General features: G+C 31.0%; 2 protein-coding genes across 2 annotated transcripts; both read left to right on the top strand.

Moving 5' to 3' along the window:
- Positions 1–43,228: 43,228 nt before the first annotated feature.
- Positions 43,229–43,717, top strand: LOC149563264 (uncharacterized). Its single transcript, XM_089828108.1, has one exon. It carries the CDS (start codon positions 43,229–43,231, stop codon positions 43,715–43,717), a length of 489 nt encoding a protein of 162 aa, XP_089684234.1.
- Positions 43,718–43,788: 71 nt separating this feature from the next.
- Positions 43,789–44,637, top strand: LOC149563263 (uncharacterized). The gene is made up of 2 exons (XM_089828107.1): positions 43,789–43,795; positions 44,009–44,637. Exons 1-2 carry the CDS (start codon positions 43,789–43,791, stop codon positions 44,635–44,637), a joined length of 636 nt encoding a protein of 211 aa, XP_089684233.1.
- Positions 44,638–72,089: the final 27,452 nt, after the last annotated feature.

Here is a 72,089-nt window from a genome sequence, read left to right as displayed (position 1 = left end):
AGACAATTCACAAGAGTGCACAAACTCCTATGTGTCTCAAAAATAAAATAATGCATTAACCTAAGTAAACTTAAGTAAGTGTAATAAGTGAATACTTATTTACACCAACAAGTGCAAACTCCCAAATGTTAAGAAAGGATATTTATATATCAATGGACACCAATTTAAATAAAATTAGTAAAACAATTAAACTCTAAAAAGAAAGTGAATGAAAAGGGACACCCCATGGGTCCCACCTGCACCTCACCACTTTCCCCTTAAAAAATCCTAAGTACATGCATGAGGTGACATGCCTTTCACTTTACCAAGAAAAAAAGAAGTAAAGACCCCATCTTGTAAATATCTCAACCTTCCTATCTCCTTAAATGCATTTGCTGCAGCTCTCCAATTGGGTTGCCCATCCTCCTTGGCCTTGGTGCAACATTTTGGATATTCTCTTTGCCATGTGTCCATGGGTACTTATGATAGTCTTGACTTGGAGAGTGGATGTTTGAAAAAGGGGCATTGATATATATATATATATTTAACTTCTTCAAACTTTACCCTTAGAACTTTAATGCTCTCCTTCCTTTCTACTTCCTTGGGATTCATGTGTACTATGTAAGGGCAGCCTTGGCCAGAAAAATGCAGGCCTAGGTCAGCATGCAAGCCTTGAAATCCACCCAAAATTTTGGGAAGAGGAATGACAAGTTGCCAAGTGTGGGGTAGGTTAGGAGTAAGATAGTTAGCTAGTTAAGGGCTGTAATAAAGTGTGATTAGTAGTTATTTTAGTATAGTTACTATTTGATAAATAAAGATTAGTAGTAGTTAAGTAGATTTATTTAGTTGTTAATAAAGTATAGTGTGGTTTAAATAAAATGCATGCATAAGTTAGTATAGTGAATTATATAATAAAAGGAAAGGGGTTCCTTGGTTTAATGTGTTGAAAGGTATTATGTGTATGGGTTGGATGAGGTGGTTAGAATTAGTTAGTATTAAAAAGTGATTAGGAAATTAGGAAATTGTTCTGGGTTAGTAAAATTTATATTTTTTAGTATTTTTTTTATTAGTGAATAGAGTTTTGGTAGTCAATAGGTAGTGATTTTTGTTTTAATAGAAACCAGTAGTTAGGAATGTTTAGGGTTATTTTTTTAAATTTCTATTAAAATGATATTTCATATTGGAGTTATGTTACTAGAAGTTTTTATTTATTTATTTTTTAGACATGTGGAAGTAATTTAATATTTTAGAATAGTTATTTTTGAAAAGTAATTTAAACAATTAAAGTGATAGAAGGGTTTCCATGAATGCTATTAATAAAGGTTCTAGGTATGTTAGAATTGTATTGAGACTTATTCAATAAGGTTAGTGATTAGTGAATATGATTAGTATCTTATGTTTTGTTTGAAATCATTTATTATTATTAATAATATGTTAAAACAACATTGTGTATTTGAATTTCAATGATTTTATATTGAAGTTGATCTTGACACTAGCTAGCGGTTAAGTATAGGAATTAGTAGTTATGGTTAGAAAGAAAGTGTATGGTTTAGTTTATAATATAATAATAAAGTATTGGCTTTATTTAGTTTGAATTATTATGATAGGATTTGAAGGTAATTGAAGAGGTCCTATGTAGGCAATTCTTTAGGGAAGTAGGAAGGTGTGCAAAGATGAAATGTTTGTCGAATTTAATTACATGGGAAGCATTCAAATGTATTGATTAAGTTTTATCATTAAATTATGATTGATTGGGAATCAATATTAAGGTTCTAGCTCACTTCCTAAGGGATGCAAGAGTATTCCTCCTTTAATGCTTGTTAATATCTCTCTTGCTTGAATGCTTGAAAAATGATATGAATGTTTGAAACCCTTGAATGAAAAGTATAAAAGAAGAATTTTAAATCTTGTGTTAGTATGCTATGAGATAAAAAAAAAATTAAGCATTGAAAAATGAATTTTCCAAGTCTGCTTGTATATGATTTATCTGGCGGGAAAACAATACAAGTTAACTAAAGAGAGGGTGTAAACTAATTAAACCCCCAAGGATTTTTGAGCTCTATTCCTCACAATATTTGAGATTAGAGTTAACTTGGGACAACCTTGACTAGTCTAGGCTAACCTAAGTTGACTTGGTTCTAGAGAAGGGGGATAGGGGAAGCTTAGAAAGCTTATATGAATGATAGAAGATCCTAGGAAGAAGGTGGAAGGAAACAAGGAAAAGAATGCACCATGCACATGTCCATCCTAGTCTATAAAGTCATTATGGAATAGGTGATAAAAGATATTGAAAGGAAAGTGTGTCCATTTTAAGATGGTAGAATTAGCCCCCACTTTAACAAGAGTGTGATTTTCCTCAAACTCATGATAAAGTAGATCAAAATAAAAGAGTTGATAAGGTTTGTGTAACTTATTGTGAACTACAAGTGAAGGGGAAACAAAAGAGAGGGGAAAGGTCTCTGTAAAAGGGATGGCATTGAATGATCTATAAAGTGTGTTTACATGTTATCCAACCCATCAAAAATGAATTGAATGGTATAGCAAGTGTATGTGGAATGCTACTTAGTCCATTGAAGGATCCAACTTTAAGGGAACTCCATGTCTCAAAAAGAAGAGTCCAAAAAGAAATCTAGGCATAAGAATTTGTGTGTCCTTAATGGATCAACAAAATATTAGGCTTCCCAAACTGTCAATAGTCAAAAGAAGGATTAAAAACAAGAATTGGGCCTCCTAAACTGTCCATAGTTTAGAGAGAGATCTAAAGAGACCAAACCCCCAAGAACTACCAATAGTTCTAGAAAACTAATAATTCATGGAAGAGAGAGAGAGAGAGAGAGAGAGAGAGAGAGAGAGAGAGAGAGAGAGAGAGAGAGAGAGAGAGAGAGAGAGAGAGAGAGAGAGAGAGAGAGAGAGAGAGAGATTTGGGGATAACACTAAAATCATACCAAGAATACAAGGGTAAAGTACTCCAAGCTATACTTAGAATCCATATTTTCTACTCAATGATAAGAAAGGATGAGTAGAGTGTATGCCTCTATGTTAAAATGATTACCAACACCTTAATGGGGGCATTGTCTTTAATGGAAGCACACATGAATCCACTAAAGAATGTTTACACTATGAGATTCCCACAAGAAGAGAAACATATTAAGGGAAATGAACACATGATAAAAAGAGAGAATGTGAAGGGGTCTACTAAATTTAGGGTCAATATTATCATATGGCAATATGTAATATCAAGTATGAAATATTAGCATTCCCCAAGGAAGTAAAACTACAACACATTGGAGGAAAATACATGTAAGTGTTACAAATAAGTCTTTTTGGGCCAATAACATAGAGACCAAACTTAATTGGTGCTACCATATCATGAGAAACCAAGAAGACTATACAAGATCACTGTTAAAAAACAATAGCATAGATACAACATAACATGTAACAATACATAAAAGAAAAGAGATACAAGTAAACTAATATGTATGATAGTTTCAATTACTTCATCCTCTTGTGCTTGAAAAAGAAATGAGGATTATCTAAATAAATCTAATCAAAACATACAAAAAAAGCACAACATGAAGGAGAGCACAATATAATATCACAAGGACTACCATGCCAAACGGATTCCATGTCAATAATTTTCAATGACCCCCATCTCATTCTAAAATGATAGGGAAAGGATGGCAGTTCACATGAGAAATGACATCTAACATTGTATGAACCACAAGTAGTTTCAAGAAACTAATTCTTTTTTGGTAATATACCCTTGAGATTATTATTTGAAATGAAATTTGTGAAGTGTCAATTGTATTCTACAATGGCCAAATAATTGCTTTCTTCTCTTGAGAAGAATAAATTGTATTAAATTCACTCTCCAAAATCACATTAGATAATTCAAATATTTTATGGAGGAGGCTAGCGTATATCATAATTTATATTTTTATGAGAGGTTTTGTTATGGTTAATTTTTCAAAACCAACATTAATTATTATTTGTTATAATTAATTATATTATTTGTTAATGCAAAGTAGACTCTAGCCCAAGAACTCCTAGGTACAAGGTTCATAGTTTACTATTGTGTTGTAGTTTCCTTTTCGTGTGATGCTATAAGATCATATTTATTTGTTCAGGGGGTAAAGGGAGACACTTTAATATAACTATAGATATCCTCTTTTCTAGGGCAACTAAACCATTCAAATATATATGAAAGAGAAAGAGGGGAATTTCTAGATATGATTCCTCTTGTTAGATTGGATATAACCCAAAGGAAGTGGGGAGCCAATACTAAATTTGAATTATAGAGAGGAATGTGATACAAGGAAATGTACTCTTTGGCCCTTGATAGGATAGAGTGAATATCAAACTGAAGTAATCGCTTAAATAATGTAAATCTAGATGCAATATATACATAATAAGCACAATTAAGATATAAATCTAGGGTAAAGATATGAAAGGAAATAAATTATGAAAAACTCACCTTTAGATGCATAGAGAGTTATTTTTAGCTCCAAAACTCACAGGTCTAAATTGTTTCAAAATATCTACTTGTGGATCTTGGAATAAAATGATTAAAGGAATAAAACCCAAAGATCTTCCTAGAAAAAGAAAATTTAAGGTCTACGTCCACTTGGAAAGGCACCCTTATACTAGGTTGACATTGTTTGGTGACTTGCAAGTGAATTCTCTAGAAAGATCCTGAAAAGTAGGTTCCAAATTTGTAAGCTCCAAGTGGTATCCTACAAATAAACATAGAAAAGAAAGGGTTTTGTGGTTTTGGTTTAATGAGGTCTTGCCTTGGTCAAGCCCTAAGTTAAAGAAATGAATCATAATTAATAAATCTAAATGTAAATGACTGAAAGAAAAGATAAATTTTAGGATTTGTCTTGCTTCAAATCCTTGTCAATAAGGAATTTTTATGTAAGTATATTGTATATCTTGAACTAGGAACATGTACAATCGTATCTCCAAACTTTATAATAGATGTACCATAATCTAATCATGTTTTTGTGGATGTAAATGTGCATGAATGAAGAATATGAATGCTCCAATACATATCTCCTCCCTTAGTGGTCAACAATAAACTAGATCTTGAAGAGGAAATACTCATAAAGGATCGTTCAACAATAAATAAGAATCTCCTTGCTTGAATGCTTGAAAATATTTAATACTAGAACTCCTTGAATGCAAAATGAAAAAATATTCACTTGAGAGAAAGATCTTGTAATCTTGGAATTTAATTGGGAAAACGAAATGAAAATGAAGCCTCCAAGTCTCCTTAAATATGAACTTTTAACAAGAAAACAATACAAGTTAATGGAAGAATGAAAGAAAATTAATTAAAACCCTTGAGGCATTTCAAGACTCAAGCCCCGAAACCACCAAGGATTGGGTCAACTTGGGTCAACCTAGTCCATTCCAAGTTGACCTAGGTTGAGTTGGTCCCACAGGTTAGGTTAGGGGAGACACGTAAATCTTTGGAAAATACCATGAGATATCATAAACATTCTACATCTTGGAAGTGGTTTTTAATTAGTGATATCTTTGTAATAAAAAATCTTATTTTAAAGGAATAAATTTTATTTGGGGTAGATCTTTTTGCTTTTTTTTTTTATGTTGGTGGTTTTGATTTTGGTTCCTAAGTTTTAAATTAAAAAATTTAGTGATTTAAATTTGTGAAACATCAAAGGCCTAATTCAGTCTCATACTAACTCCTTTTGAAGTGCTTTTTTTTTAAGTGTATAATTCTTTGTACTTCATAGTAGTATTATTGGTTTTAGTCATTATGATACGAAATTTGATATTTCATACATGGCCTTATTTGACATGTTTTTAGAAGTTTTACTATGTATATCTCTTACTTTTATTTTTTCATAGTGATCTAAGTATGATAATTGATTATAGCTATTGTATCTAGGAAAAGTAGAGTTATCTATTTACTATTACTTTAAAGACATCATTTCACTGGCACTAGTTTGAAGTGATAAATCATTGCTTTGAGGGAGGGTGGGGTATATTTATTCAACTAAAATTAGGGGATTATTGTATATTTTGTTGGAAGTTAATTGAGAAAACTAAGATACGAAGGGGTGGGCGGTGGTGGGGGGGGGGGGGGGGGGGGGGGGGGGGTGGGGGGTGTGGTGATGATTCAAGATCTATAAAAAAATAATCTCTCAAAATACCTTTACTATATTCACCACATTAACCGTCTCATATCTATCTTATGCATAATAGAACTTGAAAATGTCAAATGCTAAAATAAATCTAACTATGCGTCACATCCATTAAATGTAAACACATAGCACAAAAGATTTGGTAACCCATGAACCCTCCAAGGTGAAGGTAAAATTGAGGTGAGGATGACAACCATAAATATTCATTACTATAGTAACCAAGTAAGCCTGTTAGGAATACAATTTTGATCACTTATGCTGATCTACTCATGAGGGGTATGCTATGTTAATAGCTTTAAGACTATCAAGTTTACATTTATTAAAGGATTTTACACTTAAAATGAAGTAAGAACTCTATTAGGAGATTTACAAAGGTCTATTAAAACTACCCTAATTGAATCTATCAAAACTAATTCAATACCTGATCCTTTGGTCTACACTTACAATTGTTGATTAAGGACCTTTCTATCCAATCTCTGATCTGATCTCCAATCTGGTATGTCTTTACTCTATCCTTCACTACTTCATTATGTCACTAACTTCTTTCTTCACATCTTTGTCTTGCAACATCCAAAAACTTAACTCCTTTGCTTCCTTCACACAATTTGCACTCTCTTATGTATCTCTCTCTATATATATGAAAATAGGGTTTGGATCTAAATATTTAAAGACATCTATCGAGTATTCTAGACACATCCTTTTTTGCCTCTTTATTTGATTGGTTGTTCATCCCTCATAGGGATCGATGATCCATATCAAAATGTGTAACAACCTTTGTAACAAACTCTACAATCATTAAATAATATTTACATATTGGCTTGAAATGGTTCACCTCATAGTTTATACATTCTAGAAAAAATTATGTTCTCTCTATGTTAGGTGGCACTACTATCTCTGATGCTTGGTCATAACTACTCTTGCTATTGTTTCTTGACCTTAACTTTCTCGACTCCTTCTATATAACTCAGTACTATGTGCTCTTTATTCTTAGCATTCACTATCCTCAACTTTATGTACTTAGTGACCAAAGAGTTTCTTGACTCCTATAGAGCTCATCTTATACATGACTTAGCCTATATAGAGTAGTTCAGTCATAGTAATGACTAATTGACTGACTCTTCCTTATATATGACTAAGTGTTTGACACTAATAGACAACAAAACTTAGAGATACCAACACATTTATGCCTTAAGTTACGTCTAATGCCTTTTTTATTATCTTTTCATGGGTAATACTAAATTTCAACTTTTAATTCCACGTAATTATGCAATGTAGAAAATCAATGTACAAAATAAACTAATATAGAAATAATTAACTTACTGCACTTCTTGAATTATTCAAGAAACATATATCCTAGTTTGAAAATAGATGAGACCATTAAAATTGTTATGGCTCTTAGAATATTAAGGATATGTGTAACAATTTGTCTTATCTTTTACATTGTTATGTGTAAAATTGTTACACTCCTACGCATTTTGATACAATATAAGATTGTGTTAGTAAGTAAAATGAGATAAGAGCCCAATTCCAAGATTGTGGCACTTGGCACTTAGAAGGAGGATGCACACTTTGTCCTCAATTTACTAGGAAATCTTCCTTTAGAGTATACAACTCTTATTTCTAGTTTTATACTCATTGGTTGAATATGGGAATACATGGCTATGTAGCATCATTTTATTCATTCATATCTATTTTGATTCTTTAACATGAAGTGTTGGTCAAAATGAGTAACCCTATGTTGATGAAGTCACATGCTTTGGTGGATTGTCATGAAAAAGGATCCAACAAGAAGCAAAATCAATCAAAGCCTAATATATATATATATATATATATATATATATATATATATATATATATATATATAAAATCTTTCTCTCTCCAAGGAAAGTATACATATTCTCCATTATGTGGGGACCATAAAAGAGGGATAAATATGTGTATTTATATTTGAAGAAGCTAGGACATGAAGAAAATTATTTTCATAACAAAGATATTTATGAATATATGTATCTCTAGAAGAAGAATATAATCAGATTTCCTTCAAGCATATCTAATTTAACTTATTCTTCCAAATAAATGTAATATTATATGGACAAGAGTCACAAATTTGTGACAAGTGATAATAAAGGAAAATATCATTTCACTACTACAAGTCATGATAAGTGAGACATATTCTAGATTATGGTGTTTCTCTCATATGTAGTCTTTGCATGTGTGTGTGCGGGGGGGGGGGGGGGGAGGATATCTTGATGGTTATGATGAAACCTAAATAATGATGTGTTCTATGTACCTTAGTTGATAAAAAGTCTCCTAAAAATATCAATCAAATGACTCATGAAATAGTAAGTAATAGAATGGATTTCACTCTTGATTCTATTATCAGTGGAATATTATAAAGTGGAGATACTATATCTATTGGGGTGGTAGATCAGACAATATCAATTATAATCCTTTTATATTTTGTTCCTACTGATGACTACAATATTTTAGATGATTATGATATGCTTCTAGTGTGGATTTTAATCTTTAGAAGATCTTTTTTTAGTGTCATTTGACGATGTCAAAAATGATTTTTTTTTAGTGTCAATTTTACTTTGTGTCAAAAAGTGGGAATCATTTTTGGGGGCTAACCAATCCTACTCCCATAGATGCTCATATTCTAAAATTTTAAAAGTTATTCCCTTTAAAAAGACATGAAATTACCATCAATGGATTTTTATAGATTATCATCTAACTAGGTTAGATAATAAGTACTTCTTTGAACTAGGTACAACATCATGGTTCTTATCCTTCTGTAATGGTTACATGAGATAATATGTAAGTTTAAGGGATAATGAAGAGACAAAAGTGAATAGATTATCTTAAGCCATGAGGATGTTATACCTATCATTTCACAATTATTTTATAAAGATTAATTCTCTTGTAATATAGTCTTTCTTCTAATATCCTCTCATTGATAATAATGTGCAATGCCATCCACACACCCCTAACTATATTCTTATAATCTTCTCTAATAGTGCAACCCTTCATTTGCAACCTAATCTATTCTAATAATATCTAAGATATTTATCAAAATTTATTATTTCATATATTCAAAGTTGAATAGGTTCTAAATGACTAGAAAATTTTGACCATTTTGATAAAGAAAATAAAAATTGATCAAAATCATAAAAAATCACGTAGAAGGGGAAGTAGGCTCTAAAATTTGTATACAAAGCCTACTTCGCTGCATTTATTTCTCATCCCTTGGAGATTACATGGATCTGTACCCATGAGGATTTATTACCAAAAGTAGAGGCATTTCTTCTAACTAAATAAAAATTTATTCTAATGTATTATGTCCTAATTCGTCATCTAGAAAATATCTAGTAGCTCTCGACCTACCTCACTTCAAAACCTTTCAAAAAATAAACAAGATTACTATGAACAATTAGGAGGGTTTAAATATTTTAGAGAATTGATCGAGGGGACTTCTTCTATACAATATGCATCCAAGTCTATTCCTAAAGAGTAGAAGAGAGAATAATTTGGCCCAAGTAAAGGTGATGTTGGTAATGATCATTTGCCTTTTAGTCTATGTATCAAGCCTAACACCAAATTGGTAATTATTATCAAGTAGGAGAAGCATAGACTTGGGGGTTGTACTATTGTGTTTTCTTCCTTTAAAATTTTGAAGCTTTCTTCTAGAATTTTTTCAAACAAATGGATTCATAATACTTAGCAAAGAAAAAAAAGGTTTTAATTTTCATATTTTTCTATAACTGTCATTTACAAAAAGATTTTGCTAACAAACAATTTTGGAGACTTAGGTCTTGTGATTTTAGTAATACCCTCTACTCTCTTATTGCTATCCATAGTGAAGTCCTTTCTCTTTCAAGCTCCCCGTGGCTTATAGTATGGAATCTTCCACCCTTCCTTTGGAGCCTCATATTTTAGTCCTTAGACCCAATTGGTTGAGTGCTCTAGGTTAAGAGGTCCAATATCCTCATACCTAATATGGATGTAATAGTTCTAGTTGACCTATCAACCAAGGTGTTAACCTCCTTAATAATTTTTCATTTGATTTAGCTTATTCTCGTTACTTCTTCCCAAGGTATTAATGTATTCTATTTTTGTAGAAAAAAGGGCCACAAGAAAAATTAAACTACTTTTTTCTTTCTAAAAAACCCCTGTAATCTCAAAAATTCAAAAAATGAACTTATATCCCCACATTTCTGAGCCACAAGTGCATCAAACTCACCTCTCTTGTGTTGAAACTAATAAAAAATATCTCCCTATAATCCCCACTCTCCATTTGGAGAATTTCAGGGATATTTGTTCTTCCCTTGATGGACTTAAGCTTCATTTTGTCTCTGATACGATGACAATCCCAAGTAAGAGCCTATCTAAGATTGAGAAGCTTCCCAAGATACATAATATTGATATTGGTTTTAATCGAGACCAAAATAGACAAAAGCTTGAGAATAAGAATGCTCAACAACAATCATTGGAAAAGATAATGAAGAGCATTGGAGGTGGGAATAAAAATGTTAAATATCATAGGAAATATCTTTTTTTGTTAATCCCAATCTAAAATATACGTGGGACTAGATTAGAAATAAAATAAAAATATAAAATCAATAAAAGGAACAATAGATTCTTATCCTTGGCTAGGAGGATTAATATTTTTTAGAAGGTTCTATCCTCTTATTCTATATATTATTACTTATCCTAGTTATTTAAGCATAGTCAATTCAATTTCCTTCAAAAAATTATTCATGATTTCATGTGGTCTAATAGAGCGGGAAATATGATAAGACATGTGGTCAATTGGGATTTATGCACAAGAAGTACAAAGAAAGGGCATCTTATTGTAAATGATTTGAGGACTCAAGGGCTTTCACTAGTAGTAAAGTGGAATACCAAAGAAAGTCGTGAGAAAGAGTCTTGGAAGATCTTTACTAGGAGCAACATATTGAGGGTTGAACCAACTCATGCTAAATCTTGGAAAGAACAAAGACTAATTTTAAAAATTTTGTCTCTAAAGGTACACATCAAATTTGAAGGGTCCAACATCTTTAAGTCCATTTGGGGGAATTGAAACACAATTAAAAATATTTTTGATGAAAATCATCTTATGGACAAGGATAGAAGAATGTGTAGTGACAACTATCCTACTCTAGTAAGCCATTGACATTATTGCAAGATTGCTCTACCAAAAGATAGGTAGCACTTTTTATCCAAAACTTCAACGATCTTTTGTGCAAAAATGAACTAAAGAGATAGGAAGAGATTAGATTTTCAAGTTATACATTCCTTCCACTCAATGGAGAACATACTAACTTCTAAAAGAAAGATGTCTTGACCTTGTACTTCTAAAACCATGTTGTGAACTAGGAACCTCTTCTAAAATATTGAGGTCATTAGATGGCACAAATTTATTTTTTTGTCTCCAAACTAAAAAATTTGACATCCTGTATCACCTCAATTCTAAGTACATAATTAACATAGACTATGATACTTGGGGGAATTTCTTAACAATCTAGGGTGCAAACCTATTGAACTAAACATTTCTTACTTCCTATATCATCTCTTTATATCATCAACGTTGACAACTACCTAGTGGAAGACAACTTTGATGATACTTGGAATGAGTCACTTAGATAATATTATCTCCTATGGATAATTGTAATGCAGACATCATATATTTTGTAATATCTTTCAACATATATTTTTCTATCAAATCTCAATGAGATAAAACAACTATGTACTCCCGTTTTGTCTAACTAATAATTAAGGTGTTGGGAAGAAAGGCAAGCATAGCCATAGCAAGGTAAGAGTGGAAAGGCTAGATAAATCCATGAGGGACCTGGCTGACAACTAAAATACTATCTTCCAAAGGTTTGAAACCTTGGTGGAGTTTTCCACCAAGGTCATGCACTCTGTGGTTACCACCCTTTATTTTCTGCATGTGAGCAAACAGGAGAAGGACCTAGAAAAATTCATTAAGACCACTCAATCCATTTATAGGTTCCTAGCTAAGGATTGGTTAAAGATCATCCTAGACAAACCAATTAAAGTGGAGAGGGAGGATGTGGACAAATATGTACATGAGAAGGATGACATCCATGGGCTAGAAGAGAGTAGGTAGCCCTGTGTCTTTTGTTTATTTTTGTTGTGTTTATGATTACGCCTATGAACTTGGTACCCTACCAGGTCTTTATGTTTATGTTGACTAAGGGGACTTATAGAAACAATTTTTATAAGGGCTATTGTTTTATTTTATAGTCTATTATACATATTAGGTTAAAGACTGATAGTATTGTTAAGTTCACTATGGACATATATTTGTTTTTTGAAGTTTAAACTTGGTATTGGTTAGTTGATTGGGAGGTTACCTTTGGCTAATTTATTAGCCTTTTTGTACTTCAAGGTCAGCCCCCTATTATTATTTTAGTTTACTTATTTTTATTTTTATTATGATACTTTATTTCTTTTAAATGTTACTTTAGTTATTTTTATTTATATATGTATCATTTATATAATAAACATTACATATAATTTATGTCTACATACATATAGTGAATTAAGATATATCATCAATTTTATATCTACATACAATTAATAAAGAAAAATATCAGATAAATACATATAATAAAAATATAATTTTAAATTATTGTTAATTAATTATGAAACAAATAAAATGACTCTAGATTAATATTATTCAACCTTTATATATAACAAACATATATTAGATACATATGCTAATTTATATTCATGAAAAAAATTAATATGCAAAAGATTTTAAATCAATGAAGTGAAAAAGATCTTTTCTTTCTATCTTAGATTTCAACATTCTTGTAGGTTAAGATTTTAAGATTTTTCTGCAGGGTTTGCCATGTATTTAATAATTGTAATATAGATGAACTCCTAGTAGAACCTCGTACTAACAACAGGAAGATAGCTCTGATTAAAACCTAATGAACACCAATAGCCACACTCTACCCTAATGAAAATAGGACATACGCCTCCTGCCATTCTTTTTGAAGTTAGCAATGGCTTCTCTGACATCATCATAGAGATAAGCCCCATTTTAGAACCCCTTTAGCTTACATAGCTCAATATCCAAACTATCATCCTCCTCCAATGGAGTTACCAGAAACCCATTACAAGGATGATGTTTAAAAGTCGAAGCATCATAGTCCACAATCACAACATTCTTCACACTCAAATATTCCATGTTTAAGTCCTTGTTCAGAACACCAATATCCTTACACAGCCAATAATCTTGGCAAGAGTCTCTGTAAAGTCTGTGGTTGAGATGAAAACCAATGTCTAGCTTATCAAAAATAGGATCTACCTGTTCTCGAGTATAATGAGTATAGAGAACAATCTCATAGTTTTTCTCCAGGTCAGCGAATAGATTGTCCAAACTAGGCCTCTTCTTTACATAAGTCATACAAAGCTCTCTAGATATACAAACATAAATAGTGAAATCATGTTTCATAAACTCCTTGCTTCTCTTCACCAAAGTATTCATCAACACTAGAACAATAATCTTCTTTTGCAGTACTATTACATGCAATTCACGTTGGCATCCACGTACAAACTCGTACTTCAAATTGTGACAATCACCTAGAAGAAACACATATTTGAATACATATAAATTAATTCGAGATATTATAAGATATAAATTTAAGTTAGTCTATTAGTTCGAGAGATCAATGAAACCCTAATTATTAAGGATGAAGGAAAAAACTGGCAACTAGAAAACCAAATGCAAAATATTGTGCAAGTAAAAAGACTTATTAATGTTATTCCAATGCACCTATGGCTAGATATATTTTGATGGTCTCTCTCACATCGCATGACAACACCACAATGATGGAGAGGTCTCTTACCTTACACAGCTCTCTATCATTCAAGTCCCTAGAAAATGGTTTCATGGGGAAGGCATTTTTCGGGTGAAGTTTATAGCTCGCCAGATTATCATCCACAATTATGACATTTTTGATGTCTCTTTTGAGGACTGTGATGTCTTTAATGTAGTCATCTTTGTTAGAGAGGAGGTAGGAGTCTCTGTAGAGGCGAATGTCTATGTTGGGTTTGTGAATAATTTAGATTTATAGCTTGTCAAGAATGGTTTTTGTGTATTCTTTGGTGGCTGAGGTGAATATTATTATCTCATAGTTGTTTCTCACTAGTTCTGCCATCAGAAGGTCTATTACGGGCCTCTTCTGTACGTAGTATGTGATTATACTTGGGGCTGAGTGCTCCTGATGGCCCCTCACAAAGATTGTGTAGCCATATTGGGGGATGATTGTGGAGCTTGAATAAACAAGGGTGTTCTCCAGATCTAAGACTATTGTTTTCCATTTGGGCTTCCCATTCTCGTTGCTGACCATGAGTTTGTACGATGAGTGCTCCATTTCTTAGGTTTTTTTTTGTCTTAATAAAAAAGAAGCTATCTTCAATGGTGGATGGGTATTCTACCCTGACATGAAACTCTAGGCTTATGTTTATATGGATCTAAATGGTATGTTTATATTGATCTTAATGGTATAGGGTGATTAATCGCAACCCCTCCTAACTTTTTCAAATACCAACATCTATCATTATCTTAATAAAAATGATAACAATGATTCTAGAAAGTTAAAAAACATGTACAAATATATAATGCTTTGTCTTGTTTTACTGTATTTTACCTAGATTGAGAACTATTCCTTCTAATGTGAGAATACTATGTTTTACAAGGAGGAAATTTTTAAAAATTAGGGTTTGTTTGGCTGGGGGAGTAAGAATATGGAAAAGGAATACACATTCTAGAATAGAGAATAAGAATAAATATTTATATTCTTATTTGGTTCCATCAGAATTTGATGAGGAATTATGGATCCAAAAATTTATATATTCTAAAATAAATTCACAGAATTGCAAGTATTCCTATTTACAATTTCGATTGGGTACACCCGTATAGAAAATTTGAAAATTTAAGAATTTACATATGCTTATTCCACTCATATTGCAATAAGGAATTTTTAAGAATAATGATGATAATCTAAAATGTCAAATGATGTGTAGGTATTTGGAATTGGAAGATATTTTTACTATATATATATTGAAATCAACATGAATATGAACTTTAGTTTAATAGTAAATGATATGAGAATAGCTAGAAGAATAAGTGATTCTTATTATCTAAATGAAATGTTTAAAATAATGTGAAATGTGAACCTTAGTTAAATGTTCAATCATGCATGTTGATGTTTGGTAGCTTCACTCTCTTAAACCAATGAGACTATAGTATAAATATTCATATATATATGAGATATTATATTTAATTTGTTATTTTATTAATTGTAATGGATAGACATGTCTCTCCATGTGTCATTCACAATATATATAAGAGGATATTGATGTGTTTGAAAAGAATATACCAAAATGTAAATGCAATTACATCTACAATTGATCATAAAAAATCAACATGGTATCAGATCCTAGTTGTAGATGTAAATTGAATGAAGAAGAGAGAAAGGGCACATATATGACCTATGCTTCTGTTGCAGATACAACTTGTACTTCTGAAGCATATACTTTTATGGCTCACCAAAATAACTCTTAGCTTTAGAGGGATCCTCTTTGAATGGTGGTTGGAGCCTCCATGTCGACGAAGAGATGAAACCTCAATGAATAGACAAATTAATGAATGGTTTCATGATTAAGATATTAGAAACAATGAAAGTACTCCAAATTTTGTAGAAGAGATGCTAGTTTCAAGTTTGAGTCACCCATTTGGACCATGCTTTATTTGTGTGTACCAGAGAAGAGTAAGTGGGGTGATATCAAGCTAGGATGGTGTACACAAGAGTCTTCAGATCCACTGCTCATCATAATACATTATGCATAAAAAATTCTTAAAGGTGAGTTTGGAAGTTACAACGTGCTCAGGAAATTTGAATTGTTCGCTCTTTTATGTAAGACCGGACATGATCCAAGTGACCATGTAATGTTGCTTCTAAATTTCTTATCTACTACACCATTCAACATGCTCATAGTGGCACCCTTCATAGTAATTGATCACCTGAAAATTATTAAACCTCTCCTAAACCTTAGTGAATGAAATAAAGATCATAGAACTATCACGAGAAGCTAAGGATTGGGTAAGTTGGTTATCTCTACAGCACAAATCACTGATGGATATGAATAAAATGAAGATGAATTTTGCCTCGCCTTGATCATGAGAAACTAAATCCATAAAAGATTGGTTGTTGCTTACTTGGATAAATAAGGAGATTAGTACATGGATCATTCAAGACCATATAATAAACACTAAAGCATGGCACGAATCACCAAATATCAAGAAAGAGGAACAATATGACAAATGGTAATTTCCTCAAACACGCCAATCTCAGTCAACCCATAAAGATAGGCTTACCTCATACATATTAGGGCACTCGATTTGCATATGATATAAGATATATCCTTATCGATTAAAGTATGAGTATATTAGATGTAGTTGACTCAAATATATATATATATAGGATTAAAATTAATTATGAATTTAGTATCAAGTTTAAATGTTCTTATAATTATTGAGAATATTATTAAAGGAATTATTATTATTATAAGAATTATGTGCCTTGATCTTTTCCTCCAAGAATGTTATTTTAGGAAAAGGAAGACTGATTTCAAATTCAGAGGGAGATTGGTATTCAAAAGGAGCTTGCCATTTCAATAGATGCATCATTGAAAGAGAGGGAGCAGATAGAGGATATGGTTTCATTAACCTTCACTGATCTTGGATGTATTGATTAAAACAGAGTACACTATATTGAAGATGGATTCTCCAGTAATCAATAATATTATAGGAGTCAAGAGGATTGTAATTCTATTCCTTAGAACTATATGGGCCTACCCATATATATCATGAGGAAGTGACTACTTCCAAATGACTATCACTTGTATTTTCAGAAGTCATTGAAAGGTGATGATCTTCAATAAGTTAATCTATTATGATGGATAACTTACAATTTCTATGCAGATCATGATAGATTATACTGTGCATGGTGGATGTTTATATGGTACAGATTATGCAAATGTGAGTGAACATACCTTATAACCACTTCGAGTACATGGTGAATGGTATTCAAATTGATGTTTAGGAAGCCATTACATAGAGTACTTGGTGAATGTTAAATAAGTTGAATTTATGAGGCCATTGCTCATAGTACTTGGTGAATATCTTGCAACATGACATTCAGGAGGCCATTACTCAAAAGCACCTAGTGAATGTCAAATGAGTTGACATTAGCAAATTTCAAAAGAGTTGGCATTCTAATATCAAATGAGTTGAATTTCAAATGTTAAATGAGTTGACATTTTAGAAACCATTTTTTACATTGAGGTAATATGTCGTTCATGTTCTTGTTCATCCCCCCTAGCTAAGAGGGAGTCTTGATGTTTGGTAGCTTCAATCAGTTAAACCTATGAGAATATATTATAAATATTCATATATGGGTCAGTGCAAGAAGTTGGGTCTCACTTTTGGCCAAAAAGTGGAAGTGTTTTTCCTGTTTTTGAAATATATTGTCAAATGATGAAAACATTTGAGCCATTTACAGATTAAATATAAAAGAAAATCAGAAATAAAAATTGTAGTGCCTGGAATCATCTTTTTGAATATGTAATTTATTTATATACCCATATGATAGATTATATTTTTGGTATGGATCATTAAAAACCACTTTTTAAAAATGTTTGTTTCAAGACCATACCATGCTCATGTACTGACACCATAATTTGACACAACTAAATGATTTTTTTAAAATCCTTTTAAACGAAGTTACCTGACACACCAAATATTGATAAGAATAATTTTCTTAAATTTCTCAGTGAATTGTTTAACTAATTTTTAATTGACGATTAAGCTAATTTCTAAAACCTCTCATGTACGGACACCATAATTTAATCAAATTTTAATTTTTTTGGTTTTTCTTTTTGACCTCAAAAGAATTGTGTGAGGATTGATGATGTGTAAATTAATTTTAAAAATATGAAAAATTAAAAGTGTTATTAAATTTTAGTGAATGTCATTATTAAATGTTTAAGAGATACTTTTGATTAATAAATAATGGAAAAATAGAAAATGAACTCATAACACTATAAAATTTACACTTTTGAAATTAGAACAGTAAGACCTATAATGGGTTTTAATTTTATCAAAAAATTCAATGGGGACGATCGTATAAAAATTATGACAACCCCTGAAATTGTCAATTAAATGCCTTAGTCAAAATTTGGTTCTTAAAGGCATAGGCTTGGTCCCACCAAGCCTATGCCATGCCTTTCCCCTAAGAAAAACCTGATGTGAATTCCCACCCATGGAAAATTCTTGCCCATGTCACTAGAATCAGGCAGTTGATTTGAATTTAGTTGTTAACCAAGTCGAACACTCAATTTTTAAACAATCAAGTACCCGATTATTTAAAAATTAGGTTCCTAATTTATAAATGGGTACCCAATTTTTATGTACCCGATGGGCCCCAAAAGATGCCCCATAGAGTATCTTTTCAATTATTGCAATGGCTGAGTGACAGTTGCAAACTGCAACAACGAATCTCTGTCATAATTACTCTATTTTCTTGTCTTCTTCTACAATTCACAAGCTATTGATTTGAATTCAAAATTGGTGCAAACATGGGATCACAAAACCAATGAGAGAAAAGAAAAAGAAGTAGAGAGTTGAGCAATTTTTTAGAGGAGAAAGACATTAAGAATATCACGATGGATGAAGAGGCTGAAGAAGAGAACCCAATACAAGGAGATTCAGGTGCACATTCTAATCAAACATTCAATATAGGTGTGTCTCCAAATCCTCAAGTTTTTTCTCGTGATGAAATTGTTAATTTTTTAAAAGAAGGTTACGATTTAAATGATTTAGATTTTCTTCATTAAAATAAATTGCCAAACAATCATGCACAAAAAACTCCAATTGAAAAGCATGCCCCGAAAGAAATACTAAGAAAAAATGAAAATTAGATTCAAATTCCAAATAACATTGAAAATGAAATGAAAATTGAAAATAAAAATGATATGAATATAGACATGGAAACGCCAAGTACTTAACAAACATGTCAAAATGATATTGAAGTGCGTGAACATAATTTTTATGTTTCTAACAATGTGCTAGATAATCTTCATGGATTGGTTTTTTGGAGACAAATTAGGACACATGCTAATAGATTATATAGACTTTTTTTATTATAAGAAAATTGGGTTTCAATGTCAATTGATGTTGCAACTAATTAAAATGTCTAAAAAATTAAAAATAATGAAAAGGTTAGGAATGTATGCAAAACCTAAGAATTAAAATGTGTCTTTAAAACAAGTTGTATCCACTATTGCTAGTGCATTTGATATTATCGAAAAGAGAAGTCACTCTAAAGAGAAGAATGCAACACGACGAGAAATAACAACTTTAGTTAACAAATCAACTACTGAAAAAAGATTTATTAGTAACATAAGTGGATATCTTAATGTGAATCACAAAACTTTAGAAATAGATGTAAAGAGAAGGGTTAAATTTGAATGTGATCTAGCAAATATTTTGTGGACTTCTAGTGGTAGACTCCCGAGATGTGATATGAAACTTACTAGTGAAGTCAAAAGTTTGGTTGAATTTTTTTGGCATGATAATACTATTGGATATAATTATCTAATTGTGTGTTGTTTTTGATGTCACACAAATGTCATATCAGTTGATAGACAGTGCTTACTGAACTTACTTGGTCAGCAAGATAGTTTTCCTTGTCTACTGAGCCTTCCTAAAGTTCACTCTACAAAGTTAGTGTCTATTGATCTCACTCGGGCATTGAAGGAAATTATGGTAGAAAAAAGTGATAACCGAATTCACATGGTTAATAAAGGAAAGTTGGACAGAGTTAGTGCTAACTGATTTCACTCAATTACCAAAGAATTTTTGCAAGTTTGCAATGTTAGCCAAGCTTTTGTTGTTTAACATAGGAAATCATCTCGAAACCAGTGTTTACCAAGTAGGGTTGACTAATAAAAGATTTTGTTGTTTTGGCATGAGAAGCTTAATTATTTTAAGTATTAGTTCTATCTGACTATGGTAATGATAGTGGTCATTCTAATTTGTATTGAGCCAACTTGACAATCTGGATGATATAAATATAAGGTCAATTTGTGATTTACATGTAAGTGTACATGTGTGATGATTGAATTAAGAAGGAAAGAGTGAGAACGAACTTGAAGGATAAGTAGATATCCTTGTGGAGTAGAAAAGTAATATTCGATTAGGAAGGATCAAATTTAAATAGAATAGAGATCTGGATTTAACAATTCAATTCCATCACAATCAGGTCATTTCATTGTTACTCTCTAACCATTGTAGCAGTGATCTAAAATCTCTTAACAGAGTTGGTTTAACAACCAATTGTAAATCCTCTAACAAGTTGAAAGTTCCATTGAATTTTTTTATGATCTCTCAAAAGGTCACTCCTAATAGTGTGATTAAATCCTCTAACAAGGTCACACTTAACAATGTGTTTTTTAACTTTTAGCAGGGTTGGCTCCTAACAAGGGTCACTTCAAAAGAGTGAAAAATAGTAACTAGTTACATTGGTGGTTTTTTCCATATTAGGTTTCCACGTTAAATTTAGTGTCTCATGTGTTCATGTTATTTTTTTCATGCTTGCAAATAATTACTAATAACATCTTAAGATCTGTTAAAGTAAATTACACTTTGCATTTACCGAGATACTGCATTTTTTGTGTGTTTATCAAGTAATAGAAGCAATCAGTTTTCTCAGTCTAAATTTTATTGTTGATATCTAAGGGATATGGGATTTATTTTAGTGGTAACTGATTCACCCCCCCTCTCAATTACTCCTTTTATATTTCCAACAATTGGTATTAGAGAATTTGGTGCTTACAGGAAAGGTTTCAAGGACCTAAGCTTAAGATTAGGATGTCTTACAAGAGAGAAATTCCAAAGCTAAACAAAGACAACTTTTCAACATGGTAGGGACTCATGAGACTTCATCTAGCCACCATTAGTGATTCAGGCTTGAAATACCTTGATGAAGAATACAAAACTTCTACTGGTACATTCTCTATTGGAGATCTTGTTGAGAAAAAGAATCATAACTTCATGATGATTGATATTGCATCTGCTCTCAACTATGATGAATTTGATGAGATCAAAGATTGAAAAACTACATTTGATATGTGGAACAAGCTAAAGGATATTTATGGAGGTGATGACAATGTAAGGAGAGCCAAAGAAGAAAGTCTTACAGGATAGTTTGATCAGATGAGAATGAGAGAAGATGAAAATGTTGCCAAGTATGTGGAAAGAATCAAAGCTAGTGTTAGTGCAATCAGAGCTTCTAGAGAAGAAATCAAGGAAGAAACTATTGTAAGTAAATTTCTTAGAGCCTTTCTTCCTATCTATGCAATTAGAGTATCTACTATAAAAGAAAAGAGGTGTGATCCAAATCACAAGTTAGGTTTGGATGCCTTAGTAGGAAGATTGATAGCTTTTGAGCTAGACAACTTTGACAATTATGTTCCAGCTTCTAAAAATGTAGAGTCTGCATTTGAAGCTAAAATTTCACTCAAAGAGAAAGGAAAGAAAATAAAAGACATTCAATCAGAAAGTAAAGAGAAAATAGAGGGAAGTTCTGATAGTGATTTTGAAGTTAATGAAGCTTTACTTGCAAAGAAATATTCTAGAGGTAGAGGAAAGTACAAAGGTAAAGTTCCTTTAATCTTCTTTTCATGTGAAGAGATTGGTTATATTGCTGCCAGGTGCCCAAATAGAGAAATCAAGGATGAGAAGAAGAGTCACACATACAAAGGCAAAAAGGATTTCAAAAATCACAAATCATACAAGGACAAAAGTAAGAAAACTTGCTTTATGGCTAAAGATTCTAATAACATTGAAGATGAGATAGTATACATTGCTGTAAAAGATAAATATAATGAGGAAGAAGATAAGATGACACTTATCTCTCATGTTAGTAAAAATGATACATAGATCATAGATAGTGGATGTTCACATCATATGACTGGAGATAGAACAAAGTTTGAACATTTTGAACACTATGATGGAGGTAGTGTAAGGTTTGGAAATAATGAACCTTGTTGTATAAAAGGGAAAGGCTGAATCTCATTAGCTAATCAACTTGTATGTGATAATGCTTTTCGGGATGAAGGACTAAAAAATAATCTGCTAAGTGTGGCATAGCTAATCAGCATTGGATTCAAGGTAGAATTCATGCATGGCAAGGCAAGACTACTGGATGACAAAGGGAATATGATTGGATCAGGCAAACAAACAAGAGGTAACCTATTTTATCTTGATCTTGGTGATTGCTCATGTTTTATTGCTCAAATGGAAGAAATTTGGTCATGGCACAGAAGACTATGTCATGTAAACTTTGATGATATGGTCAAGGTAAGAAAATTTAGAAAAGTAAGAGGTATCCCTAGTTTGAAAAAACCAGATGTTGGTTTATACAAAAATTGTCAGATTGGAAAAATGGGAAAGACTAGTTTTAAAAGCAAAAACTATCAATCTAAAAATGTCTTGGAAATTACACATACTAACCTATGTGGACCCATTGGAATAGAAAGTTATAGTGGATAAAAAAAAAATTATTCTTTTTGTTGATAACTATTCTAGAATGATGACTGTTATGTATCTTAGAGAAAAGTCAGAAGCATTTGAGAAATTCAAATAGTATTTGGCAAAAGTAGAAAAAGAAACTAGAAAAATATTGAAATTCTTAATATTAGACAAAGGTGGTGAATTCATCTCCTATGAATTCAATAACTTTTGCATTGAAAGAGGAATCAAAAGATAGGTATTAGCCACTGGTACTCCTAAGTAGAATAGAATAGCTGAAAGAAGAAATAGATCCATCATATATTGTGCAAGGACTCTGATGATTGAAAATAATATTGCTATCAAATACTAGAAGGAATCCATCAGCATTGCAATCCATACTTTGAATCGAGTTCAGTTGAAGGACTCACACAAAACTCCCTATGAATTATGGAATGGCTACAAACCCAATGTAAATTACCTAAAAGTATTTGGCAGTAAATGTTATATCTTGAAAGAATCTACAAAAGGTAAATTTGATGCGAAAGGTGATGAAGGTATATTCTTAGGATATTCTTGCAGAAGTAAGACATATAAATGTTTGAATTCATCTACTCACAAAATCGTAGAAAGTGCATGTGAGAATTGATGAGTTTGCAAAAAAGACTGAAGAAGAAAGCAAAAGAGAACAAGAAGATTACAAAAGATTTGTTTATTTTGAACCTAATACATTGCTAGGCACATCTAATAATAAGGAGATTTCATCTCCCAAGTCTTTCATAGGTACTGAGATCAAATTCTTTGTTGGATTACAGATACAGTAGAACAAGAATGGTATCTACATTACTCAATCCAAGTATATCAAGGAGATACTCAAGAAGTTTGGAATGGAAAATTTAAAACTAGTTGGAACCCCCATGTGTACTGGACTAAAACTTACAAAAGATGATGACTCCAAAGAGGTAGATAAGACCTTATATATATCAATGATTGGAAAATTAAAATATGTAGTTCACACAAGGCCTAACATTGCCTTAACAGTTGTAATAGTGGCAATATTCTCAGCAAAACTTAGAGAAAATCATATAATGGAAATTAGAAGAATCTTGAGACATTTGAAAGGCACTGAAGACTATGGTTTATGGTACAAACTTGGAGGAAACTTAGACCTAAAGGTATTCACTGATGTTGATTGGGCAAGAAATCTTGATGACAGAAAAAGAATGAGTGGTGGAGCATTCTTTCTTGGTAAAATGTAGGTATCTTGGACAAGCAAGAAGTAAAACTACACATCCCAATCCATGGCAAAAGCAAAATATGTAGCATCAACAGTAAATTGTTCTAACATTGTTTGGTTTAAAAAATCGTTGGAAGGCATGAAGGTAGATATCAAAGAACCAGTTGTCATGTTTTGTGATAACACTAGTGCAATTAACATATCAAAGAACCTAATGATGCATTCCAAAATAAAGCACATTACTATAAAATATCATTTTGTCAAAGAATTGGTGTAGGACAAAGAAATCAGATTAGAATATGTCCATACAAAAGAATAAATTGTAGAAATATTCACCAAGCCATTACCTAAGGATGCATTTTTTTATCTAAGAGGTAAGCTAGGGGTCATTCCCCTATCTGAAGCTCACTAAATGAAGTTTGAGTAATGCATCAACAGGAACCAAGTTGAAGAACAATCAGTTGATTTAGCATAGTCAAGAAAATAGTGCATATGAATCAATACTCAAGGTATATTGATATTCATTTGTTATGTGTTGTCTTTGGCATGTGTTGTCAAAGAGGGAAAAGATTACTATCATATCTTTCAAAAATTTATTTATATCTTTCTGAGGGAGAATTATACTATCATAGAAGTTATGTAATTCCTTCACAGAGGGAGATTACTACATAAAAGAGAAGCTTATGGTATAAAATCTAAGAGGGAGAAAATTTCTATTAGAGAAAGTCTTGTTCTCAAATTTCATTGTACTATGACATGTTGTGTTGCCATCAATGTCAAAGAGGGAGATTGTTGGATACAACTGTCTAATTTTGTGTTGGCTTTGATGTCACACAAATGTCATAGCAGTTGACAAATAGTACTTGTCAAGCTTACTTGGTTAGCAAGACAAATTTTGTTGTTTATTGAGCATTCCTAAAGTTCACTCTAAAAAGTATTAGTTATGTTGTTTTTGCATGAGAAGCTTAATTATTTTAAGTATTAGTTCTAGCCAAATATGGTAATGATTAATGGTCATTCTAATTTGTATTAAGATGACTTGACAATCTAAATGATATAAATATAAGGTCAAGTTGTGATTTTTATGTAAGTGTACAAGTGTGCTGATTGAATTAAGAAGGAAAGAGTGAGAGTGAACTTGAAGGATAAGTAGATATCCTTGTGGAGTAGAAAAGTAATATTCGATCAAGAAGGATCAAATTTAAATAGAACAGAGATCTAAATTTAGTAATTTAGCTGCATCACAATCAAGTCATTTCATTGTTACTCTCTAACCATTATAGTAGTGATCTAAAATCTCTTAACAGAGTTGATTTAATAGCCAATTGTAAATTCTTTAACGAGGTAATAGTTCCACTAAATTTTTTTAAGACCTCTCAGAAGGCCACTCCTAATAGGGTGACTAAATCCTCTAATAGGATCAAACCTAATAGTGTGTTTTGTAACCTTTAACAAGGTTGACTCCTAATAGGGCTCACTTTAGAAGAGTGAAAAATAGTAACTAGTTACATTGGTGGTTTTTATCATATTGGGTTTTCTAGGTAAATCTAGTGTCTCATGTGGTCATGTTATTTGTTTCATGCTTGCAAATAATTACTAATAACATCTTAAGATCTGTTAAAGTAAATCACACTCTACATTTACCAAGTTACAGCATTTTTTGTGTGTTTACTGAGTAACAGCGGCAATCAATTTTCTCAGTCTAAATTTTATTATTGACATCTAAGGGATCTAGGATTTATTTTAATGGTAACTGATTCAACCTCCCTCAATTACTCCTATATTTCCAAAAAATAAAAGAGTATTACCTAATTCAAGAGATTTTCTTAAATTGAGAGTTGGCTCAAAAATATGTGATCCACATCCTAAAAACCTCTTGGATATTACTCAAACTAAATTTTTCAAAAAAATTGTAGATGGTAAGGTGTTAACTATCCCCATTAGTCAAAGATCTTTTGAAAAGTGTAAACCATGGTATGCAAGGATTAACAAGGAAGAAATCACCTGTTGTTGTAAAAATCATGTTCAATTTTGTTACCATTATGATGTATTTCAATTGATACATCGTACCATACACAGTAAAGAAATGTTGTAGGAATCTGGTATAAAAATACCATCTCAAACTCTAAAGGATTTCATATCAGATTTTTTTTGTAAGCCACCTAATAATCAATACTTTATTTTTGATGCATGTCTTTATCATACATGTGGTATGTGTGGCAATCTTTCTTTGTTAGATGAATGTTTGCATGAAATTTTTTTGACTACTTTTGGACAAAAAATAGTTGATGTAAAAAGATTCAAAACTATTAAATATCTATTGAAGGATGGGAAGATTGGAAGAAGGTGTGATCTTGTTACAGATAAAGTTAGTTATCATACATTTATGGATGAGTTTAAGAGTGTGATCATACCAAAATATTTTAAACACTCTCAATAAATGACTTGATGGACACATTCACATATGTAAGAATATATTTCCAATTGGCACTATACTTTTAGTTGTTGACTTTACAAAGAACTACACACTTGCACTGCAAGATGGGGTACAACCACAATATTACAATTCAGTGCAAGTAACAATTTGTATTCGTATAGTTTATAGGCATGCACCTAATAGTATAGAGGAGGATAGAAAAATATTAAGAGAGTACCATTTCTATATGAGTAATAATAAACTTCATTCATCTGAGTTTGTCCAATATTGTTTCAAGGTCTTTTATGATAATTTAAAGAGAGACAAATTCAAATGACACAAAATTGGATATGGTAAGATAATTGTATAGGACAATTCAAGAATGTTAGAATGTCCTATTGGTTGAGTAGGACACATAGGCAAACTAATATCCAACATGTGTGGAGTTTTTTTGAGGCTAGACATGGTAAAAGAGAACATGATGGTGTCAGTGCATGCATGAAGAGAGCAATTAGTAGAGAGCAATAAAAATTTGAGCTAAAAGAAAAATTCAAAAATGCATATGATATTGTGGAATGGTGTAAAAAATATTTATACATAGGATCAAGCCTAAACTTTACAATAAAATTTTTCTTCTGCGTAGTTGAAGAGAAGAATATCCTTTCAAGATATGACTATTATAAGAGCTATTGTACCCTACCACCATCTCTTGATTAGGTTAGGGCTTAATATAGTTTAGCTTTTTATTATCCCTAATTTTTAATTATGGTTTGAGTGAGGATTCATTATAGTGTAATTCTATTTAGGGAAATCAATTTGGTTCAAATTAGTTAATGTTCATATTTTTTCACTAATAGATACATGGTTCTATTTGGATTCAACAAATAGTTTGAATACTATCATAATAGTTATTATAAAATTTGATTTTTGATAACACTTTACTTTGATTTATAATAAGGGTTACAAATTAGTGCTAAATTTGAATTTAACTTATTAGTAGTATAAGGGTTTTATTCAATTTTAAGATTAATTTTGGTTAATGATAGTAATTTAGTTTAATTTAATTTAGTTTAGTTAGGGTTTGTTCTCAATATAATTTACTTTATGGTTATAAATAAATGCTTAGGAAAAGTTCTTTAAATTTTAAAAGGTTTTGAATTTAAACAAAAACAATATGTTAAGATACTAACATTACATTTACATTATATATTATAAACTATTTTTCAATGATAAATAATTTTATATTTAAAAAATTACTGAAATTTTAAGAATTAAAAATAATCTTTAATTAAATATTATAATTTTATATATATTAGATATATGAAAAACATTAAAATTTAAAATCAATAATATCATATATTGTCATCACTGTCAAATAAATTGATTCTTTTAAAATATTTAATTATTATGCTTAATATATTCTATCTAATTAAACTATTAAACTATGAAAAATATAAACCACTACGTAGTAATTATGTTTGTCTTACAGTTTACCAAAATTTCTATTACTTGAATATTTTATATTCCAAGCATAATGGGCAACTCTTATAATTAGGGTAAACTTTAAGGAAGCTGCCTCCAAAAGAGATATGAAATATTGGCGAACCTTTCATTATTAAAAAAAAAAAAATTATTTCTATTAGTAAATCTCTCAATTTTTTATTCCAAATATGATAAATATTGGCGATTATTTTCAAATCATAACTTTTTTATATAAAATATTGACGAATCTCAATAGTAATAAGAATTTCATTAATCACCATGGAATATTACAAATCAAATTTGAACTTTTTTTAGCCTCGTGGAATATTATGAGGATCATTACATATACTTTGAATCAATAGTGAAAACTAAATATTGGTGATATATTCTTAAAGCAACTAATAATTATGATAATTATTGATCAATTCAATTTAATTTTTGCAATAATATATAATATTTAAGTGACTCAAATCTAATCATATATCGAATATTGTGGTGAATATTTGAGTTTAGATTTTTCAATAAAATAAATTATTCAGCTATTTTAAATATTCTAAAACTAAATTTTATAAAACTATGGCAATTTAGGTTGTGTCAAATCTTAAATTATTATCTTAAATTATTAGCCAAACTACTAGCCAAAAATTTCTAAAAATAGCCAATTTGTCAATATTAGCCACTAAAATATACCTTGCTTATAATAATACATTGCAATGTTAGGAGTTCTTCAAATTTTAAGATGTGGATGAAATATAGTGTTTGGAAAGACAAAATTTCCCATGAATGGTAAATCATCAAAGAATCAAAGATATGCAAATTTTAGGGTTACCACCTAGCTCTTGCCAAACATCGTTTTAAGACAACAAAAAAAGAAGTGCCATATATTTAAATATTTAAAATATTAGATAATTTTTTAATCTATCTAAATCAAAAATTGGATTTTTTAATATATAAATATATAAAAAATATTCAAATATTAATCAAATATTCAAATGTTAATAAAATATTTAAAATTTATAAATATTATAAATATTATTAAATATTTAAAAATTATAATACTTCGATAAAATTAAATAAATTATTAAAAATAATAAAATGTCTCTAAACAAAAAAATGAATTTAGATTCAATAAAAACAAATAATAGGTCATAAGAGAAACCTAAATAGTAGGATTTTTTTTTACTAGAGCCTATGAGAAATAGAAAGAAATAAATAGTTCCCAACTACAAATCTCTTCTTCTTGTTCCACCTAGTTCCATGTCAATGATATTGAATTAAGATTCATGATATATTAAATTATTTCTAATATTCTATTTGTATATTTAAAATTTCTTCATAAAGAATAAAAATAAATTCTTCTTGTTCTAGCTAGATTCATAAATAGAAAAGATTATACTAGTAGAGTATATTGGAGAAACATTTTAAAAAGAAATCTTAAATAAAGAATCTCTTCTTATTCCAACTAGGCTTACAAAGAGAAAATATTAGAAGACCATTGGAGAAATTGAAGAGTATAAATAATTTTTAAATAAAGTATTTCATCATGTTCCAATTAGTCTCACATTATTGAATATTGAACACTATATTTTATATTTCATTTGTATGGTAAAAATTTCAACTAGTTGCATGTTTGAGCATACAAATAGACCGTAAAAGAAACCTTAACAAAAAGTTAGTTCCAAAATAAGAATCTCTTCTTGTTCAGCATCACATCAATGAACATTGAACCCTAAGATTTATATTTCAATTTAACTTTTACTATTTCATTTACATAGAAAGAATCTCTTTTTTCTCCAAATAGTCTTACAAATAGAAAAGATTATAGTAGTAGACTACACAAAAAATCAAAGAAAATGATTAATTTCTAAATAAGAATTTCTTCTCGATTCAAATAGTTCACATCGTTTCACATTTAATTAGGGTCTACATTTCACATTTAACTAGGGCTCACATTTCACATTATTTATAATAATTATTTAAATAATATAATTTTTTTCTCCATAGAACTATTCTCATATCATTTACTATTAAACCCAATGCTTTCATCAAGAACATGTACAAGGGTACAACCTATAATTATATGAAGTTATTGATACAATATCTATGATAAGGAACATCTTTGTATTTATTTATTTATTTATTTATTCGTGTAAGTATCTATCATTGGAATTTCTATAAATTGAATAGAAATAGTCATTGTAATAGAAGATTTTGAAAGGCTACACTAGCCAAAACAAGAGATGCATGTAGTAGGAGTCCCACCATTTCTTAAAAAATATAAGAGTTGTGTCATTGCAGTTATAAATCACCCCAAGTAAGAATGTTATTTCAATTTAGATTTGCACATTTGTTTACATTTTCTATGGGTAAAAAATACCATTGATATGGTTCTATTAAATAGATATACCAAATATGAGAGAAATGTGAACTATTTTCAAAATGCCCACTAGAACATCTCCTAGCCCATTACCAAGATAGTTATTTGTTATCTATTATAGAAGATTGTCATGAATTCATTCTTCTCTTGCACAAAAAAATTCTAACAATCTCATGTCTTCAAAAGTGTGAATCTAAACTAACCTACTAACCTACAAAGACTGAAGTAAATAAATCCTATTTCCTTGAAAGGGAAAGAAAACAGAATGTATCTTGCAAATAAATGCATGTCCATCTTCTCCAAGAAGTTGATTTCACAAATTTGGGAAGAAATAATATAATGTGAATGATCTTCTTGAGTATCTTGGACACACATTATCAAGTGAATGAGAAATATTCATCTTTAAGCATAAGCAATGTCCACAAACTAAGTGTTAGGTTGTCTCATAGCAATATATTTTTATCAAAATATAATGATTGCATTAAATACAAAAAATGATAAGAAGTCTTGACTATAGAAAATAGCATAGGCAAGGCTTGGTCTTGTGTGTGCTAAGTATATAAATCATCCTACAAGTCTCTAGGATCCACCTTTATTAATTGGTACTTGATTAGACTCAATACATATCTTTAATCCTTATTCCATGGGTGTATCAATAGGTTGACATGTTGACATATTGATTTCCTGTAACAAGTCTAAGGCATACTTTCTTTGAGATAGAAAGATCCATTTATCAGATCGAGACACTTCGATCCCAAGGAAATATTTCAAGGGACTAAGGTCTTTCATTTCAAATTCTCTGAACAAGTAATCATGTAGAGCCCTCCTTTCTTCACGATCATTTCCTATAACTATCATGTCATCCACATATATAATAAGTGTAGTGATCTTACCCTACTAATTCTTTCTAAATAAAGTATGGTCTAAATTGCTCTGATGGTAACCAAAGTCTTTCATTGACTTTGTGAATCTTCCAAACCATGTCCTCAGAGATTGTTTCAACCCATATAGTGACTTCTTTAATTTGCACACCTTCATACTATGTATTTCTGGTATCATGTAGCTGGGTTGGAGTTCCATGTAGACTTCTTTAGACAACTCTCCATGTAGAAAGGTGTTCTTTACATCAAACTATTGTAATGGCCAACCTAGGTTTGCAACTAGAGACAACAAGACTTGTACTGTATTAATTTTAGCTACAAGTGCAAATGTCTCTGTATAATTGATCCCATAGGTTTAGGTGTACCCTTTTGCTACCAGACTAGCCTTAAAGTGTTCAATTGTACCATCTACTTTGAACTTAACAGTATAAACCCACCGACATCCAACTGGTTTCTTTCCTGGTGGATGGTCAACAAGTTCCCAAGTATTATTTTCCTATAATGATTTCATCTCCTCATTCATAGCATCTTTCCACCTTGGATCGGCTAAGGATTCCTACACATTGTTAGTAATAAATATAGTAGATAATTGATTTACAAATGACTGATTTGATTATGATAAACAATGGTTATACACATAATGACTCATAGGATATTTAACTTTACTAGAAAGTTTGAGTTCATATGTGGATTTAGGAATACCTCTAGTGATATGCTGAGTTAGCTATTTTGTAGATGTTCAGGAACATCCTTGGTAAGCGATTGGTGTGGTGTGAGGGACTCGGATGGAGGTCGACCCATTGCTTCAATTTTTGGGTGTTCATCACTGCTTTGATCCAAAGTTTCACCTACTTATTAATTAATAGTTTCAGAGAGTTCCCCTTCTTTAGAGATGTCCAAGTTACCCACAACTTCAAGGATCTGAACATCCACATCTTCATAGGTGTTATCCACATCTTTAGAGATGTCTAAGCTACTTACAACTTTAGAGACGTGAACATCCACATCTTCAAAGATGTGATCATCATAGTCTAGAGTCTGAATTTCCTTCTGGTGCTCCCTCTGAAGTTCAGGCTCAAAGGAAAAATACATCAAGTCTTCATGAAAAACTACATCCAACATAATAAATATTCATTGGGTTGGAAGATGATAGCATTGGTACCCCTTTTGATAAGTATCATATCCTAGAAAGATACATTGCAGCGCTTGAGGAGATAACTTGTTGTGATGATGCTTATGGGGGTGTACAAAAGCTAAACAACCAAACATGTGAGGAGGTAAATTTGGGATAGCTGGAGCAACAACCACCTTGGTGATAGCCTGGGATGGTGTCTAGAAATAAATAGTGCTAGAGGGTACCCAGTTGATCAAATATGTTGTAGAGGTAAGCATTTCACCCCAATAGGCTAATGGCATATGGGCTTCTATCAGAGAACCACACACAACCTCCAACAAGTTACAATTTTTCTCTTGGCTATCCCATTCTACTGAGATGTATTAGAATAAGTAGTTTGATGAATAGTTTTGTATGCTTCCAGATACTACTAAAGTTCAGAACTCAAATATTTGCCTCCATTGTCACTACGAAGAACTTGAACTTGTGCATTTTATTGAGTACACATCATGTTATAAATTTTTTGAAATAACAAGTTCACATCACTTTTAGACTTCATTAAGCATACCCAAGTCATCCTAGTACAATCATCAATAAAAGTAACAAACTAATGTGATCCACCCTAGGTAGTGACTTTGGACAGATCCCAAACATTAGAATGTATGATCATAGATGGAACTAGAATTTTATTCAAAGTTAATGGAAAAGAAGCATGATGGCTTTTTGCAAGTTCACAAACTCCACACCAGAAGCTAGAAACATCAAATTTTGCACATAAACTAGGAAATAATTTCTTCAGGTAACCAAAGGAAGCATGTCCTAGATGTCAATGCCATAACTAGATTTTAGATTTCTACTTGTGCCCCTTAGAGCCATCCATCACAAGAGCTTGATGCAACTTGTCCAAACTCTTTGACACCAAGTCCAAGTAATATAGCTTCCCTCACCTAACACCACAACCAATTGTTTGCCTTGTTTGGATTTCCTTAAACACACCAAATTTGGGCAAAAAAATTACAACACAAAGTAGTGGTGATTTGGGAAATTGACAAAAACTTGTAATCCAAAGACACAACCACTAAAATATGAATCTAGATTCAAAGTATTAGTGAGAGGTAAGGATCCTTCTCCAATAACTGGGGTTAGAGAGCCATTCGTAGTGGAAAATTTTTTTTCTGAGGATGGTTTAAGGGATGACACCTATCTAGAATAAAATGTCATATGATCTGTAGCACTAGAATCAATTATTCATTCAATATTAGAAACAAGTGTAGACCTATTTAAAGGCTCGACACCATTACCTATTATTGATGCTAATGTCAAGATTTGTCCAGCAACATTATCCTCTATCTTTGTTTCAACAAATAATGCACTAGATGTCTTCTTGGAATTCTTCTTCCATGAATCGCAGCTATGATCCCACCATTCTAGATACCTAACAAGTTCAAAACAATGACTTTTGGTATGACTAGATTTATTGCAATGGGTGCATTTGTAGGTGGATTTATCAGCACCATTAGTGATCTTAAGCGATTTTTTAGGAGGCCCATTCTGATTAGATCAATTTTGAGTCACCATTGCTAAAGCTTCAGTCTTTTATAGTTCTCCAATCATTTTTGTGTGTCAAATATATTCATGACAAATGAATGCAAAACATGCTTCTAATTCAGGAATAGGATCCTTTCTCAAAATTTCACCATGAACTTGTTCGAAGTCACCATCTAATCCAGCAAGAAAAATATGTACCCTTTGTTGCTGAAGTAATTTTTGGTAAGATTCAACATCATGCTCACTTTCCATGATCACTTTATCATGATGTTCCAGCTCACCAAAAATCTTGATTAATTCTCCATAGTATACAGAGAGTGTTCTACCATTTTGTTTGCCAAAGAAAGCCCTCTAATTCAAGAAAAACATTTGCAATTCATCTACTCCATCATAAAAAGCCTTAGAAAGAGCTTTACAAATATCTCGAGTAGTGGGTAAGCGAATGTATCACTTCATAATTCTGGAGACATAGATATTAACAACTATCTTTTGACCTTTTGATTGTCTGCATACCACTTCTCATATCCATCATCCTTCTTGATTGTCTGCATACCACTTCTCAGATTGAATAATAATGGGAGAAGATTTGCTCTAAAATACTTTTGAATCTAAATCGGCCATCAATGAAGGGATAAAAATGATTCAAGCTTCAAAGCTCTGATACCAACTTGAAAATCAAAAATCAAGAAGAATATTTTTCATTCATTCAGTTACATAAAACTGTATAGGTACATATATAGTTGTGTGAAAAATATATAAAGCTATAGGAAAGGAAATAGCTATAGGAAAAATTTGGGACAGCTGGAGCAACAACCACCTTAGTGATAGCCTGGGATGGTGTCTGGAAATCAATAGTCCTGGAGGGTAGCCAGTTGATCAAATATGTTGTAGAGGTAAGCATTTCACCCCAATAGGCTAATGGCATATGGGCTTCTATCAGAGAACCACACACAACCTCCAACAAGTGACAATTTTTCTCTTGGCTATCGCATTCTACTGAGATGTATTAGAATAAGTAGTTTGATGAATAGTTCTGTATGCTTCCAGATACTACTAAAGTTCAAAACTCAAATATTTGCCTCCATTGTCACTACGAAGAACTTGAACTTGTGCATTGTACTGAGTACAAATCATGGTATAGTTTTTTTGAAATAACAATTTCACATCACTTTTAGACTTCATTAAGCATACCCAAGTCATCCTAGTACAATCATCAATAAAAGTAACAAACTAATGTGATCCACCCTAGGTAGTGACTTTGGACAGATCCCAAACATTAAAATGTATGATCTCATAAATGGAACTAGACTTTTATTCAAAGTTAATGGAAAAGAAGCATGATGGCTTTTTGCAAGTTCACAAACTCCACACCAGAAGCTAGAAACATCAAATTTTGCACATAAACTAGGAATTAATTTCTTTAGGTAACCAAAGGAAGCATGTCCTAGATGTCAATGCCATAACTAGATTTCAGATTTCTACTTGTGCCCCTCAGAGCCACCCATCACAAGAGCTTGATGCAATTTGTCCAAACTCTTTAACACCAAGTCCAAGTAATACAGCTTCCCTCACCTAACACCACAACCAATTTTTTTCCTTGTTTGGATGTCCTTAAACACACAAAAATTGGGCCAAAAAATTACAACAAAAAGTAGTGGTGACTTGGGAAATTGAGAAAAAATTGTAATCCAAAGACAGAACCACTAAAATAGAATCTAGATTCAAAGTATCAGTGAGAGGTAAGGATCCTTCTCCAATAACTGGGGTTAGAGAGTCATTCGTAGTGGAAACAAATTTTTTTGAGGATGGTTTAAGGGATGAGACCTATCTAGAATCAAATGTCATTTGATCTGTAGCACCAGAATCAATTATTCATTCAATATTAGAAACAAGTGTAGACCTATTTAAAGACTTGCCACCATTACCTATTATTGTTGCTAATGTCGAGATTTGTCCAGAAACATTATCCTCTGTCTTTGTTTCAACAAATAATGCACTAGATGTCTTCTTGGAATTCTTCTTCAATGAATCGCGGCTACGATCCCACCATTCGAGATACCTAACAAGTTCAAAACAGTGACTTTTGGTATGACTAGTTTGATTGCAATGGGTGCATTTGTAGGTGGATTTATTAGCACCATTAGTGATCTTAATCGAGTTTTGAGGAGGCCCATTCTGATTAGAAATTTTGAGTCACCATTGCTAAAGCTTCAATCTTTTCTAGTTCTCCAATCATTGTTGTGTGTCAAATATATTCATGACAGATGAATGCATAACATGCTTCTAATTCAGGAATAGGATCCTTTCTCAAAATTTCACCATGAACTTGTTCGAAGTCACCATCTAATCCAGCAAGAAAAATATGTACCCTTTGTCGCTGAACTAATTTTTGGTAAGATTCAACATCATGCTCACTAATTTTTCATGATCACTTTATCATGATGATCCAACTCACCAAAAATCTTGATTAATTCTCCATAGTATATAGAGAGTGTTCTACCATTTTGTTCGCCCAAGAAATCCCCCTAATTCAAGAAAAACATTTGCAATTCATCTACTCCATCATAAAAAGCCTTAGAAATAACTTTACAAATGTCTCAAGTAGTTGGTAAGTGAATGTATCACTTCATAATTCTGGAGACATAGATATTAACAACCATCTTTTGACCTTTTGATTGTCTGCATACCACTTCTCATATCCATCATCCTTCTTGATAGGTGGTTATGAGTTACAATGAATGAAAGAGAGTTTCTCCTTCTCAGCAATATGCATCTCCATGATTTGAGACCACAAATCATAGTTTGTTTCATCGAGTTTAATCCTTGCCTTGAACGATGAACCTTCAGATTGAATAATAATGGGAGAATATTTGCTCTCAAATACTTTTGAATCTAAATCGGCCATCAATGAAGGGATAAAAATGATTCAAGCTTCAAAGCTCTGACACCAACTTGAAAATTAAAAATCAAGAAGAATATTTTTCATTCATGTATTTACATAAAACTTTATAGGTGCATATATAGTTGTGTGAAAAATATATAAAGCTATAGGAAAGGAAATAGCTACAGGAAAAACAGGAAAGAATAGTTTAGGAAAAAATCAATTCAATATTACAAACAATCCAATATTGCAACAAAATATAGGATGGTAAGCGAGGAACACTAACTATTTCATAAAATGTTTCAAAGAAATGGGAGATTGTGGATAGAAAGGATTGTAAGTGTCGAGCTTAAAGCCAATTCCTCGTCTATACAAAGAAAAAACATGGAGAACCATAACCACTACTTTAAACTATTCAACCATGTCCCTTATTGATCATGGGTTACTTTAGTAGATATGTGTGCAAGAAAGAAGTGTGGTGGTTGCTTGACAAAAGCCATAAAAGGAACATCCATTAAAAATTATGGTATAATGGCTTTTCAGGTTGTGAGAAATGGGAAGCATAGAAAAAGTCATTTAAATTGTTTATTAGAATGGCTCATTATATCATGATGATGTGGAAGTTTTCTAAATACAAATTATTGGCAAAGCTAAGGATATTTAAAGCAAACATAATTGGCGAGGTACAAAATTTGAACACATAGTCAGTGTTGAGCTTGACCATATACCTACAAATTGTGTTGGGTCTATGTTTATAAGTCTTAGAAACTTTCAAAGTAGATGAAAAGTGGAATCATTAAGGATGCACATCAACTATTTGATAGAATACGTAAGTATATAGAATATGGTGGAAGTGTGTGTATGTCATTGAATATTAGGAAAAATTTTGAAGAATATAAGAAAATGTAATTGATAGTGATAAAAAGGAGCCAATATAGTAGAAAATATATAGAAAATATTCACTCTGACAACACAATAGTACAAATAGATAGCACAAGATTAGAAAATACCCAAATTGTATACAATATATAGTTGGGTGGATTACGAACATCAAGGATGACCTACTAGTTCACATATGACATAAATAGAAATAAAACATTGGCCTAAAACATCGTACACACACACACACACACACACACACACACATAGTATTCAACATTAACATTAAGATGAAAAGACCATGGTTATTAGCATAGAAAGGACTATCTTTACATAGATAGACATCCACATATACCATAAAGTTAGGATGTTTGAGGATTATGGAATAGAGTATTTTATCTATCCAACTATTAATAATTCCAATTCCAACCAAGAGAAACTCCTACTTCTTATGGATTTTTTGTCTATGAAATCTTGTATTATTCTCAGTACAAGTTTGAATAAACCAATGAATTTGTAAAGCACAATGCAAGAACAATGCCTCTTTCAACATGCCATAAATGTAATTCTAGACAATTAACTACCAAAGAAGTTATAAAATCACATATTTAATCATGCAATATTAAAATTTGTAGAAGCCAGCTTAACAACTATACCTTGTATTGGTAATGGAACAGACACTTTATTTTTTAGTGAATCCTGGGCTACTAGTGTCGCATTCCAAGAAATGAATATTAACCAAGACTTACAGAATTGGCTCTAATCTATTATAGGTATCAAAGTAGAAAATACCTTGCTTGGAGGAATAGAAAGGTTCTATGGATTGACTTAGAAAACCTATGGTTGAGATAAAGGGAGGCAAAGGGAGTCAAGGAGAATTGTTGGCATTAGAAGGGAGGAAGTGTGCACTCTAAAAAGCTAGTTTCCTAGCCATTCTCTATTAAACGTTATGTAGGAAGAAAAAAGGACTTGGAAACATAACAACAATGATCTCTTCTTTGTCAAGTCTACTTACTCTATGATAGAATAGGTGGGAGAATATTATAATTTGTGAAAGAAGTTTGGGTTGCTGCCCCAAAACTTAACTGCTTCTGGTGGGTAGTTGCTCATGAGAAAATCTTAACTTTAGATAATCTCAACAAAAGAGGTCTCAACTCTGCTAACATATGTGTTTTATGTGAGAATGTCACTGAAACTATTGACCATTTATTTATTCAGCTTCGCTTTACTAGAGATCTATGGAGTCTTGTGTTGTAGGAAACAAGAATTAATATAGTGACAATGAGATCGATCAATCTTCTTATATCATAATGCAGCAAAGCTTCTAAACTCCACCCTATCCTTAAAAACCTATGGCCTCTTATTCCCCCCATTATTGCCTAGTCTATATGGAAGGAAAGAAACAATAGAATGTTCAAAGAAGAGAAAAAGAAAATCCCTCCTATTTTCTATATTAGTAAGAGAATTATCAGGGAGAGAAACAATAATTGTCTGCTTCCCTAAAGTTTTGTTATATCCTAGACTGATAAGAATCAAACAAAATTGGAATGCCACACAAAGCTTGGTCAATTTAAACTAGAACAATATTTGGAAAATAAAGTAGTATAAAAGGATTCCTCCTTAAGAAAATTGGATAGTGCAACATGGATGGTTGTTATAAAAGAAATTTGGGCATATCAGAAGCAGGTGGTATCATAAGAAATAATAATTTTCTTATTCTCATGGGATATTCTACGAACATTAGAGTTAATTCTAACAATTTTACTGAAGGAGTTGCTATGTGGTATGGAGTTAAACTCTTACAGGACTATGAAGCTAAAAATATAGAATTGGAAGGAGACTCAAAACTTATAACTGATATCATTCCTAGTAAAACTAAGTGCCCATGGTGTATTTAGAGTCTTATGGATGATTGTAAAAGACATCTCCAGTCCTTCCAAGATGTTATAATATGACATACCTTAAGAGAAGGAAACAAAGCTACTAATTTTAAGGCTAATTGGGGGCTTCCTTTTGAAAATTGGAGATAGGTTTCTGATATTGAATGTCAAGAGGAATTAAAGACTATAGTATTAAATAATCAAAGACACACTCAATTCTAGAAATAGAATGAATGGAAAATATTACTCTTTTTCCATAAATATCAATGTTAAGAAGGAAAAAATATTTGGTGTCTTTAGTCAATTTCATAATTTCTCAAAGAAGTGGAATTTGGTTAGAAGGATGAATAAAGTGTTGAGTGAGAAAGTTGGTAGAATATTTTTTTTTTCTAAATACCATCTTTTTAAAAAAAATTAATGCTAAATCTAGTGGAGATAACTTTTGCATTTTAATCATGAAACTTTTGTGGAAAAAATCTATAATAAGGAAGACTATGACACATGATATTGTAATAATTTTGAAATCTAAGGAGACCTCAATGAATCATTGAAAGTAAAACACCTATTTATGGAATGGGGAATGTGGCTTAATGCATCATAATGACCCCTATCATTTGAAAGGTCTGAAAGCTATCATTTTTTATGTCAAGGATTTCTCAATTAATGTGGTAAAAAGTGAAATTTTCTAACACTTCTCATTTTTCTCTTTGCCTCTATACTATCATTAACTATTATTGCTTGGTTTTAGGAGGTGTGAGGAGGATAATTAAAATGTAGAAGACATTGAAAGTTAGGGTAGGTTTAATAAAACTCCTTTTGAAGAAGCTCAAGGTTTTTAAAAGGCTTATATTATGGGGGATCCTCTAAAATAGGTCAAGCCAAGAAGCTAAAAGAATTTGTTGCAGGATGAAGAAATATGGAACTACTTTGTGAAGGCAAGGTTGAGCAATTATATTTTAGTGATGAAAAGTCACAACTCCATGTTTTCTACTAAGTTTCCAAATTCTTGGCACAAGAGTGAGGTGCCATAGGTAGTGTTAAGTTTTTTGTGACTCCCCGACTAATTAGCGAGGTGATGAGATTGAGATGCAAAGGGGATAAGGTGGAGAGGAAAGGGATAGGAGATTATAGAAAATTCAAGAACAATTTTTTTGAAGGTATTGAATAGCCAGTCAGAATTAAGTCTAGTAATGGGTGCGATCATACTTCTCTCCCTTGCCCTTTGCAATTGTTTCCCTTTGGGTTATGCATTATTTTACTTTAGAAATATGGTTTACCACTTATCATGGCTACCACTTCCTACTCCCAAACATGATAAGACATGGTGAAAAGATAAAAATTGCTTTCATTTTATTTTTCGTCTTTAGCCAATAGTGTTAAAAATAGAGATAATCGGCTCATTCAATAGGATTTGATTTGTATCCTCTACCACCATGTGTTTTCCCATCATCTGGGTTTAGGTAAGTGTCTTATTGGTAAAGAGAGCTCTCTAGAAACCCCTATGAAAAGTAAAATCCTTAGAGAAGTTATTGAGGTGGATAAATAGGATTCTGAGGATTCTGATAGGGAAGCTCTGGCGAAAAGAATTTGAAAGCTCGAGGGTACCATATTGAGGCTAGTTTTAGTGAAAGGTGGTCAAAGAGATTGAGTTTTGAAAAGGGCAAGAATTACAAGGAAGAAAGTAAAGAGGAAACCCAAGATAAAAATGAAGAGGACACCTATGATATTGAGGTCAAAGAGACACCTAAAAAAGATGAGAATAGTACCATTGAGAAAGAATTCAAAGCCAATGCTGATAGAAAAGACTCAAATGAGGTCAAGAAGGATTCCTAGCAAGCTTATATTGAGGTTATTTTAGGGCTTGATGTGATAATCTTGTTGAGGAACAAATTAAAACCTTGGAGATTATTTCTACTAATGAGGAAGGAAAGGTTCAAAAGATAAAAAATGACCTAGAAGACCAAATTAAAGCCCTTAATGAAAAAGTGGTGTCTTTGAACAACACATTTGATAATGCACTCACTTGCATTGAAATGGGTGTGGTCATCTCCACTTTAGGCAAGGTCCCAAAAGAGACGATGTGGAAGGCTATCTGTTACTAGACATAGAAAACTTTAAAAAGTTTGAAGGTAGAAGAATAATGTTCAATTAGAAATGAAAAGTGCAAAGGATGTTCAAAATTGGGCTGAAGATCTTAGGTACATAATCAAGTAATGGGAGAATATAACTTCAAGGCCTAGCTTTCTAGGCCTTGGGCTTCCTTTTCTCTTTTTCTTTTAATGTTTTTTTTGTTCTCTTTAGCTTTGGTGTGGGTTATTATGCTCTTGCTTATAATTTTGGGACATAGTTTTAATATTGTTAAGTCTAAACTAAATTATGTTAATCCGTAGTACTCTAAGACTCAATTTTTTTTATGATTATCAACAATATTTTGGCTCATTAGTTAGACTCTAGAATTAGTAGTTATAACTCTATTTTTGATTAAGTTTTGTTTGGTGGTGAATCTCTAACAGTTGGTGTTACTGATGGTCTTTTATGTGGCTTGGTTGCAATGGCCCAATGCATAAATGTTCTCTAGTTCCATAGGTTCAGGATCGTCTTCCCACCTCCTTTAATAAAAAAAAACTATAAATAAAAACCATTTTCTAATTGAATGATTTTTGGAAGATCTTTTAAAGGAATTTGAGAGAAAATGTCTCCCATGTTGAGATACATCTTGCAGGCTTGTAAACTATTATTACATCTTGAGATACTATCAAAGTTGTCAAGATTAAACATAATCTTTAAAGGATTTGATGAAACCAATACAATGGTTGAAGTTTAAAATATGGAAAACATTTGACAAGTCAATGATGAACAATATTTCTTATACTTCTTGTTATTATTATTTATTTAAAAAATAGTTAATTGTTCGTTAAGTTGGTCTAATTGATTTATTTATGAATCTTATTGAAAACACTTAATGTTGGGAAATAAATTTTGTTATTTTTATTTTTGTTGATAATTGGTTGCAAAAATATTTGAAAATCAAAATGAAAAAAATAGTATTTAAAACATAAAAAATAAAATAAGATAATTGCAACGGCTAATAAAGACATACTATTCATAGAAAATGAAGTGAAAACATAAGTCTCCACTACATAGGTGGAACTAACAATAAGTGTGTCAAGGTTTTATTTTCATCTATTAAATAAAATAGAATTTGAAGAGAGTATAAACAAGTGTCATGTATTTGAGTAAAATATGAATTGTAAATGATAAATTTCATTAGAAAATGGAGTAATGTATATTTAATTGTATTTGAGTATATATATATATATATATATAATAAATAATAATAATTAATCACATCACATGATAAACTAGAAGAAGAGGATATAAAAATTCATCTTCATAATGCGACCATAGTGCTCCAGCTCCTCGCAAATTAATAGATGGCATGGGTACTAAATTTTGTCTTCTCACCCCAGCAATCTCTGTCCCAGATCAAGGCGGGGTGCCTGATTAAGAGAAGAAAGCGTAATATAGTTGTATACAGTTAAGTAGGACAAAGCATTATATATTTTTGTATATGTTTCTTAACATGCTCAAATCATTCTTATTATTTTTATTATTAAGATGATGATATTGTTATTGAAAAAAGTCAGAAGTGGTTGCGACTAATCACCCCACCATTAAGATCCATATAAACATAAGCCCAGAGTTTCATGTCAGCATAGAGTACCCATCCACCATTGAAGATAGCTTGAAATTGATTGAGACAACAAAACCCTAAGAAATGGAGCACTCATCGTACAAACTCATGGTCAGCAACGAGAACGAGAAGCGCAAATGGAAAACAATAGTCTTAGATCTGGAGAACACCCTTGTTTATTCAAGCTCCACAGTCATCCCCCAATATGAGTACACAATCTCCGTGAGAGGCCATCAGGAGTACTCAGCCCCAAGTACAATCACATACTACGTACAGAAGAGGTCCGCAGTAGACCTTCTGATGGCAGAACTAGTAAGAAACAACTATGAGATAATAATATTCACCTCAGCCACCAAAGAATACGCAGACGCCATTCTCGACAAGCTACAAATCGACATTATTCACAAAGCCAACATAGACATCCGCCTCTACAGAGACTCCTGCCTCCTCTCTAACAAAGACAACTATGTCAAAGACATCAAAGTCCTTAAAAGAGATCTCAAAAATGTCATAATTGTGGACGATAATCCACCGAGCTATAAACTTCACCCGAAAAATGCCTTCCCCGTCTAACAATTTTTTGGGGACTTGAAAGATCGAGAGTTGTGCCGGGTAAGAGACCTCTCCATCATCGTGGCGCTGTCATGCGATGTGAGAGAGACCATCAAAATATATCTGGCCATAGGTGTGCTGGAATAACGTTAATAATTCTTTTGCATTTAGTTTTCAAGTAGTCAATTTTTTCCTCCATCCTTAATAATTAGGGTTTCATTGTATCTCTCGAATTAATAGACTAACTTATACTTATATCTTGTAATATCTTGAATTAATTTATATGTAATCAAATGTGTATTTTTCTTGTAGGTCATTGTCACAATTTGGAGTATGAGTTTTTACGTGCACATCAACGTGAATTACATGCAATAGCACCGCAAAAGAAAATTATTGTTCTAGAGCTGATGAACACTTTGGTGAAGAGAAGCAAGGAGTTTATGAAGCATGATTTCACTATTCCGGTTCGTATCTCTGGAGAGCTTTGCATGACTTATGTAAAGAAGAGGCCTAGTTTGGACAATCTTTTGGCTGAGCTGGAGCAAAACTATGAGATTGTTCTCTATACTCGTTATACTCGGGAACAGGCAGATCCTATTCTTGATAAACTGGACATTGGTTTTCATCTCAACCATAGACTTTACAAAGACTCTTGCCAAGATTATTGGCTGTGTAAGGATATTGGTGTTCTGAACAAGGATTTAAACATGGAATATTTGAGTGTGAAGAATGTTGTGATTGTGGACTATGATGCTTCTGCTTTCAAACATCATCCTGATAATGGGTTTCTGGTAACTCCATTGGAGGAGGAGGATAGTTTGGATACTGAGCTATGTAAGTTGAAGGGGTTCTGTAAGGGGGCTTATCTCTATTATGATGTCAGAGAAGCCATTGCTAACTTCAAAAGGAATGGCAGGAGGCATATGTCCTATTTTCGTTAGGGTTGAGTTTGAATGTGTGTTTGTCAACTCTAGGTTTTCATTAGGGCCGTGTTTCCCTTTGTTATTAGTTATTACAAGGTTTGCAATTAGCTTATCTATATTGCCATTAGACCATCCATCGCAAAACCTACAAAATAATCTATCTGTTTGTGACTTTAATGAAAGGAGGAAGGAAGCACAAACCTCTGGTTCACTGATTTAAAAATATTTTTATATTAATACATTTTATAAAGCTTTGATATTTCCACATAAACAAATTGAATAATATTAATTCCGAGCTATTTAACAATTAACTTATTGTTTTAAAATTATATATATGTATATTTATTTATTTAAATTTAGCATTTTAATAAATTTAATAGTACTTTAAATTTATAATTAATTGATATTTAATACCAAATAATTGAAATAACACCTTAACGAATTAGAGTATATTTATACAAAGAAAATAAGTAATATCAAAATAATAATTTATATTTATTGAAATTTATAAATATTATTTGAAATTGTTCATTTAAATTTTAGCTTCAAGAGTAAATTAACCATGTTTGATTATTATAATTTGAAATATGTATGTCTAATAGATTTCATTTTAGAAAATTATGACAAACAATTGAATGATATTTGTTTTGATCTAGGTAAAAAGATTTTGATAAATGAAAATGGTCTAGAATTTCTAGTCACTTGGAACCTATTTGCCTTTGAATGTATTTAATAAGTGGTATTGATAAATACCTTAGATATTATTAAAATAGATTAGGTCAAGATTGAAGGCCCATTATGGGACAAGATTATAAGCACACAGTCAAGGATGTCTGGGTGGTATTGCATATTATCATTAATGAGAGAAGATTAGAAGTAAATAGCACTATATTATACAAGAAATAATAGTTATAAATTAATTGTGACATTCTAGGTATCATATCCTTACAATTCAACATAATTTATTCATTTATGTCTCTCTTTACTCTGCTGTAGTTTTTTTACTCTTTTGTTTCTCCCCTTTGCTTACATATTATCTCATATAGCTATTAAAGGAGGATAGGATTCATGAAATTATACCTACTTCCAAAACGTACATATTTCCTGGCCTAGTTAGATGAGAATCTATAAGTATTCATCAATGATGAATACGTGTCTCTTTCAAGGGAAATACTTCTATAATGCCGGATCTATGAGATCTATGGGATGAAGCTTAGTTAGTCTACAAAAGTGGTTCCCACTTTTTATGCATAAAATATAATTGGCACTTAATTATTTGTTTTTATTCTTTACACCTTCAAACAAATTGGAGGCTTCATTCAAGGTTTCCCAAGGATTTTTTTTGAAGATACTTATGTTCATGTTTGAACAAACCCTTGAGTGGATTATTTCATGAATTATGGTAACAAGGGTTACTTTCGCCAAAAAATAAAAAAGACCTAGCTAAGATACATCTAGAGGAGATGAAAAGTTACCTATGATCAAGGGTAATGATAAGAAGTAATTACTACCCATGTATATAAGAAGATGCAATGAAAATATGTCAATTTCTTAATATTAAAAAGGAAAAGGAAGAGGGGAAATGATGAAGAATAAGATTATTGTGTTTATGCTAGGGATAATAAACACATACACACACATAATATTCTTAATATTAAAAAGGGAAAAGAAGAGGGGAAATGATGAAAAATAAGATTATTGTATTTATACTAGGGATAATAAACACAATACACACGAATAAATGCAATGATCTTATTTATTATCCTTCATAAATAAATGCAATAATCCCTAATAAATGTAATAAAAATGTTTAATATCCCTATTAAATGTAATAAAAATGTTTAATATCCCTAATAAATGTAAAACAAATTTTTAATATCCCTAATAAATGCAATGATCTGATTTATTATCCTTGGTAAAGTGTAAAATATTGCACAATTTTTTTAATAAGGTAATTGTTGCCTTTGTAAGATCCTCGAGCTCGGTAAACATTGATGATAGCTATAACTTTTGGATAGAAATAGGCTATCTAACTATCTCCATCATATTTTTATCTAATTTTTTTCTTATCTCTCCATCAACTTTCTATGTGTGTCAATATCCGGTGCATTCACCTTCTCCACAAGTAATGCTAAATGATCTAGCATTGGTGCTTTTTCATCCAAAGTTACATATCTAGCACAATTTGCAAGAGAATATCCTTAACATCTATCACCACTTGTTTTTTATTTAATTCCTTTCATAGTTTATCTTTTTTATGTTTCCTTGTACATAATTCACTATATTCCTTCAAAGCATTAGGATCTAACTTGTAGGGTCATAATAAGGAATTATAATTACCTCATCTAGAGTTACACCATATCTTTATGTCTTATTCTTCTTGACCTTATCCTTATAAGTTTTTGATCTTTTATTAAGAATAATTTTTGTGGAATAGGATCCTTATGCTCCTAATTTGTCTTTGTTGGCACATTCTTCTTTTTGTTCTTTAAATTGTTCTTTGGCTTCTCATGGGATTCTTTCTGAGTGTTATTTTTGGGTGCCACTTGAGGTTTTTCCTTAGTTTTCTTACCTTTTTCTTGCTTCTTTAATCCCTCATGTTGAGGTCTTTGAACATTTGGCCTTTTACTTGTTCCAATAGAAGAAGTATCTTCAATATTTGCATTGGTATATCCTTTATTTTGTATTGTTCCATCATTTCCTTTGGTAGGTCACTTGATCCCTTTATTTTCTCCTTCTTTTATTGCTAACTATTAGTGTTTTCTACATCCATAGGAATGTTAGTGGTTAAATAATTGAAAGAATCATTTACATTTATATTTACAATTAGTGTTGCAATGGGTGTTGCAGGAGCTTGATACTCTTGGACTAGTTTAATAATAGGTGCATAGCCAAGTATATACATAGTGGTTGACTCAGGAAATAGGTGATCATTGGGATTTTTCTTGGTAGTAGACATAACATATTGATCATCACTTACTTCTTCATCTAGATCTTTTACTATTAAGTCTTCAATTAACACATTTTCTTCTATACCTTTTACTAGTGTTGGTATATCATCAATAACATTTTGTATACATCTATTTTCATACATATCTTTTTATTATCCAATTCAAATGTTGATGTCAACTAAATGTTTGACACATGAATTGTCTCATTAGTGCACTTTATGTTTAAAATTGTATTCCACATCTTGATGTCATCTTCATAATTTTCATGAAGTCTTCTAGTTAACTCCTTTAATGCTCTTGGCTTATGCATAAAGTTACCCTAACATTTTTGCATTATCTCATTCATTTCCGATACTAATAGGTCTAGTATTGTGACTACAAGAGTACTCTCTCTCATTGTTCTCTCAATTTTCAAAACATATCTTCATTTTTGTAATAATTTTTTTATAGAAATCTTTAGCAATCATGTTGGAAAATTCAATAGGCACATACTTGGATTGATACATCATATCAATAATATCTTCTTCAAGATTAAGTTTATCAACATCACTTAATGTGTGATACTTAAAATTTTTAAGTATGTACAGGTTTTAGTTTGAGATTGTACAGGTTTGGTAATTTGTACAACTCCTTTCTTGACATATGGGGTGGAAAGGGTAGTAGCTCTAGTCCTCAAACAAGTAGCTTTAAGACTCTAAGGTGTGGCAATTTGTTTACTTTTTTCCTTTCTTAGCTTTTGGTTGTTCAATCTAAACTTATTCTTCTTCTTCTTTAGCTTCGTCACCCCTTTCTCCATCATTTCTCTTGGTTGCAACTTTAACCAACTATCCTATATCCTCTTCTCCGCTGAAATTACCTTTAAGTGTATCGATCATTTAATTTGATTTTCTAATGAACTTGGGTCCAAAAATTCCATCTTAATTCTTATTTCATTTTAAAGTTAAAATGAGGGTTCACCTTAAACCCATGTGGTTATATGTTTTTGAAACCTTGTCTCACAATGTTAAGAAAAACAAGAGGAAATAATTTTTTGAAGTGCAAAGTCCAACCTTTACCCTCCCGAGTGACATCCTGACTTCTAAGGCCAAAGATTTCAATTCCACTTAAATGAAAGGAGGAAGGAAGAAAAAAATCCTCTCTAGTTTACTAATTGAAAAGCATTTTTATATTAATATATTTTATATAGCTTTTATGTTTTTCATATTTAAACAAATTGAACAATAATAATTTAGAGCTATTTTTTATTTAATAATTAAGATATAATTCTAAAATAAAATATATATATGTATATATACATAAATTTATTATGAAATTTATTATATAAATAATACATTTATTCTTAAATTTAGTACTTTAATATCTATATGGTTGGTTATACTATTTTAAATTAAATTATATGTGAAGTTTATTAACATTATAAGTTGTAAAAAAAAAATTCTAAATGTAAATGACTCAAAAATATAAAATAAATAAAATTTTATTTAGACACTGTAGTAACAAATCTTTTTTCTTCACATTAAAAATTATTAAAAGAAAGTACTAGTAAAATACTAAAACAAAGTATACAAAAATAGACTTGAATTTAAATGTTTATATTATAGATGTATTTTAGGAATATTTTAAAATAATTAAAATATGATAATCAAAATATAAATAAGTAAAAATAATAATGATTTGAATAAATTTAAATTTATAACTATATTTTTGTGTTATTATTGAATTAAAATTTAATTTTATTTGTAAATTAATATTATTTTCTTATATATTATTATTCTAATTTAAAATATATACGATTAATAGATTTAATTCAAAAAAATTATGAAAAATAATTGGTTTTTTATTTTTTCATTTAAATCAAATTTTATTTTGTACATGAAAATGGTCTAAAAACTTATAGTCACTTAAAACCTTTTTTTTTTAATATATAGAATAAGTAATCTTGATAGTTAAATTCACAAATTATGAAAATAGATAGATTGATGTGTGGAGAATCTTACAAATTATCAATGATGAGAGAATATTAAAAGTATATAGAAAAGCATTATTAGTCAAAAAAATATTATAACTTGTTTTTTCAAAATTATTGGATGTGTTATTTTTAAGATGGTGTCACTTTGTTTTTTATTATGCTAGGTACAATATCCTCATGGTTTAAGGTAATTTATTCACTTTTTTCTCTTGTTAATATTCCATGGTTTTTTTTTCTTTATTCTCCCTATACAACATAGTATCTCATATAGTCATTAAAGAAGGATAAGGAGCACATGATATTATACCTAGTTTTAATAGATACTTATTTTATAACCTAGTTAGATAACAAGAGTTGCACCACAAGTTGGAGTCCCTACCTTGAATAGGAGCAAGGTGTTATCATTTGGCTAGCATTGCACAGAGTAGTAATTGACATTAAGGGATTTGTTTCCATGATTACAAAAAGGCAAGAAATGTGATGAATTAGGACAAGAAAACCTATCCAAAAAGGACACATATGGGGTTTTGTTTTAGCTCAATTTGGTGCTATAATAAATAGAGGTGCATCAGTGTATCATATTTTCTAAGAATCTATTAAATAGGGTGTGCATGGTATGTACCATTTAGTATGATGAGAGACTATATTCCATTGATGCTTCAATCTTACTTTCTAAATTTACTATTAGTGTGTTGTAACATTATTTCATAACTGTACACCATTTATTTGTTACCATCAAATGTAAATTGTAGCTAAGAAAATATAATGCATGGTAGCGGTAACTTCCTTGCCTAATCCGTTAAATCATTAGTTCCTTCATTTTTGTTTCCTAAACATATAGTTTTGGTAGTGCCTTTTCACTTTATAACCTTGTTTTCTACTCCCACACTTTAAAAAAATAACGCAGGTAAAATCCCATTGAAAGGGAAGGATTGATGTGGTTGTTCAAATAATTAAAAATAATTTATAAAGCTAGTTGTTATTTGATGCAGATTCTCATTAAACAAAGTCATCATGCACCTAGCATGGTAGAGCACTCACTTAGCATATACATTTTCTTTTATTATGTGTCTAAGAATGACCCAATCACCTCTTTGGTCTAAGGAGCATGAATCACCAAACATCATGAGAGGAAATCACCATAAGACATTCTCACTACAAATTCACAAAAGCTACAAGAGTTTTGTTCTATAACAAATATCAATAGAAAAATAAATATGACTATTTAGATTTTTGAGAAAAGAAATTCATTGATCATAACAAATTTAGGAATTCATAGGAAAAGGCATTTAATTGAAAATATTGCTAGAAATTTAGAAAAAATTATGTTTTTATTTGGTTAAAGGTAAATCTCAAATTTAATTTTCTTCATAGTAATAATAAATCATATAATATTAAATAAGCTTTAATCAGAAGTAATCTAAATAGTGAAATTTACAGATATGTTTGTAAAAAAATCGTTTTTCAAATATAGTGTCATTTGACATAGATTTTTTTATTTCTTCTTATTTATTTAAAATTGAGATTTACCTTTAACCAAATATAAAATGATATTATTTGGTTACATGCATTAGAGAAATGAAAAACCAAATGAAAAGATTGGTACACAAGAAAATGAGTGCCATCATTTTTAAATTACACAACTTCCTAGTGTTTTGTTTTTTTTTATCAGTAAATGGCTGAAGACTTGTATTATATTGAATAAAATAAATTTAATTTATAGAATTCTCTATTCAAGTAGGCACTGGTAGAAAGAACGGAGCAAGAAACCCTCCAGCCTTGCCTAGGACCGAAGTCCTATATTATATAGTTTAAAAGGGGCATACCCCAGTTTATATGAAGCTTTATATAGGTAAATACAAAATTTGATGAAGCAAGTAATAACATATAGGAATCCTTTGAAAAGGGAGAAAAAACTAGAGAGGGACAAGTTTTCAAACATAATTTAGCAAGGATCCTGCCATGAAGAATTAATCCATCTGCCTTCTGCATGACAAAATACAAATATCGTCCAATATGGGATTAGTACCCATTCAATGTGATCATAAAAATGGGATTAAAGAGACAAATCAACATACTGAGAGATTCTTCATACAATAAGAATCCTAAATTGTACCAATAGAGTTAATTAGAAGATTTTATAATATGCTTTATGTGAATCTTTATCTAGAATCTCATGCTGTTACCTAATCATTTTACACTTTATTCTTAGAGTGGATTAGATATTTAGGGTTCTTATCTAGTTCAAATGAAAAGATTCATCAAAATTATATCAACTAAATTTACTAATTTTAAATGTTCATTGATTCTTCTTATTCTTATCATATACTTATGAGTTTAAGAGGAGAATAATTAAACAACCTCTCCCCAATTACCAAAGAGATTGCAAACCTAAGAACATCATCTACTAGGTTAAGGATCTTATTTCACCTCCCCTGTTTGACAATCCCTCTGCCATTGTCCCCACTTCCAAAGTGTGAAAGAGGGAAATAGCAGACTCCATGCTTATAGAGAAACACTATGCTTTTATAAGAAAGAAGAGTCATAAAAATATTTAGTATTCCAAGATTTAAATAAAAGATGGCAACTCACAGTTGTTAAGCGTTGATTGATTCCTACTCATATGTGTGTGGAATTATTGAGATACTAAAAGAGACTATACTTAATGTTTCATGATTGTTTCTCAGATGTCTAATAAATCTAAGTAGATTTTCTTGCTACGAATGTCTGTCTAATAAAGGTTCATCATATTTCTACTAAATTGTCCTTTTCTCTAATCTTTGTATTCTACTTAACTTAATTCTATTCTGCTAAATATATAAAGTGTTCTCCCTCCATCCCATGTTGAGAATGTACCTTCCACCTTTGGTGTGTTCTTGAGATGGCAATTCCTAACTTCTGTGATTGCTGCCTCAATTTTATTGAAAAAAGTTATCTTACTAAGTTCTAAATTTTGAAATATTTGTCTATTTCTTTCCTTCCATATTTCCCACATAATGATTGCAGGTGTAATATTCAATAATTTCTCATAGAAACTTATCCTATTCTTAATTGGCTAACCCTTAAGAAATCCCTCAATATCCTGAGGTAAAGGGGAAGTCCAATTGAAATTATTCTTAATCGAATACCAATAGTCTTGTGCGAAGGGGCACTTAAGAAAAATATGCTACATATCTTTAGATTCATTTTTGCATAGACTGCATCTGTATGGTCCTTCAAATCCCATTTTAGAGAATCTATCAGCTGTAAGAATCTGATTTTGAATTGCTACCCAAAGAAAGATACCAGCCTTAGGTAGGCATGTTGAGTCCCAAAATAGATCCAAGGGAATAGCAATATTATCCCATCTTTGTGACTTAATTATAAGATCATATCCTAGCTTAACTTTGTATATTCCATCATCAGATGCTCCCTATATGAGTTTATCTGCTCGATTATTGTGAGTCACACATCCACCCTTAAGGATATTTTCAAGGATAGTTTTATCTATACTTGGAATATTAATATTATCCAAAGATTTCTATACCCAAGTCTCAATCTCATCAATCCTGATAAGTGTTTTGGCATTAGAAACCTTAGGTCCCCAAATATTAGTAATGACATTGATGTTATTTCTAGATATTCTAGAATTAATAATGAGGGGTTGACCATCCCATGAATCATCCCATAATAATGCCTCATCACCTCTACCTAAATCTCAAGTGAGATATTTGCTAACTAGATCATAAAATTCCAATTTTCTAAACCTCTTGGTGGATTTCTAATTCTAAACAGAGAGAGAGGATCTAATGGATTAAGATATTTATAATAAAGTATTTTTTCCATTTTTTTATCTTTTTCCCTATATAACCATCGTACTAGCTTTGCTCCTAATGCCTCATTCTGCTAACTGAGATTTTTTATGCCCAATCCTCCTTTATTCTTAGGCCTACATATCTTATCCCATTCTATTAGTGCTTGTTTCTTTTTCTCTTTTGTTCCACTCCAATTTTTTTTTAAAGTTTTCCTTCTAGTTTTTTATTAACATTATTTGGTAGTGAAAGGAAAGATAGAGGATAAGTAGGAATAGCTAATAGAACAATTTTTTTTTTTTTTAATCTCCCAGCTTTAGTTAGTCATTTCCCTTTCCATGATTCTGTTTGTTTTTCTACTCTTTCTAATTTATTGTCCCAACCTTTTTTTCTCCTAACTACTTTTTCTTAAGTATATCCCTAAATATTTACATTGAAAGTTACTCTTTTTATATCAAATATAATTGCATATATATTCCTCCATGTTCCTTGGTGTGTTTAAAAAGAAAATTTCTTAATTTTCTTCATTGACCATTTGTCTCAACGCTACTAAATAATCCAATATAATTGTTTTAAAAGATTTGATTTCTTCCTTTGTACTACTTCCTAGAAGAATGGTATCATCAACAAGCTGCTGATGGGTAATGTTTGGAACATTAATAGTGATATCAATGCCTTTAATTAATACTACACCTTGTGCCTTTTGAATAGCTCTACCAAATGCTTCTGCCTTAATTATAAAAAGAAAAGGTGACATGGAGTCTCCTTGTCAGATACCCCTTGAAATCTTGAAGAAGCCTTTGGAGTACTATTAATAAGTAGTGAGATTTTTGGAGTAGATATACAGTTAAAAATTATATTTATCCATTGTTTGGAAAATCCAAACTTTTCTAGGCATTTACATAAAAACCTCCAATCTACTGTGTCATATGCTTTTTGTATATCTAACTTCATAGACATACAAACTTCTTTGTTTTTAACTATAGAATGTATAGTTTCCTGAATGATGGATATTCCATCGAGAATTGATCTACCAGGTACAAACCTAGTTTATTCTTCTGAGATAATTTTTGGAAGCAAAGATTTAACCCTATTTGCTATTGCTTTAGAATAAAATTTATATATTGCATTACATGATGCAATGGGGCAAAAATTTGTTGGTGACTTTTTTGCAACTTTTTTTGGTATTAATGCTAAAAAGGTATGATTAATTTCAATTAAGATTGAGCTCCCATTTCAATTGTTTAATAGATTCTCATAATATGTGATGAAAGTTTGAACAATTTCTATTGGATTATCAATAATACTACCATTATTATCTTTAATTTGAGTAATATTTTTAAAAGCTCTATTGTGTAATATACTATTGTGAAAGAATTTTGTGTTTCTATCTCCTTCTGCTAGCCATTTTTCCCTCAACTTTTGTCTCCAAAATACTTCTTCTTTTGCTAAAATATCTTCTTATATGATTAATAGTTCTTTCTCTTCAATGTATTTTTCATTGTCCATGCCATTTTTAATGACTTCATTATTTAATTTTTTGAGATCTTCTTCATTATTTAGTTTGTCTTGGAATATATTATTGAAATGTGTTTTATTCCATTTTTGTATGTTTTTTTTGAGCATTTTAAGTTTTGATACAAAACAATACGTCTTTGATCCTATAAAATTGCCTTCATCCCAACATGTTTAATATTCTCCATGAATGTTTTATCTAAGAGCCACATCTTTTCACATTTTAAGGGATTCCTATTAGATTTTATAGGTTCTATTAATTCTATTTTAATAGGATAATTATCTGATCCTACAATAGGTTGAACTGAGGTAGTGATTGTGAGATCCACTTCTGTTAGTTCTCCTTTAAAAAAGAATCTGTCCAATTTTTCTGTAATATAACTAAAATAAAAAAAGGAGATATAAACGATGATACACATAGAGGATATTAATAAATAAATAATTGTGTATTCTAAGTGAAAAAAGTCAAAATAACTATTAAATATTAGAAAAATATTCCTTTATAGTTGGAAATCTTGTTAACTAAATATACTCAAAGTAAAATTTAAAAAATAAATAAATGAATTCTATACATCTATTTACTCGTTTTCTATAGCACAAAAATTAGTTGCAGTTGCTATGCTAGAAAAGGCACACAAAAGTTCAACTAGTCATGATGAGTGGAGTCACATTGGTTGATGTTTTGGAGTGCACACAAATTGTGAATATTTGATTTTATAATAAAGAAAAACGCCATAGTATAATAGATGTATAATAGATGTGTTATAAAACATGAGTATGCATTATTTTTCTGATGTATTAAAAAAAATAGACTTGTAAAAATAAAGGATATAAAATAAAACCCCCGTGAAAGCTGAAAGTATAACATGAAAAAAAAGAGGGCTTTCCACCTATTATAATCAAATTAGATTCTAGTCAATTCACCATGTTGAAGCTCTTTTCCTTGGCATTGAGACAGTAGCTCATGACTAGGTCACACATCATGGCTCTTTCTTTGGCTTTTACAAGCCAGAAAATATAAATAAATAAATGATAGGTCTAGAATTCCACTTAATGAAAAATTTCACTAAAAATTATAGCACTTTTTATAGGAAAATTTTCCAATTCTTTCCAATCTTATTTGATAGTCTACAAGATAAGGTTGTTTTGAAGGAAATTCAAGGTTTCACAATCAAAGTGTAGTGGGAATTATAAAATATTGATTACAAGGAGATAGACATGGGATTGGAGTGAGGAAGTCATGATGAAGATTTGAGAGACCATGGGAAAATTAAAGGAAAAATGTTAGAATCAAATATCAAAGCTAAATAAAAATATGGCATTTAGTATAGTTTGCACAATCCACTCAAGGAAAGTTTGAATTAATATGTTTCACACATTTTTTCTTCACAAATCATAAAGGAATTTTCTTTTAGAATAACACTAATTATAAGGAATGTTAATTTTGGTGAAGGTAAATCAAAATCAAAAGACTATATGTAGAGAAATTTTTTGATGTGAGTGTTGCTAGAGAATTTCAAAGAGTACAACTACTAAGTACAAAGTTTTATGCTACTCTCCTAAGATGGATGGATAAAATAATGTTTGCAAGTTGCCTAATTACTTGCTTGAAGTTAAAAATTTAATTACAAATTTTCCAGTGAGTTGTTGGATGAAAAGTGAATCAATTTAAAAATCAATATATTTCCAATATTTTAGAAACACATGTCAGTCTACCTGCTCAAGAAGCTATTTTTTACAAACAATTTTGAGTCTCCTTGCTAAAGGAGTTTTCTATCTGCATACAAAGTGGGATTGATAAAATCTAATCCTACTCCATTACTAGTATGAGCTCCAACCCCATCAACAAGTCCAAAATTGTTCTTTATTAAATTGGGATTTTTCCACTTGTCATGCATGCATGTGAAATGTGGACACATTGACAAGGTACATGTTAGCGTAAATTGTTCTATATTAAATTGGGATTTTCCCACTTGTCATAGATGCATGTGAAATGTGAACATGTTGACAAGGTACACATCATTGTCTATTACCAACAACTTTCATAGCTCTCAAAGCTCAATTCTTTGGAGAATTGCTTTAGCAAGAAAAAGAAAAGATCCTCAGGGAAAATAAGTTGAGCCAATCAAAAATTAAGAATTTTCTAGGGGGATTTCAATAGGAAGTGGTTATGAAACTATAGGATATACCACATATTAGAATATTTTCACCATTATGGAGTCTTAAACTATTGTAGATAGACATCCCAAAACTTTAGTCTCTTGCCTTAATGATAGGGAGTAATAATTTTTACATACACATTATTGATAAATTAATGTCTCTTTTAATGGAATCATGTATATTATTGGATGTATGGGAATACATGAGAGATGTTTCTATAAGATTACTAATCATTATAAAACATACAATTGACTCGTTAGTTATATAATGAGATACTGTAAAGATAGATAAAGGAAAGACAAGATAGGACTTAAAAAATTAATGACATGTATATTTAATAGACTAAGATCCATAAATGTTAGCTAGATGCTCATGGTAAAAATAAATTTTAAGTAATATTAGTCATTATATATGGATATGTAGTAGGTGCATCATAATTATGTAGCTATTTCACTATACAATAATTAATATTAATATTGCATATAAAAGGTCTATGTAAGATGAATTATAAAGAATGTGTGTAATAGGTCATTATTTGTCTAAATGGGTAAAGTTTTTGAAAAAGGAGGAAGGGAGAGGGCCTTGAACCCATAGTCACAAATATAGCATTTAAGGCAAGGGCCAATACAACCAAATAGCTAGCCAAAAGACCAGAACCATCAAAGAGATCACTCCCACAAAATAATCAAAAATAGAAACCAACTACCAAAGAAACTAAAACATGTCTTGAGAGAATCATAACTTATCAGAGATAGCATGAAACTAAAAGTTTACTAAACAACATGCAATAAAAGAAATCAAGCCAAAATATAGGATTTGATATAAACTATATGCATATAACAGTGTTGTAACAGTAATGAGTCTAAAAAATACTTAAATACTTAACTTCAAAACATTTAAATGTCTTAAAGATATGTAAGTTTAAAATAATATAAATCATATTAAGCTTAGGACTAATATAAATTTGTATACCTCTGCAAGAGGTGATCAAGAAACTAAAATAGGAAAAAGGAAAACTAAGCTTTTTTAATATATTCCATTTTTCGTTAAGTTGGGCAAGCTCCCCATGCCAATCTAAGATATCTCTAGCCTCTTGTTCATGATCCTTCTCATTTCTAGTGGAGTCCACATCCTTGATCTTTCTGTTGATATGAGATTGTTTTGAAGTGAAGAACTTGTAATAGAATAACCATTATTTTGTCATTGATGTCAAACCTGCTACTTGTTGATAAGACAACTGCCTAGTTGATTTGAGTGCTATCAATTGTATGATTAATGGAGAGGTTTTGATCAAATAAGGTAATAAGAGCACCTAGAGGAAAAGTTGAGTTATGGTATGAAAAAGGAGTACAAAGATTAATTAAGATAGTGATGATATAGTGTATTTTTTATCTACTTAAGGCTACAAAGGTTGGATATATTGATTAAGTTTAGAAGAAAAAATAAGAAGAATTGAGTTTGTCAAGCTTGATAGAGTTGATAGTAGCTACCGAGAAAAGTTATCGAAAGTCGAGCAAAAAATCAATTGGAGCCAACTAAAGTGAAGATTGAGTACATGCTGAGTAAACTTAGTGTAATCCAAGTAAAGTTTAGTTGATGCTGAGCACCAGTAAACTTTAGTGTTTGTCAATTTATCTAGTTGAAGATGAGTGGAAGAATAATATGGAAGTTGAGTAACAACATATTGATTCTGAGTGCTAGTATTCATGTTAAACTATAGATTTGATGAATCTAAGCTAACTATTTTGTTTTCTTGAATTGTGTGAAGTGTATTGAAGATAATTATGATGGATTGGTGGCACAGAATTTAAGGTAAACTATTTTGAGATGAATTCAAAGAGGATTGAAGAAGAAGGTTCTAGAGCAACCAAATGGAAAAGTGGGTAGATTCATTGAATCCTACCTAATCCTACCTAACCCTAAAATGGACGATTGAGGTGAAATTAAAAAAGATCTTAAATATCTATTTATAATGAGAGTTGGTTAGAAGGAAGGTTTTTATGTGTGAGAACCTAAGGAAGACAAGGAGTCTAAGGTATTTTCTTCATTCAATGGCTGAACAGAATAGACTACTCTTGGCAAGCAAAGCAAGAAAGCTTAAGAGTATGAATTCTTGAAGGGTGAACAAGCTCTTAGAGTTGAAGTGTGTGAAAGCCAAGTAGAATGGAGGACTAAAATAGAGATCTATAATTTACAAGTGAGTTTTAATTTGTTATCAGATCAATCCTTATTGTTAGTTTCTAATCATTGTATCGGTGTAGAGTAAATCCTTTGGATTAAGGTTGACCTAACAGTCATTTGTCAATCCTTTAACTAGGTGAAATTCCAAGTGAATGATCTAAAGTCATCTAACAAGGCTCACTCCTAACAAGGTGATTGAAATTCTCTAACCAGGTCACATTTAACAGTGTGTATTGTAACCTTTAACAAGGTTGGCCTTTCATAGGGCATCACTTCAGAAGAGTGAGAATTAGTAGCATGTTACTAGTGGTTTTTCCAAAATTGGGTTTCAACGTAAAATCCATGTATCAAATGTGTTATTGAATATATTATGTTTCATGTTTACATTTCTACAAAGATGTTTTGACCTAGGATAGTAACCTACAAAGTTTAAGCATTGTATGATCTAATGGATGCATGCATATAAGGTTTTATGGATATGGTTTCACTAAGCTGTGAAAAGTTTTATTTGTACATTTGGACCTTGGATAATTGATTCAACCCCCCATCCCCTAGTTATTATAAAAAAATTCCAATACTTGTATAGTCTACTCTTACTAGTGACCACCCCTAGAACCATTATTTCTATTATCTGCCTCTCTGTACTACAAATAGATTCAACAAAAACCCCCAATTCTAGTTTAGTGTTTAGTGATGGTATATTTGTACATTTCGATAGAAAAAGTACAAAGCTATGTCACCTTTAAGGTTGACATATTGGAATAGTTGAATTTGACTATTTCTATCTAAAAATCAATTTTTTTCAAGCATATGATCTAGGTAAATTCATTCTAGCTAAGTTATATATAGTCTCACACTTTTCCAATTGGAAATGTCTATTGAATACATGTTTTATACTAGTTTGTGTCCAATTAGTAAATCAATAAATTTCTTTAAGAAAATTGACATTTCAATAACTCTTACTCTTTTTAATGATTTTTTTAAAATAGCATATAAGCACCATTCTATAGAGTTCAAAGTTAAGAATATTCTCATATAGGGTTTATAGTATTTTACTTAAATATAGTATGTTGTAATTTAAAAATGCTACACATAGATATTTTAACACTCGAGAAGATGTTGATTTTGAGAAAGAAAAAAATAGTAAATCTTATCAAAAATAAATAAAAGAATATGACTTTCTATGAATAGAGGAGAGAGTCCTCTTCTAAAATGCATAATTTTTCTTTTGGTTTGAATATATTTGTTTTGAAAAATGTGGTGGGATATGAAAACTATTGATTTTAGGTGAGTTGCAATTTGAATTGTTATAAAAGAGAAATATAGGTTAAAAGATATTTTTTATTTTGCATTGATCTAGCTATATATGTCATCTATAACATAATCTAGGATCAAAGGGAAAAAGGTTTATCTCCATATAGTTTTGTGGTGGGAACTAGACCCCTCATTTTCAACATTTTTCAGCATCTAAAAAATAACCCTTAAAAATTAGGATAGTGTATCAATTCTTGTTCCAACTAATTATTAAAAATAATAATCCCAAACTTTACCCATTTGTACACATTTCATTAATTTTCTTGATTTTCAAATTCTAAATAATAATATTAGTTTAATATCATTTAAGCTGAATAGTTATACTTTTGTTAGTCTTTTCCTTTATAAAAGGGTGACATGGGTTTGTGTTAAATCCAAGGATTCCGTTTTTATTTGAAGAGCATCAACTCTACTTGAAAGATTACTTTCAAGCTCCATAACCTTATTGAGAAGGGAATCCCTTTACATGTCCTCATCTTCCCCATCGTAGCTGACACTATCTTCCTCTTTATGGTCTGCATCCTTTGTGTCATCATCGTCAGTCTTCTCTTCTACTTCAGCCTCTGCCTCAAGGAATTTGTATTCCTTGAAACCCATAGATGTGTCCTTATCACCCTTCTATTGATTTTGTGCTTTCTTCCTTTAGATTATTTGTATCTTCTTTCCATTGAAGTAGCCTCTTGTTGTCCTATTTTCCCAAAAGTAATTTTTTCTTTACTCTCTTCATCCCCCATGTCATTTTTGTCAACATCAATGATGTCTTTATCAGTCCTACTCTTTTAAGAGGTGGTGCCTTGGCTTATTTGGGAAGAATTCTTCCTTTTTGAATGGGTTTTGAGTAGAAGATCTTCTTCGAGGGGATTTTTAGGGTTACTAGATGGTAGAGACTAGTTAGCACTAGATTTTTTTTGATCCTAGGGTTAGTTTTTTCTTTGATAGGGCTCGCAATAGGGGACAATATTATTTCCTTAATTCTTATAGCTGAGTTGGTCCCAACTCACTCATTCCCATGGATCAAGGTCCTACTAAAAATTGGGTGATGAGAAAACACATGTTGGTCTAAAAATAAAATTAATCCCTAATGAAGAGGAGCATTATCTCCATTTTCTATGCTACCCTTCAAGGAGGGAACTTGAAAGAAAAGAACATGTGTTTTCTCTTCATGGAATAGGAATTTAAATAAACATAAGTGATAATCATGGTAAGGGTCAAACCTATCTTTGCAAGTAAAATATTTCATAATGTAGAGGAAGATAATAGCAAAAGGAGGGGGGAAAGAAAGTATGTCATACCCATTTGTCACATTTATGCATTTTTCCTTCTCATTATTGCCAAAGAATTTTGTCATATAGTTTTTGTACTTGCCCTATTTTTTCCTTTTGACTTGATGACCTTCACATCTCAAACTAATGGCCTCCACAATTAGCTCTAGCATAAATGTAAACTCAATGCTACCAATAGTCACCGTGCCCTTATGCCAAGAGTTGGAAAACCTTGAAGAAAGTTCTTCATTGAAGCCCCTCATGGCTTCAATGAAACTAGTTAGCTGCAGATTCTTAAAGTACTTCCATATCTATTGATTTTTTTTCAATTTCGTATTGTCCCTTGGTTCAACTTTTTTCAATGGCCCTCCCATAATTTAAACTTTACCCAACTCCTAGAGCACTTCCTAAATAGCTTGATTATCTTCCACAGTAATGGCATTTTGAGAAACTTCAGACCTTCGTATACTTTCCATAGATGGATTTATTTTTCTACATACAAAGAATGGGGAAATTTTGAGAATAGTGAAGTCTCTCAATTATTTTAGCCTAAAAAACTCATGATTGAAATAATGTCATAATAAAGCCTTTCTTGTTAATTAAAGATCCTCAATTGTAGTAGATCTAGTATGACTCTCACTAGCATTTTTGGCACATTTGGAAAGTAATGAATAATTGGTAATGTTTCATAATTCTTCATACTTTTTTCCTTCCTTATATCTATGAAATCCTCCTCATATCTTGTCATTAAAAGAAAGGCTAGAGCAAGCTTTAATGATGTCATTAAATTTGAAGTTTTGAATGTTGATATTGGCCACCAAAATAACTTTAGATATTCCCCTATAATTAAAATTTCTTCTCCTCTTTTTAGTAATAACTTCCTCAAATTTAGATCATTTTGATTCCCTATCAATAGTTGAAACTTTCGTCATAGTGATGTCCTTTTGAATTTTAAAGTTACCTTGAGCCACAAGAAATAATATTTTAGTGATATTTAGTTTGAAGTAATAAGAACTCACTTCTTTGATTGGCACCTTAAACATTTCCATTTTTATCATTAATTATAATAATTTTGAGTCATTTTTGGAAATTAACTGCATTAATTAGTTTCCTTTCTGGGCAACCCAAACCCTAGTTACCAAGGAACTCTATAGTATTATTCCCTTCTCTTTGAGTAAATTTGATCTTGACTTCAATAAATATAGATAACCTACATTTGTAGTCTTCCATCAAACTAAGAATTCTCCAAAGACTTTTAGCTCTATTAGAGAGGATATCAACTATAAGTTTTGGGTTAGCTTCCAAAATGATATTTTTATTCCTTAGCTCCCGAAGGGACTTGATACCCTATCGCATTGCCATCCCTTCAACATAGATATTAGAATTGATGCCAATATATTTTGCAAAACCTTGAAACATTTCTCCTATTGAGATCTGATTGAAAAGATCATTGTTGAAATATATTATTGAAAGAAGGAGATTGTTGAAGAAGACTATGTGTTTCAATCATTGTTTTGTCACTAATGGCAAACCTACTTTTTCCTGGTAAGACAACTACTTATAAGATTCAAGTACTATCACTTAGTTGATTGATGAAGAGGATTTGATCAATAAGATGTAACAAAAGAACCTAGAGGAAAGGTTGAGTTATGATTATGTAATGAAGTACAAGGATCAGTTAAGATGGTGATGACATTATGTATTGATAATCTACTTAGGGTTACAAATGTTGGCTACACTAAGAAAGTTTAGAAGAACAAGTTACACAAAGTTTCTCTGCCAAGCTTGATTGAGTGGATAGTAGGTGTCGAGCAAAGGTAGTGCAAGCCAAGTAGAAAGTTAGTTGGAGCTAAGTGAAAGAAAATTCTAGTGGATGTCGAGCATTAGTAAACTTTAGTTGATATTGAATGATTTTATAAGTTGATGTCGAGTAACATAGTATGTGTCGAGCATTAGAATGTTGATAATGTTGAGTTACTGCATTATTTAAAAGATCAAAGATTCACTGAATCTAAGCTGACACATTGTCCCATGCCACCAATGAAAACCTCTCATTGTCTTCTGATCCTGACCAAAGAAAGTTTTACTAGATCTTCTCCAAGAGATTTGCATCCTTGCTAGGAATGCCAAAGAGAATCAGTGCATAAGTTCGTCCCCAGTGTGGAGGTTTTATTTCTTGTTTTATCCCTCATTTTGGTCATTAGAGTAATTCATGCTTTCACTAGGAAACCATGCATTAGCATTGGGCAATATATTAAAGTATTTCATGCTCAAAGGAGAAGAATCATATGATATAGGAAAGTATTGCATGCTTTTGTAAACTCTATCATGTGACACTCTATTGTATTATAGACCTCTTGGAAAAAGGTCATATGATACTTGTAAAGTATTACATTCCTTCTTGAGAAGTGTCACCCAAACCTTGATTGTATTGCATGCCTTCATTAGAAAGGTCATATGATACTAGAAAGTAACGTACCGTGTTGATTTAAAGTATCGCCTAAGTTTTGGAAGAAACCTGTTCGGGCAGATAGTGGACACTTTTTGGTTTGACTAGAGGTTTTTCAAAGGTTTTTTGGATACCGTTTATGGTGTTCTCAAATACCTTGGAATTTCATTTTAAATTCAGTATATTTTCAGATTCAAAATTGTTTGTGTCCTTCTCTGGTTAGTCATTTTGGTTAGCAGTAGCATTTGAAGATCCATTGGTTTTTGGATGTTTATTTAGTCTTCCATTGAGATCTTTGTAATCCTCACATGTTATATGTCATGTGCATCCATTTTTTATTTTTTTTAAATTTATCTTGGCTTATATTTATCGTTGTTCCAAGGATCTCCGGGTATGGAATTACATCTAGTATCAGAGCCCATGTTGCAATATTGGGATCTCTATGTTATGCTTCCACTATGGTTTTGTTTTTTGTATATGTATTGTTAGTTACTAGTTATTATTTTGATATCTTTCTATGACTTTTGTGCTTGTGACTTATTGTTTTGACCTTATCTTGTTGCTTCCATAGTGATGCCTCTTGCATATAGACCTAGTGGTCCGGGTGGTACTCGTAGTAATAATCATGGAGAAGAACACTAGGAAGAGGAATGTCAAGATGGAGAAGGAGAACAAGGTAATAAAAATTAAGGTGGCATTGAAGTACTAATGCTAGTATCTTAGGAGATTCTTGCTTGGTTGGGTCCTTGAGAGCCAACCCTCTATATCCAACATGTTGGTCATGATATTCTAATCTTTTTTCTTTATGTATATGATCTAATTTTTACAAGTAATAGCACATCCCTCATGGAGAAATTTGAAGAAGAAATGAAACAAGCATTCGAGATGTCAAATCTAGGACTTATACATTATTATTTTGGGGTAGAGGTACATCAACAACCTAATGGTATATCCATTTTTCAAACCAAGTATGTTTTTGATTTATTCAAGTGGTTTAGAATGATGTCATGCATGATAGTTGCAACTCCAATAGCCCATGGTGAAAATTTAACCAAGGATGATCCAAGTCCCTATGTTGATCCTAAATTATACAAAAGTTTGGTTGGAAGCCTAATCTACCTTACTACAATGAGTCTTGATATTATGTATTAATTAAGCCTCATCTCTTAGGTCATGCAAGATCCACATGAGTCTTTTCAGTGAGCTACAAAAATAATCTTAAGGAATGCGTAATTGGTAGACAAAATTTTGGTATTCATTATTCTACCAATGATAATTTTGAGATGGTTGGTTATACATATTCTAATTGGGCTAGTCAAGAAAATGATAAAAAATCAACTAGTTCTGGAGTTTTTGGAAGATTTGCATTTGGTTCAAGAATGTCCTACAACCATGTTTTGTGATAAGAGTAGTGCCATTGCAATGACCAATCATCTAGTGTTTCATGCAAGATCAAAGCACATTGAAATCTGCCATCATTTCATTCAAGATTTGGTTTAGGATCATATAGTGGAGTTACAGTTTTTCCCTACTTCTAAGCAAGTTGTTGATATCTTCACCAAATCTCTCATTACATCCATTTTTAAAACCTTGAGAAATAAGCTTGGTCTCATTCCCATTGTTCATGTAGCCAGAGATTGAAGGCATGCACTACTACCTTCACCTCATGAGTCTACACTTTCCACTCATGAAGGCATCCATTGGTAATGCATTGGATGCATTCTAAATGGAGCTCTAGTTCCACTGCATAATTCACATAATTTTTATTTTATTTATATTGTTTTAATTATTTCATGGTTAATAAAATTGCATGTTGTAGTTAGCTTCATAGGTATCGGTTTTAATTATTTTTTAAGTAGTTTGCATAATATCCAAAACTATAATTTTCATGAAATTTCTTTGCATGCTATTTTTTAAAGAATTTCTTATTGTATTTTTAACTATCTTCCTTGATCAACATTCAAGATTAAGATTTTTATTTTTCCTTTATAATTTACTCTTTAATTTCAAAATTGATATACAATCAATAAAAACAAAGTTTTATTTCAATCCTTCTTTCTCTTATTTTATTAGTATATCATAATAGCTTTTATTTTCTAGATCTTCAATTGATATCAAAGAACATTGTAGAATTTATTTTCTCTTGTAGGACAGGTAGTGGTTCTCTCCAAGATATTTTAGAATTGCAAATAGTGGGAGTTTTCCATTCCATCTTCCACTGTTTTCTGGAGACAATTATGAATATTGGAGTATCAAGATGAAGACCTTACTATTATCTCAAAATCTTTGGAATTAGTAGAAGGAGGATACATAGATCATGCAGGCAAAATTTTTTTAAATGCATTAACAAAAGCTCAACAAAATCAATTGAAAGAAGACAAGAAGGACAATAAAGCTCTTTTTATCACTCAAACTACACTAGATATGTCTATTTTCCCATATGTAGCTGGCATGAAAATGTCTAAGGATGCATGGAAGGCCCTTCAAACTGCATACCAAGGATCTGACAAGATAAGATTGGTGAGAATTTAAACCCTTCAAAGGGATTTTGAAAATTTATGGATCAAAGAAGCAGAGTCCACTCTTGATTTTATTATGAGTGCTAAAACTATTATCAATCATCTTAAACATCAAGGTGAAACTATCAAAGAAAAAAAAATTTAATGAATATTCTGAGATATCTTCCTCCAAATTTTATCGAGTGGTCATAGTCAAAAAACTTTTAAAATTGAAGCGTTGATAGGTTCTTTGCAATCACATGAAGAGTGCATGCAACTTTCAACAAAGAATCTAGTGTAAGCCTTCAAATATTCAGTCAAAATTGAAGCCAAATATGTAGCCCCTTAAGGATTGAAGAAGCATCCAATACATATATTGTGAAAGGTATGGACACTAAGAATCTAAATGTAGAAAGAAAAATACAATTTGAATAATTCAAGAGCCAACTATATTACTAAAGAGTCTCTTGAATATGCAAAGCACTCTATGTTCTTCACATGCGATTTGGAAAAAGAACATCAGAAGGACATGTGAGTTCTTGACAGTGGGTACTCAAATCATATGATAGGTAAATCTATTCTCTTTTTCTAATTAGATGCATATGTGAGAAGTCAAGTCAAATTTGTTGATGATAAAGAGGTTGATTTTATGGGAAGGTACCCTTGCAACAAAAACTAAGCAAGGAAAAATTACTTATATTCTTGACACTTTGCATGTGCCCTAGTTACATCATTACTTTTTTAATTTTGGGCAACATGTAGAAAAAAATTATAAGGTTATTTTTTAGGATAACTATTACAAAGTTTTTGTTAAATCAGTGAACCTTAAAAAAACAATTACAAGGTTGTAAACTTTTATGCGTCTATGTAAGCATTGTAAAACTAACTAAAATTATAGATTACATTTATAAAATAATAAACATTTAAAGGAGATGGAATATATATGAATATATAGATGGAATATCTCTTCTAAGTAGTGTCATTAGTGGCCTATGGAAGAATTTACTCTTTATATGAAAATTGCCTATTGAGATCAATTCTCAGTAGAGGGTTAGGTGATTTGAGAAAAGTTTCTTCAAAAAGATTAGGAAGGGTTACATGGGATAGTACTATTACTTAATTAGTTCAATAATTCTAATATGTTTTTAACACTTTTTCCTATTGTATTAACAATTTATGTTATGTTCCAACATTCAATTCTTAATCCAGAAGAAAGGATATTACAAAGGCTTATTCTTAATCACATAGAGCTACACCTAAGAGGATGCATCTTCTCAACATCTTTATCCACCACTTTTCTTTTCTTCCTCACTGGATATTATGTAATGTCTCTTAAAGGGATAGAAAGGGAATTACCTTTATACAAGCCACACGTACTATAGAGGTAAAGTATTACCGGGTAATAGTAAGAAGGAAGGAAGTCCTATAGAGCTCAATGGACAGTCCAATATTGTTTTCTTATATTGAACCCACCATTAGATTTATCTGTGGAGATCAAATCAAATATAATTTTTGAAGATGGAGAATTCTACTGAAATAATTGAAACTGAAAATCCCAATGTTTGTTTGAATAACAGTGAAGTAGTAGTCCTCATAACAACATCTAACAAATCAATTGTTCAAGATATTAATGTTAACACTAGCTCCAACCAAATTAATCAAATTCTTCTTAGGAGATAATCAATGGATTATCTTTGAGCCTAAGAGTCTTTCGATTATCAAGATTAGACAAATTATCCATATGATCATTAATAAGTTTAGAAGCAATTTTGAGACCATTAAGATGACTGTGGGCCGAATTCCATTTAACAAATCCAACGGGAAAATGCTAGAATATATTTGGTTAATATTAGGGTTTGAGCATTTAAAAATATAAAAACAAATTCCCATCTATAATAATCGTAGGTCTACAAAACCCACAGGAATCTTGAACTGTTTCACGATGCCAAACCGCATCCAGAGATTTCAAATTTAGTGTTCTTGAAGCAATATCATTAGGCTTTCTCAGCACAGAAGTCTTTATGGTTGAAAAATCATCTGTTAAAGAAAAATGCATGTTTAAAATGGCTTCCAGAATCCCACAACCTTACTTTCACCCAAACTATCCCAAAACAATTTGTGAAGATGCAATTTAAAAATAGTATATATGTGCTTATTTCAATTGGACCTTCAATGTTAAAAGGAACCCAACCATTCATAAAATTGAACCATCATTTTATTATTTCATTGAATTGAAAAGACAGCTTACAGCTTACGCAAAGAACATCAACAAGGGTGGTGAAAAAGAATGATAATGGGCTGTCAAAATCCAATGATTAGGCAGCCCACCAAATGAAGATCTCACAAGTGCACACATACATTTTTTTTTTGAGGTCAATCATTATCACATCCAAATCTTCAGACGCATTTAACCATAGAGTTAAATGAACAGATTAGATAATTATTGATCAACACCGTCCTCAACATTTGGTGAAAGCAAAGCTGGCAAGACTTGTATATTATATAAACATCCACAAAAATAAATACTATGCCCACATAAACTATCTACACTCCACAAACATTTACTCTTAATAAATCTCATGTTTCCCCACTCCCAATGCAAAGGAAGTTATAGGATAGTAGTCATCTTTATAGTCAAGGATGGCCTTATTTATCTCTACTTCTTGTTAAGAGAGCACACCACTTCCTTGTAGCATACAGCCATTTCCACCATGCAGCTCCATACAATGTTCCCTCGTGGGCCTCAAACCATTGCACTCTGTCTGGCATCCCATATGCATAATACACATGCCATATCTTTCCATATAGGTTGATAGATTTATTATTTTAAATTAATTAATTAAATAAGATACAATAATCAATTAATAAAGTATTCATGGTAAGTGATATATTATAATCACTTAAAAAAATATCTCATGTCAAAACTACTTATAGGAATGAATAGAGACAAATGATAAGGGATGACCAAGGCTAGTAAAAGTATGAAAGTACATGGAAGTTTCTTTGGGTTGTTAGGAGGTTCAATATTTTAAATAAATTATTATTTCCCCTTTAACAAATTAGAAATGATAACATAAATAATTGATGAAATGATGATGGTGAATGACATATGATTATTATTTGAATAAATATGTTATTCTAAACCTACTTCTAGGAATAAATAGAGTAAGAGAAGACCAAGGCTCCCTAAAAATAAGGAAATACATGAGTTGACATTTTCTATTTTAGATTTTAATTGCATTTTCTTCCATCTTATTAATTAAATAAGATATAATAAATAATGGATACCAATCATGATGTTGAATGACATATTAAAATTATTTAAATAGTAAATGGATGGAAGGAAATGTTAATTTAGGTTGGTAGCTTCTTAATGTTAAATAATTGTTACTATTTTCTTAATCAAATAGCATACATTAAATAATGGATAATAATCATGATAATGAATGACATAAGAAGACTTCTTAGAAATTCATATTTTTAATCAAAAGAAAACTAGTTTCACATGAACCATAATCCTATCAAAGAAGTAAATAGAAACTAATCGTAAAAGACCTAAACACCAATCAAAAGATAAAATAGAGGTCTATAGCCTCAAACAACCAATGCACACTTATGGGAATTGGTTTTCTTAATGATATCAATGTTAATGTCTCCAACATTTCTATCAACATTATACAAAGAGAAACATAAGGCTTATTCTCACTCTTGAATCACATTGTTAGAACTGACCGCTTTGTCTTTCTTTCTTAGGAGATTGTTAATATCATATAACCTAGCTTCCAGGATGTAGAGTGGCCACTCCTAATATGTTTGGGCTTAAAAAATAAATAAATATAGTTGTACTTTTGTTTTTGTTCGCATTCTTGCACTTTCTCCAAGTTTTTCACAGTTTTGATATTTTTCCAATTATTAGGCAATTTTGACCTAGAGATTTAGATTTGGCCTTGTCCTCATTTTTTATTTTTTCAATGTTCTTCCATGAGAAATCAAGGCCTCTTTAATCATTTTAGTAGTTTTCTTTGGCATTTCTTTAAATAACAATGAAACAACAAAATCCTATATTTTGCAAGTGGTTGTTATGCTTCCAATCCTCTATCTTGTAAGTAGTTATTATGCTTCCAAGTAGATAGGCATGGGGAATGGGGAAGGAAGAGAGGTGAGGACAAGAAGTAAAGATAGGAGGTAATTAAAGGAGACAAAATTTTATGGGGCAAGTGTCACTCAAATGAAACCTTTCTCTAGAGTTAACTATCAATTAAACATAACCCTAAACTAACATCTATTAAACTAGCTTTTTTATATATATATAATAATAATTCAAGAAAGATATATATATATAATAATAAGCCAAGAAATATCTTTCTAGAGGTGTCTATTTTGATAATCCTATAATTTTCATCATCACATATTTATGTGACTCTAAGAGACATGAAGAAATGATTCAAAACTATTGATTTACCTTATTTTTACTTCCATAATTTTCATGGTTTTAATTATAATTATATTTAATCTATTTTAAAAAATAAATTATGACATGTAAATGAACATCAATTTTTTTCAAAATGGAAAATGTTTATATTGAAGATTGCTTCCATTGTAGCAAGCCTCTCGGCTTAATGAACACACAAATAAAACCAAAATAAAATAAAATCATAAAAACACAAATAATTAAACCCTACTCATAAATCATATAAATCCTAACTCCCTAGAAATACTATAAACCTTAAAATTAATACTACACCAAATTCAATAAGAATTCTTAACATTAAATAAATAAAAAATCTAACAACCCATTCATACCCTAATTTTAAACTTTATTCAACATTGTCCTACTAAAATGACTTAAAATCATAGCAAAAAATAAAAATGAAATCAAATTAGTTTCTGAATTTGATTGTTAGCAATAGTAGTTTTCTTTCCTTTTTTTCAAATAACACTAAAACAAAAAATCCTCTATCTTGCAAGTGGTTGTTATGCTTCTAATAGCCAATAGCCATATGAATGATCTCATGAATCTTACAATTATTTAGTACTCATAAAATAACAAGAAGATAAACATATCTTATGTGGTGTATACCAGCTCTAATACTCACCACTGCATTGGCAAGTAAAGAAACAATGAAATTTGAGATTGGTTGACTACGAGTAAATTTTAATGATAAACACTTTGGCTGGGAATGAAATGTTAATGGAATGATAGCTTTTCTAAAAGTAGACCACTTTGTTGGGGGAGTGGAAAGAGAGTTGTTTAGGGTGCAAATATTCTCCTTACACTTTTGAGAGATGATATGTTTTGTGAGGTGCAAACTCATTGGAGGTTGTTAGCAATTTAATTTGACCACCAACTCTATGTCCATTGTTAAATAAAGCATTTATG

The sequence above is a fragment of the Cupressus sempervirens genome, chromosome 4 (assembly GCF_028749045.1).
Source record: "Cupressus sempervirens isolate cs-2001-9-10 chromosome 4, ASM2874904v1, whole genome shotgun sequence".
Lineage (NCBI taxonomy): Eukaryota > Viridiplantae > Streptophyta > Pinopsida > Cupressales > Cupressaceae > Cupressus > Cupressus sempervirens.
This window is presented reverse-complemented; position numbering and strand designations above follow the sequence as displayed.

Bases quoted from the DNA above. Each gene is read 5' to 3' on its own strand.
- LOC149563264 (XM_089828108.1), top strand. From the start codon at position 43,229: ATGGAGCACTCATCGTACAAACTCATGGTCAGCAACGAGAACGAGAAG.